Here is a 65,119-nt window from a genome sequence, read left to right as displayed (position 1 = left end):
AAGTATACATGGACTGTTCCTGTCAAAGCAAAAGATTCAAAACATGTAACAGAAGCAATGGAAAAAGTTCTATCGCAAATTATACATTTACCAAAAAATTTGCAAACTGATAAAGGAACCGAATTTTATAACAGTATGTTTAAAGCATTGATGAAGAAATATAAAATGAATCATTACAGTACATTCAGTACAAAAAAAGCATCCATTGTTGAACGCGTTAACCGCACCCTAAAAAACTTAATGTGGAAACAATTCAGTTTGCAGGGTAATTATAAATGGTTAAAATTACTACCTGACATTACAAAACAATATAACAACAGTTATCACAGAACAATCAAAACCAAACCATCAATGATAAATAAGGGAAATGAAAAATTAATTTTAAAGTCGATTTATACACATGTAAAAATTGCTAGTAAAAATAACAAATATGCAGTTGGAGATCATGTTCGAATCAGCAAACATAGGGAAGTATTCGACAAGGGATACACTCCGAACTGGTCAAATGAAATTTTTCTCATAAGGAAAGTTAAATTAACCAACCCAACTACTTATCTGCTAAAGGATATGAACGGAAAAGATATTTTAGGTGGATTCTATGAAATGGAGTTGCAAAAAGTGAAGCATCCTGACGTCTATTTAGTCGAAAAAGTTTTGAAGTAGAAAGGAAAGAAGCTCTACGTCAAGTTAGGTTAGGCTTCGATGAAAGTCACAACACCTGGATCGATGAAAACAATATCACATAGAACTACTACAATATCTACTATTCACACCATATATCACTACAATAAACTGTACACACACATTCTATAAGACATAATATTTCGCATATAAATTCTGCTTTAATTTTATCCCACACCAAATCCTTACATTTCACCCCGCTTCGACTTTACATTTCACAACATGAAATCAAACATCGTGCGCCGCAAACGACCCTCCATTTTTCAGGTCAAAACACAATCCAAACACTGACACAATCGAATGAGCCAGGAACGGCCACCACTTTTACAGGTCTACACACATTTCAAATTTTCGCGCGCTTTTGTGAGCCAGGATCGGCCACCACTTTTACAGGTCTACACACATTTCAAATTTTCGCGCGCTTTTGTGAGCCAGGATCGGCCTCTCTTAACTACTTTTATCCTCTCCAGTCCACCATTCCCACTTCATTCAGGTCTCCTTCCACCATTTGTATCCACTGTGATCTCGGTCTGCCTCTTTTTCTCCTTCCAGTAATTCCCCTCATCAAAGCTTGTTTGGTTGGTATGTCATCGTTTACTCTTGCAACATGACCTAACCACCTCATGCTTTGCACCCTTGCTACATTACTTATTGACTGTTGGCCATACAGTTCCAATATTTCTTTGTTTGATCTTCTTTCCCATACAGAGTGATCAACAAGAAACCAAATCAAGAGTGCTACCTCATCTTTTGTTTTATCGAAACGTATTTCTATCATGGATCAGCCGCTTTTATTTACTTGTTGTGGACACTCGTTTTGTTGGTTGCCTACCTCTCAAAAATCTATCATTAATAGCCTTTATAAATTTTTTGTAATTCATGAATAATAGATTTAAAAGCAAGTTATAATTAATTATTTATTATTGATTAACGAAAAAACACACAGTTACACAAAATTCCTTCATAAGGCACAATCTTGAGTTACAAAATTTTAAAAATAATTATTTTTCACAATTCTTTGTTTTGTTGTTTTCTGTAAGAAAAATGTAAAAGTTATTATTCTCTAAATTTTGGGTAATTGAGAACTTACTCGTATCTTTTCTAGCAGTGTTTAAAACATTTAAATTATTCCAAGGTCAAAAAATAAGTTTTCACAAAAACTGCTCAAAATGTTCTCCATTGTGGTCCAGACAGAATCAAACTCACCTCTCATAATTTCAAAAACCCTTATGAAGCTGTCAATTTGTTTAGGGTAATGTGTGGGTTTTATTTCTTGCAACACACAAAGGGAAACAAATTAATATCCTTCTTAAAAAATTTCTGATAAGTGCCATAACACAATTTAACTTGTTGTCTTAAACGCCTTATGGAAGTTGAGGGATGTTCCTTGATAATTTGTTGAACATTTTGCACCATTTCTAAAATTTGAACTAAGGACTGACCTGACTTCTTCTTAATGATGGGTTATGATTTGCTAAAATTAGGCACTATAATTTTAAGACATTGATAAACTTGTTGATAACCAATACCATCAGGTTCGGACATCTGCCTTAAAATTCTTCGGTATAAGGGGGTACAAAGTAAGGCCAGTCTTCATTTTCTTGTTTCACCCTCTTTCGAAAATAATCTAATAAAAATGCCTTCTCTTTAATGGTAAAACCCATTTTACAACTTATTCTGGGGTAATTATTGCTTACAACTTCAATAAACGTCTGTAAACTTTGCCGAAATCGAAGATTTGTTTTCTAGGTTAAATCACTTAAATTGTCAACAACAACAACCTTGAATTTTGAAATGTGACATTTCAACGAAGCATCTTCGTACCAGTAGCGTCGCGTTTGGCAATAAAGATGATAATTTACTTACTCTTACAAATGTAAAATGTTGCTCTTGTTAATCTTATAAATTGTTTCCCTTATCTTATAATAATAATAAAATGCACAATTATAATTCCAACGTCTAAAATTCATAAAGTATCATTTTTATTAAGTAGCGTTTGAGACCATAAATTGTCTACGCCCATGTTTTGACTGCTTATGTGCATATGATTTTGCTACGACGTGACCGATAATTTGCAACGCTTGCTCTGATTTGGATTCTTGTTGATCACTCTGTATTTGTTCTATCTTTTTCCCTCCGTATATTTTCCTTAGTACTTTCCTTTCGAATATTTCTAGTGATTGTTTTTCCTTCAAGTTGAGTTTCCACGTTTCACTACCATAGATAACTACCGGCCCTATTATCGTCCTATATATCCTTTCTTTCACTTTCCTTGAAATACTCTTTGATTTTAGTATATGAAGCAATCCTCCCATACTCTTCGTCCTTTGATTTTCTTGTATTTCCTCCTTTTCTTTGCCGTTGTCAGTTATTGTTACTCCCAAATAATTAAATTTATGCACCTTCTCGAAACTATACTTTGATCCTTCCGTTATTACTTCAAGCCTTACATTTTGTTTATTTTCTGAGCCATTTTCTACCTCCATAAACTTTGTTTTTCCTTCATTTATTCTTAATCCCTTCTCTCTTGTTGCCTTTTCTAGCTTACTTAGTGCTTGTACTAGGTTATTTTTTGTTCTCGTGAGGATTACAATGTCGTCAGCATATGCCATCACCTGTACTAACTGATTATATACACTCACCGGTACAAAATTCGATCCATGTGCATTATTTGAATTAACTTTTTTAATTAAGTTTTATTTTATTTACCATATTTTATTTATGGTTAATTGATGAGTTTAGAAGGATTGTAACTCAATTTTAACGTAATTGAACGAAAACTCACATTTTATTTCTCTAATAACAAAAATAATACAAAACCTCTTAAAAATTGAACACGAAATGTAATAAACTAAAAACTCATTATCGTATATTACCTACGTCCTCTAGCTTGAATTACAGCTTCCATTCGTCTTGCCATTCCTTCAAAAAGGTCTTGAATGACAGCTTGGTCTATTTCTTGCCATTCTTGAATGACTGCTGCACTTAGGTGTCTCAAGTTTGCAGGAGCAGGAGTTCGGACTTTAATTCGTCTTCCGACCATGTCCCAAACATGTCCGATTGGATTAAGATCGGGACTTCTTGCAGGCCAAATCATATGGTGGATTTCAACTGTGTCCAAGTACTCATTTACGATTTGAGCAATGTGTGGACGGGCATTATCGTGCATTAGAATGGAGTCATTACCAATAAATGGGCTGTCATTGCCCCTCCATTTACCACCACTAATTCGGGGCAAGCTTCCATACTAATGCCACCCCATACCATGATTAAACCACTACCAAAACTGATCCCTGGCACAAAATTGCACTGAGCAACCCTTTCGCCAGTTCTACGCCATACTCTTTGATGGCCATCTGGATATCTGAGGCAAAATCTTGACTCGTCAGTGAAAAGAATTCGACCCCATTCTTCAATTCCTCAGTTTCGATGTTCGTGAGCAATGAGAAGCCTCGCTACTCGATGTTCCCTGGTCAACAGTAGGCAATGTGCGAGTGTTCTTGCACTTAAACCGTGTTCCTCTACTAACCTTCTTCTTACGGTTTGTTCACTTACTGCAGTTCGTTCCGTGCTCTAACTGCAGTAGTGTCCCTGTTTCTCAGGATTGTTAAAGTAAGAAAGTGATCATCCCGGGCAGTTGTAGACCTTTTTCTTCCTGACCCAACTCTTCTGGTATAGCCTTTGGTTTCTGGAGATCGTTTAACAGCTCTTTGGATACTACATCTTGAAACACCAAGAACGCGAGCCACGTAATACTTCGACCGTCCATCTTGAATTAAAGCAATAGCTCTGGCAGTATCGGATGGAGTTAAACCCATATTTTAGTTTTACGAATACTAATTTACTTGTTTTCAACACAGTCGGGAACAGTGCTGCACAAAGAGTGGAAAAAATTCGAAAGAACAATATGTAGAAAATCCTCAAAAACTGTTAAAATTCATTCAGACTTGGAATATAAAAATGTTTTCGTTGTCTTCAATGAAAAAGTAGCTTAGCACTGTTTACACTTGATATATCAAATATACAACGTACATGTGAAATGATGTTCTCATAAAAAAAAAAGATTTGACAAAAATATTAGATGGATCGAATTTTATGCCGGTGAGTGTATTAGACCATTCCCCCGTATTTCACTTGCCTTTGCTGCTGAATCTAATGTTACATTAAACAGCACTGTTGATAGTGGATCCCCTTGTCTTAGGCCTCTCTTTTCCAGATAGTTGTCCATTGGCCAATACTTTGTATTCTGTCTCTTTTAGAGTCATTCTCACCAGTCTTACAAAGTTTTCCCCTATCATCTCATCTTTTACAACTTGATTAATGACAATCCTATGCTTAATTAGTGAATACGAGATCAAGGTACCCCATCGGGGGTTTAGAAGTTGGTGGTAACAAACTCTCGATCGCGAGGGGACTCGGAAGAATAATCTGAATCACCTAAGATTAAGCAACGTCTATAGATACTCGTGTTAACACGTGTCGGGCTTTGTTTACCGACAAATAAGTGGTTTCACGTAACATCCCAGAGCCGCATCGAGCAAGGCTCAGGTCCGCCTCCGCTAACTAACCCCACGTTACTTTACTAGCTAACCCCACGACTTCCTAAATGTCACCTAGCTCCCATAGGGTCGTAGCTACAACATTCTAACTCTGACTCATCCGAAATCTAGCGGTGCTTACTCAACGACACATGGAAAACCCGAGTTTAATTCAACAGAACAAAAATTAAAATATCACAAATATAAATAACAACATTGTGATAACCAAGTGGGTAATTCAAATTTCCCACCCAGCGTCCATCTCATTTTTTTTTTCTACCAACATACACAATGAAAAATAAAACCCGCGAAATTAAAAAAAAAACTGGCCAAGAGCGCGTGATCGTACTTAGTTAATTTCCCTACGTTGTGTTTTTTTTTAAATACAAATTAAACATTACCAGATTCGTTCCAACAGGGTTTGTGAACCACACAGAAGAGTGCAAATAAAACAACACAATAATTAAAACCAGCTATTTATTCAAAGTTATCATTTTCGTTAACGCCGGGATTCATGAATAATAAAACGTCTCGGGAGAGGGCACCCAAGTCTCCTCAAATGTGAGAAGACTACTCATTTAGAACTCTAGGAAACTGGTGAGCTCTGGCCATCCTCCTAGAACCCCGAATGAGGCTCCGCTAAAAACCTCTCCTAAAAATACGAACAAGTCCGAAGTGACAACGTAGACGGGACAGTTAGTGAAAATTGAGCAAAACTGATTTCATAAACAACACAATTCAAATTCAAAAGAAAACAGGAGGGTCATGTACATTACAAACAAAACAGTTACTTCGGACCGTTCGAGCGGGAGCGAGCACTAGACGAGAACCTTAGCATGTTTTCTCCTTTTCAAGTTAATTTACAATGTGCGGCAGATACGCTATAGAAGGAGCGAGCGGCCTTGGGTGGTCCGGTGGGTTGTGGCACCTATCCTTACGACTTTAACATTTCCCGCGTACCCGTGATTTAGTACTAAGGGAAAGGTCCTACCTGCTTTACGTAAGTCAACAAATTGAGGTACTCTAAGTTCATCGGTTGAAGTGAACATTACTTTTCCACAGCAAAAGAAAACACAACGCGCTTGTCAGGCTACACAGACTCAGGGAAAATAGACCTGATCACATTTCCGGAAGTGTGCCATGGAGCTCGAGTAAAACCCAGCATTCAACAAGTCCTGCCAAGCGTTAGGTTTTTGGGTCTCCCTTGGGGTGCAAATTTTATGAGGGCCGCGAGGTCGTGTTCAACGTTGGGAGGTTAGAGGAGAAACAAAACCCCTCAAACAGAGAGAGACCCTCGCGGTAAGGTCTAGAATTTACAGCTACAGCAAACTGGAAAAAAGCAAACAAAAGAAGAAACGCGACAAATATTTGTTGACAGAACTATCTAGAAACACTTTCAATTTGGGATGGAAAGGTGGTAACAACCATTAACACATACATAACAATAAAACAAAAAACACAGTCCAGTCGACCCTAGCCTATTAGAGCCGGATCATCGACAAGGGGGGGGCGCCCTGAATAATATGGAGGGCGCCCCGGGACTAAATGTAGTAGATCCCTAACTAAGGAACAACCCACGGAGACACCTGAAATATAAACATTTGGTTGCTACCGGGATGGAAAGTGGAAACTTTGCAATTTTGATTAAAGTGTTGAACAATAACTAGATGCTTGCCACACCAAAAGCGTCACTCGGAATAATTAGAAGGGGATCGAAAATGAGGGAGTGCGCTTGTTTCGGTTCAATTGCCTCCTACGAAGTTTGACGGATGTTTCCGCACCCAGGAGTTTGAACCTATGACACGTCAATTGCGTGTCCGGTAGGGTTTTCTTTTTACGCGTAGGGGTTTCGCACAATGTGGACCGTGATTTCAAAATAAGGATAGATGCTTCAGATTAATGCAAAGATGTATTGGTGTTGCTGGTTCTACATTTGCTTATCAACTCACTTAAAACTAACGAAAATGTACAAAAGTGGATTCGCACCCCCTCTCCGTCATGGGTAGTACGCTGGTGGTCTTTTGCAAGATGTGCATGAGCCAGATGGCGGGACTTTCCCACTATTGTGAAAGAGACCACCAACGTACCGGCACCGGGGATGATTGTCGACAGGAATATTGGAAGCGGCGTCATAAACTAAATTGGACCGGCCGCTCCAACATCCCGCCCCTCATTGAAGGCTTCCTTCAATATTAAATTTAAACGGTATATACAAATCAATTATGTATGACACATCGGTGTGCACATGTACAATTGAAACTTATGACTAAAGAACAAACGACAAAACAAAAAACAAAAAAAACGAAATGAATACAAACAAACAAACAAAAATGGGTAAATAGGCACTATCACTAAAAGTTCAAAAAAGTTCGAACGCTCTCACTGGTTAACTGCACATAGAGGCCATGGGTAAAACACACACTTTGTTTATTGAGCGGGTCACTTCACCTTTTGAAGTTTTTAAAGTCACCACACGCACACAACCATCCTTTCCTGGGTGTAGGCGAACGACACGTGCCAAGCGCCATTGAAGGGGTGGTGAATTGTCTTCCTTGATGACCGCTAACTCGCCCACTTCGATGTTTGGAAGACGCTGGTTCCACTTACGGCGGGGTTGTAATTGCGTCAGGTAGTCCACGGACCACCTTTTCCAAAAATGCTGCCGAAGTTGTTCCACATATTGCCATCGAGACAGCCGGTTGATGGGCAAAGGCGTTACGTCATGCTCCACGGGGGCAGTGAGCAGATCACCTATTAAGAAGTGGCTTGGGGAAAGGGCGATTAGGTCATTGGGATCGTTGGAGATGGGTGTCAAAGGACGTGAATTCAGGCAGGCTTCGATCTGTGTTAATACCGTGTGCATCTCCTCATATGTTAGTGATGTCAGACCAATCACTCTTTTAAGGTGTGACTTTACGGACCGGATACCTGCCTCCCATATCCCACCGTGATGGGGACTATGGGGAGGAATGAAATGCCACCGGACCGTACGATCGGCTAGCCGGTCAATTACATCGCGTTCGAATTTTTGAGACTTTAACATTTCGCCAAGTTCGGATAATTCATTACGAGCACCCACAAAATTCGTTCCGTTGTCCGAATATAAATTTGCAACGTGCCCGCGACGGGATATGAAGCGTTTGAGAGCGCCCAAAAACGATTGAGAACTCAAATCTCCGACGAGCTCTAAATGTAACGCTTTGGTCGCAAAGCAGACAAACAGGGCGATATAACCCTTTACCGTCCTTTTGCCTCTACCTCGACCCTCTTTCAGGTACACTGGACCGCCAAAGTCAACGCCGCTGTTGAGAAAAGGTCGGGCCGGTTGAACGCGATCTTTGGGCAAATCACCCATTAATTGTGACGATGTCGTCGGATTTGCTCGGAAGCATTTGAGGCAATTGTGAATGATTCGCCGCACCACGGAGCGCCCCGACATGGGCCAGTACCTTTGTCGCAGAGAGGCCAATGTAGCCTGAGGGCCGGCATGCAATAATGAGATGTGCTCCGCTTGAATGATTAATTCGGTGATTTCGCACTTGGGTAACACTATTGGGTGCTTAACGTCCGAATGAGCGCCGGAATTTCTTAAACGACCTCCGACACGTATGAGTCCGCTATCGTCGAGGAAAGGGTTGAGTGATATCAGACGACTTTTCTTGCTGACTTGACGACCGCCCTCGAGTTCTTTGATTTCGGTACTAAACGCTTGATACTGTACGTTTTTTAAAATGATAAGCATTGATCTTTGTAATTCAGACACTTTCAAGGAACCGGTGTGCTTCGTGATGGGCTTTCGACAATTTTCCGCGAATCGTAAACAATACGACAACACGCGTTGTAGTTTGCGCAACGATGAAAATCGAGTCAAAAAATCTGGTGGTAACATTTTCTCGGAAGTTATCGCGACAGCAACCACACGTCGTTGTTCCGGCAACTCCTGATCGTTGGCGAAGTTTGGATTCGTCTGACAGTACTTCGGCCAATGCTGTGCCTCGTTTGACAACCAGGATGGCCCGTGCCACCATAATGGAGAATCAATCAATTCGCGGGGTGAACAGCCTCGTGAGATTATGTCCGCAGGATTGTCTTTGGTGTTGACGTAACTCCAGACGCAATTTTTTGTTAACACCTGAATCTCGGAAACACGGTTTGCGACGAACGTTTTCCAAGTCGCTGGCTCGGCCGCTAACCACGACAAAACGATTTGAGAATCCGTCCAACAGCATGTCTTCGCGATGGGCAAATTCAAAGATTGTCTTAGGCTAGCAATTAACTTTGATAGCAACAACGCCCCGCAGAGCTCCAAGCGAGGGAGAGTTATTGTCTTGAGGGGTGCCACTCGAGATTTAGCGCAAAGTAACCGGGTTTGATGGGGTGTCGCGGTGTTTAAGGATCTGATATAGATGCATGCTCCGTAAGCGCGTTCGGATGCATCGCAAAAACCGTGGAGTTCGAATCCAATGGGATTCTGATTCGAAGTTACCTGCCGAGGAATCTCCAACTGATTCAATTCAGGTAAGCCGGCAATGAATGAATCCCAGGTAGTCAGGATCCTTATTGGGACGGACTCATCCCACCCAACATTTAACGACCATAGCGATTGGATCATTAATTTTGCAATTAGGATGACCGGACCCACAAGACCGAGAGGGTCAAAAATCTGCGCGGTGATTGATAAGATTCGTCGCTTGGTTACCCGATTTCCTGACTGGATCTGACATATGGAATATTTTAACGCGTCATGTGTGCAATTCCATAATAGACCTAATGTTTTGGAGTCGCCATGTTTATCGAAATTCACCATGACTTCATTTTCACTTAACGTGGGCAATAGCTCGGGGCAATTTGATGCCCATTTGTTTAACGGGAAACAGCCTTTGTCAAGGATTGCCACTACATTGTCGCGTAACGCGCGCGCTTCGCGGACCGTTTTTGCTCCAGTTAGCAGGTCGTCCACATACGTGTCCTGCATGATTGACCGCTGAGCTTCGGGATTATTTGAGCCTTCTTCCAGCGCTACCTGTTGTATGCATCGCGTAGCCAGGTAGGACGATGACGCCATGCCGTAGGTAACCGTGTTAAGCTCGTAAACTTGAACCGGATGGGACGGGTCGCGACGCCATAAAATTCGTTGGTACTTTCTGTCCTCTTTGTCCAATTGTATTTGCCGATACATTTTTGTTATATCCGCGGATATCACGATGTTATGCAACCGAAAACGCGTAATGATGGCAAAGAGATCCTGTTGTACCACCGGACCTACCATTAATTTGTCGTTTAGACTGACACCGTTAGAGGTTTTGGCCGATGCGTCAAAGACTACGCGCAATTTGGTGGAAACACTGGACTCTTTTACTACCGAGTGATGAGGTAAAAAATACCCGTCGTTGGAGAACATTTCGCGATCTTCAATTGTTACCGGTGACATGTGATGCAAAGATTGATATTCGTCCAAGAACAATTGATAGGAAACGCGCAAATCCGGAGATCTTTTTAATCGTCTTTCAAGACCGTGTAACCTTTTCAAAGCGATGTCATAAGACGACCCTAACTGTTTTGAATTGTCTTTGAATGGTAGTCTGACTGTGAATCGGCCGTCATTGTCGCGTTTGACGGTGGAGATGAAATGTGTCTCACACGCTCGTTCAGCGGAAGTTAGCGATTTGTGAACCGGAGTTTCCTCAATTTCCCAAAATTTCGCAATTCGAGCGTCGAGAGGATTCACTGCGCTGGTTACGACGTGTAAATTCGTCACGGAATTTTGCGGAAGTTTGGCAGTTAGACGCATTGCGCCCCCGGCTATCCATCCCAGGTGGGTCTTTTGGAAAACCGGGTGCACTTTGGTGGCCTTGATTTGACCGACACAGAGGAGGTCCCAAAAGATTTCAGCACCGATTAGAATATCTATGGGACCGGAACGATGAAATTGCGGATCCGCTAACTTGATGTTATTTGGGATTTGGAGGAGACTTGCATTTATCGATTCCGCCGGCACTGAATGAGTTATGATCGGTACTACAAGACAATTCAAGTTAGCACCGAACGCATTGTGAAATGATTTGACTTGCAGACTGGCGATTTTATTGACAATGCTGCCGTTAGCATTACCAATTCCGGTGACGCGGATGTTGGTTTCTTTCGAATTGACCCTTAAACGTTTGCAAGTTTCGACCGTTACGAAGTTGGATTGAGACCCAACATCAATCAATGCGCGACACGATTGATATTGGCCGGTGTTGTCTCGTACGAAAATGACTGCTGTTGATAAAAGTACCTGCGATTCGTAACTATGACAGTGATGGTTAGCTACGATCGGGGTGTCTTCAGCCGCGTTCGTTGTCACAGGTGCTGCGGGTTCCGTCAAATGGAGCAATGAGTTGTGCATTTTATTACAAATTTTACAAACTCCTGACTTGCATTGGGACGCGGAATGTGAGGTGCTCCTCAAGCAATTGAAACATAATTTTAATCTTTTGACTTCGGCGATCCGAGCCGAAACGGACAAATTTAAAAATTGTTTGCATTGATACATAAAATGGTTTTGATTGCACAACTTGCACGAGGGTTGTTGCGTAGCCAAGTTGGAGGAAGATCTCGTGAACGGCGCTTTTGATTTCTGTTGCGGATTTGACTTGGATTGAACGTCACGGTTCTTTTCGGGGTTTTTGTGAAATTGGATCGCTTCCCACACGCGACAGCGATCCTTGAGGTACGCGTACATGTCCTTTAGCGTTGGCATCGTTTTTTTGTTGGTTGTTTCCCATTCCCGCATGGTAAATGCATCTAATTTTAATTCGATTAAATGGATTATTAGAAGATCCCATGTTTCCGTCGGCGCATCTAACGTGTTTAACACTTTCAAGTGCAAATCTACCTTGTCGATAAGTTGCCTCAGAGACGCGGGAGAATCTTTTGTGACGTTAGGTAAATCGAATAACGCGCGAATGTGATTTTTTATGATCAAACGTTGATCGTCATACCTTTCTTTCAGCAAAGCAATCGCGATTGGATAATTTTCGGTGGTGATGCCTAAAGATTTGATCACGCTACTGGCTTCTCCTGTGACGCACGAATTTAAATACTGAAATTTCTGTATCGGCGACAAAGATGCGTTGCTGTGAATTAGCGAATCAAATCTCTGATAAAATGAGAGCCACTGCTCCCAGCTTCCATCGAAAGAAGGTAAACTCATAGTCGGAAGCGCTACCGGTACGAAGTTCGGATTCGTAACCGATATATTCGAATGATGAGTGTTTCCGTTTGGCGTTTCCGATTTCGCGGCGTCCAGAATTTTGTTGACGCGAACCGCCGCTGCGATAAAATTGTTTTCGAACTCTTCGCGATAGTCGACCTGCTCGTCTACAGCATCTTCTTCAACGTGAGATTCGATTTGTTTTTGGACGCTGTCAAATTCGCTCTCTAAGCTTTTAAATTTCTCAAATTTCATTTTTAGTTGATCAACATTCGGATTTTCTTGGTTGAGCTCGTCGACCATCGAAACAAACTTTGTGAGGCGGGCCTTCAATGCCCCTCTGGATTTGATTAATGCAGCTAATGATAGCTCAGGCATTTTGAAAGTTATGTACGAACGTTATGTAATGTAACCAACCGCCTTAATGACTAAATTCGTTCTGACTAAACGATGGTTTTTACTTCAAACCGCAATTTGAGGTATGCACACAATTTGGAAGGTTGGTGAGTGATAAGAAATGTGGATGAGAAGGAAGCCACTGACCTGCACTTTCCTTTGCTCTACGGGGGGTGTCGTCGCTGCCTCGGGAACCTCTGGGCCTGCAGATGGATTCGTCGCAATCTCGATTACGATCCTGGTTCGCTGCGAGGGCGCTCGATTGTTGCACTGGACTTTGATTGCACTGAAGCACTACTTTTTGATACACATCCGGCTCGAAGGACCAAAAAATGTTTCGGTTCAATTGCCTCCTACGAAGTTTGACGGATGTTTCCGCACCCAGGAGTTTGAACCTATGACACGTCAATTGCGTGTCCGGTAGGGTTTTCTTTTTACGCGTAGGGGTTTCGCACAATGTGGACCGTGATTTCAAAATAAGGATAGATGCTTCAGATTAATGCAAAGATGTATTGGTGTTGCTGGTTCTACATTTGCTTATCAACTCACTTAAAACTAACGAAAATGTACAAAAGTGGATTCGCACCCCCTCTCCGTCATGGGTAGTACGCTGGTGGTCTTTTGCAAGATGTGCATGAGCCAGATGGCGGGACTTTCCCACTATTGTGAAAGAGACCACCAACGTACCGGCACCGGGGATGATTGTCGACAGGAATATTGGAAGCGGCGTCATAAACTAAATTGGACCGGCCGCTCCAACAGCGCTTATAAAAAGTAAAAGCCACAGACCCACGCTAAAACTTGGCGCCCTTTTCTTTTAGGAAAGTTAGTGAATTGTAAAACCAGATTTGACAACAAAAACGTGATCCGTGCAATTTTATAAAATTTACAAACCTAGAACCAGGCGGCCTTACTCTCCTTCACAAGCTTACAAATGTTAAAAGCGTGATACATGGGGATGGTCGAGATAATTGCGGATTTTATACAATATGGTGGGAACATCAACAACCCACGTGCGCCCATCATGATAGTTAAAATACATTTCGCGCGAAACAGACATAATTTTAGTACCGCAAACATACCTAGTTCAAAACAGAAGCTGGACAACAACATTTAGCACAGTTCAATAAAAACAACTAAAATCGCACAATTAGCACACAGAAAAAATACACGGTACTTCTGTACTACTCTGCGGTCAAGAAAAAAGTGCCCTCCAAAAAAAACATGGCCGTTCATCCCCTGTCGACTTTCACCCACGCCCCCAAGCGGTCGCCGACGGTACCGAACGCCGGTAATTCTATAGCTTCATTGGCGGTTAGTTTTGAATTCAAAAGCGGTTATCTCAACATAAATAACGCCACCTGCTCTACGTGACTACCAATGCTACAATCGCTGGCTGGGCTAAACTAAAATGGCGGGTAAAGTGTCGTTAGAAAATGGTGGCAAAAATGGACGCACGTGAGTCAGACGATGGCTACTAATTTGCGAAACTAACGGATTGCCTGAAAATTACATCTTCCGGGAGAAACGTAGGGGATAACGCTTAAAATTAACAACTGGGTGCTTCTCGAGAGAAACAGAATGCAACAAAATTGTATCTACTAACATACCCTCTACCCCGTCGTCCTGGTGTCAACGAAAAAAACCACGAACGCGGGTTAATTTTCCGTGGGTTCGTTCAACGCACAGTTTCAAAAAAATGGATCGCTCTCAACATTGTGGATTCTTTTCAAAAACAAAAGCCCCCTCCTTTAGTTCCTCGTCTGCCGGGTAGTACTTTCGTTTTTGAATTTCTGATAGAGATTTTTATTCTGAAAACAACAATGTATCACAAGTATAACCTCGCATAAAAAAATAACACTAACTTTTGAAACAAATAGACGATAGTAGCGTTTTTTAACTTTTTTGTTGTATTTTTGTTATGTAAGTGTATACCTATGATACACTGTCGTTTTCAGAATAAAAATCTCTATCAGAATTACTAAAAAAAAAAGTACGTGTTCACGTTTGAAAAAAAATATTTTGACAGTTTACCGGTGAAGCCTTTGGGGCTATACATGAATTTATTAGGCCCTTTTGTAGCCTATTCACAACCATTTCATTTGGTGTATAAATAGTTAAAATCCTCCTATAAATAAGGGAGTTATGGGCTCGTCCTCTTTTTTGGGGACACCTAAATAAAAAACACGAAAAACGAAATTCTATTTATTAAATATTATTATTTCAAATTATAATTTAGTTATATTGGAACAATTTTCGATTTTTATTCCATGCTGAAAAGTTTGTGGAACGTGAGGGAAGTTCATTATTTGGCAAGATAACAAATTGTGTGGAATGTATGTTTGGTTGCCTAGATACCTACACAAAATGTGCGTGTGCAAGGATTTGTGATACGTTGTGATTTTCAAGTGTAGTGTTTTTTTACACACTTTTCATAGCAGTCGTAGAAAAAAATACAACTATCATGCAAACATTTATTACCGGCGTTACCTAACATGTGATAAGACTGATTTGACCTAGATAAACAAAGACAACGCTCTACATACATATTCTCGTAAGAACAGTAAATTTTTCCATCTGCTACGAGACCGTGATCTTCTGCAAATAATTGTAGAAACACTACTTACGTTTCAGCAACTACAAATTTTCTCAAAAGGTTTTCGTGTTTTCCTAAACAATTTAATTTAAACGAACTTTAAAAAAATTCAAAAATATTTAGTGAGACTAACTAACTTCTTGCTCAATAGTTGCAAGAAGGATCAGTTTGAATTGATTAGTGACAACACCAGATTATATGTAATTATCTTATCTACATTTTCTACATGTGTTTCAGTACTTCTTTAAAGCGTCTTTTTTTGTCATAATAGGATGCGATCTCAAAGCTTTATGAAGTTAACAAGCAAAGAACTGAGTAGGACATTTTTATAGCCTAAAATACTGTCCGAATAAGAGTAATTAGAAAATGCAATTACATTACCTTAACAAAAAGTGAATAAGAAAGAATGTCAAATCGCCCAACACTAATATACGAATTTTTTTGACTCCTTGCCAGGAAAAAACATAAATCCTTTCTCAGCCGCACATCTGCTTGATACCATTTTGAGGCCCAAATAGCTTCAGGAATTGATTCACTCTATAAAAAAAAAAAACGGTAACATAGGTAAGTACCTAACATAAGAAATCGATTTATGTACTGCGTTTATAAGAAGCTGACCAGCGATACAAGCCAGCAACAGAGTCAATATCCACCCGGAAACATGCATAGCAGCACATATTCTGTCTCCCTTGTAATTAGCTGTTTTTGAGATTTTTGTTTTACCAATAAAAATACACTCTTACGTCAACAAATTGTTTTTCTATGCAGGCACACACTATCCCCGTAATTGCAAGATGTGTTAGCATTCCATTGGAAAAATATTTATCCAGTCTCAAAGCCAAACTGAAAAAATCAATTGAGTAAATAAAATTGCAAATGTTCCCATTTTCATTACTCGACGATCTCCTGATGATATAAAATGCAATTTCTCAACTTATTTTGACATATTTCATAGTTATCATCGTCGAAACATGTTATTATCATACTATTCAAGTGTTTTATCTTGAGAATTATATGTTCAGCGATTTCAAAAGCGTTAAATGTCATTATAAGGCTGGGCTTCATAAGTAACTGACTAGCAACAAAAGTATAAGATAGAACTAAAAAATAAACAGGCAAGTAACTCGTCCGAAAAGGCATCCAAAATGGTGCGATAAATCCACAGTTCTCGTTTATACCCTTTTCTTGACTGATTCTTTCACATTCTGATTTTTGTGACATTTTCACTAATGTATATAACGTTGTGCCTAATATGGCATAGAAAAAAGTGCCATTTGATAGAGAATTCAATCGTTTTTCTTGTATTTCCAAACCTGGCGGTGATCCAAAATTTTCAAAATTAGTTAAATCTCTCATAAGAAGTGCAATTCTAGGTTGATTTTGCACATAAACGAAAATCATGTAGTAAATACCAGTTATAGAGACTATAACTGCAATATCCTCACTGATGTATAAATCTAAGTTGTCTACAACATCCCTGAATGTAATTTTGTTAAACGTACTAAGTACCTAATCTTGAAGTAGGTACCTACTTTTTAATGTTAGAATAAAATGCATTGATATAGATCCGTACAACATGCTGGTTATAAGACAAAACAATGCAACTTTTATATAATAATATTTTCCTGGGTTTATTTCTTCGCATTTACCAGGCCACAACAAAATATATCGCAGGTTTTTTCGAGTTGCCTCACATACCACTATTTCTTTATAGTGAAATTCCATACTTGGTAATTTTGTATCTAAAAAATATCTATTAATGAGATCGATAAAAATCCAACATATTTTGGGAGCAGTACCAAACACAAAACAGCCTATGTTTTGAATTTCACAATTCTATAACCTAGTTTTAGTCTTGAATTTTGTTACTGATATTAGGAAGTTGTTGCTTCACTCACCTATTGTCACAGGCTTACAATATACCTACACGTGAAAGCTAGAAACATTTAGTGACCTCTAGAACCATATGAAAACAGCTTTTGTGCTATCGAAGTCTAGGAGACAATTGATTATTTATTTCGTCAATGTTTCCTCGACAAAAATTGTCCCATTCGTTGCATGTGCAGGTGCAGTTTTATTTTAATTCATAAAACAAAGTAATAGCTACCTACCTAAGAAAGTAGTAAATAAATAATTTCACCTGAATTATAAATCACATTTTTATTGACTGTATTCCTCCAACATATTATGTTACAAAATATCATACCACCATCAAGAAGGCTAAAAGACCTTATCAAATAGTTTATTCACATGCTTTTTATGCTTTTAGCTCAGCACATTTCATAATATTGACTCAAGTTGCAAAAAACCACTTTGCCTTTGCAACAGCACTTTTATGGCATTAGTTATTTGAAATTCCTTTAAAACTGTACTTATATGGAAAATATTCAATCCAAACTATGATTTTCTGGTACCTTTGTGCTTTTATTTGGTTCAAAAATATTGAAAAAACGCTGTTGCAAATGACAAGTGGCTTTTTGCAACTTGAGTCAACTTTATACCGGGTGTAGAATTGGTTTACGAGACATAGGATTTTACATGTAAAAATAAATTATTGGCTCCCCTAACAATTTTATGGCAAAATAGTTAAAATGAAAGTTAGAGAGAATTACTGTCTAATTTCAAGCTTAGTTTTATTCTAACATCTTCTGGTACTGAAAGAAAGGCAAGAAAAGAGCTAACACAAAAATACTAAAAAGTACTACTAGGCATGAAATTTTCTTTCTTTCTTTAAATGGTATTATGGAGGATCTTCTTTAAGAAACTTCCAAGCAACATTTGCTTCAAGTTTCCCAGATCGACCAATTTCAGCCATAAAAACAATTCGAAGAATTGGAGAGAAGTTTGAACAGTTAATGGAAGATACCTTTTCATTCGTCCTGTAGTCCTATACGAGTTCATTTGAAGGTCAGATCAAAAGAAAGTTAAATAATAGTGAAACCACCCGTAAACCAATTCTACACCCGGTATATAGTTGACCTAGCTGTTTAGTGTCGTTTTCAACAACTTTTAATATATTTTACCTATTAGTTGATAAATACCTACCTAGTTATCAAATATTGGAAGCACCATGCATTGCTGTCAAATGTCGAAAGCAGACACAGGTCATGTCGACTTCTTGATTCGGACTTAGCTCATCGAACTATAATAAAAAAAATGGACTAAAGCTACCAATTTTCACCTAACACACTGGTGTCCACGCTGTCAACCATGTCCTTTTCATCTAGACGCAAGAAAATATAATGTTTGAACTATGTAATTTATAATATTAATTAAAAAAATAACAAAAAACGTCATTAAAATGTATGTGATGACGCACTTGCTATAATTTCTGTCAATACGAAATTTGAATAAATTATATTGGAGCTAACACATCTGTGAGCATGAAACGCTGGTGCTTCACAACTACTGAATAATTTATTGCATTTACTCAATACCTTGCATTCGTATACAAAGTGACCTGTATTTTATTAGGTAGGTAGGTACCTGTTTTTTCGCTAAGCTGTGCTACACAAATATTTAGACAATTATTTCTAGTCGACTTCTTTACAATGTGGAAAAGTAAACCTGTGAAACAATCATGTCTACTTTAATTAAATTTTTATTTTGTTTAAAAAGCCGAATAACTTATATTTTGCATTACAAAAGTTTAAACGTTGATAATAAAATTAATTAAAACATTTATTATTTTTTAAACTAATATTGGATACTTTGTTAGGTTTTTTATGTTAACAAAAATAATATATTCTGAATACCATAAAAGAGTTATAAATTATTTACTCAGAATCAGTATACGTTTAGGTTTATTTTTCAAGTAAGTAGGTATTGTGTTTCTAACCCTTTGTTTCCAATCACTTAAGAAATTATAATTATAAATTATACTTAGAAAATTATACTTTACACAAAATACTTTCACTTTTGCTGTGCACAATCATAATTAATAACAACTACAAACCAATGAAAAATTAGAGAAAATTTGCAAAACAACAGTCACTAGTTTTGACATTTTACTAGTTTTAGTTTGGTGCAATTAGATATACCCAGCAAATATGTAGTTACAGTGCCACGAAGGTAAGCGTAATGGATATTGAAACTAATTTTCGCCAATTTTTCATCGAATGCGTCCATTTGGCAAAAACCGACCTGATAGATTTGAGTTTAAAGACAGCTAATGATCTGATTGGTCAAGTTATCTAATTATACGTAAAAACCTTGGAGTTTGCAAGAATTTGATAATTATAAGTGAAACACAAATGAAGCACATTTTGTTAAGTATAATTTTCTAATTATAATTTAATTGTGCACACCGTCATTCACAACTATGGACCAAACTTTGTTAATTATAATTCGTAATTATAATTTTTAATTATAAGTGATTGGAAACGAGGGGTAATAAAAATTAAATATTAACGAAGTATAAGTAAGAAATCTTTTCGTTTCATTTTACGCTTTTAAACTGATTCCAATTAAATAATTATAACATATAACCACATACCTATACATAAGCGATAATATCAAGAGAATCGATATTTATCAATGGCAATCCAAAATCGTTACAATACTTATAACATTCTACTTAATCCAATTAGATTTTTAAACAACTTGAATTAATAATTCTACATTGAAATTTGAAGTGTAAAAATCTATGTGCTCTAACAGACTTTTAAAGTAATCAGTAAAATTTATTCTCGAAATCGAATTTACAAATAAAACAAATTTAACAAAAACAATAAATTTAAATTTGAAAATTATGGTTTATTCATTTAATATGCACGTCCTGACCAGTGCTTCGCATACCGAGTATGGATCGCAATTGGATGAGGGTCGTCTATCCTCAAGGTAACCCTTCTTCTCCTCGGCGCAACCTCGAGGAATGCGAACACTCGCCCGACGATTGGCGACACCTGAAAACATTAAAAAACAATATAAGACAATCATCTTATTAATTTCAAAATACATTTATGAAACCAGGATTTCATACCAGCGCTAGAAAAATAGCATATTATGTTATTAAGAGCATAAAAATGAAGTTTTATGTCGTTAGGCTGCTAGTTTGGCTGCCGAACGAAGTAAGTCAGTTGAAAATCGCGCCGTTGTGTATCTCCATACAAACAGTTGAAGAGGCGTTCTTTTGTAACCAGACTTGAAATACCTACTTCAAATCCTAGGAGTTGAAATGTTCCCAGGGGGCTCGACCGAATCAAATGTAACGTCATTTGAAGCATTTCTCACGATTTATTTTTCAATAATTACACGAAAAATGTAATAATAATTAATCGAATTATCCCTGTTAAAAAAAGCTTCTAAAAAAGCTAAATAAGGAAATTATTACTCAATACTTAACCGGTGGTGTATACGAGTCGCCCGTGAGAAATGATGACAGATGTCAAAATCAAAAATAGCAAGATGGTCGTTTAACGTTAAAAAGTAAACTTTAGATTTTAGTAGAGTTTACTAATATTATTGCACCTTCAAGTAGGAGAACTAGGAATGACTGGTGCCTTATTTGAAAATTGTAAGTTTGAAAATTGCCATTTTACTGTAACTGCAGTAAAATAATAGTTATTTATGTGACGCGCTTAGTAAATTAATCTTTACGGGCGCGTTACCTTTTGTGGGACGACTGACGTAAGGAACGAGTCTCCATACGCCAGTAAGCCAAGTAAAGATTAATTGCTGAGCGAGTTGCATACAAACTTTTATTTCCACCTTCAGCCTTTAAATTTCGTTTTTTAATTGTTATTTATGTTTATAAAAATTTTGTAATGAAAGGCGGTAGGGAAATTATACCTACGTCGTCATGGTGTTGAGATAAACAACAAAAATACTGTCAGAAGTTTTGTGAAAACTGTTGCAAAAAGAAAAAAAAAAGAAAGAAGGGCTTTAATGGCCGATGAAGACTTTGAAGGCGATTTTCTTGAAGTGCAAGAAAATAACCACTGATTCGATTCCAAGAGCGGTATGAAAATGACTTTCAAAAACGGATCAAAATGCATATTAACGTATGTAATTGCAACAATTAAATTTGTTTGTGTTTATAATAAACTTTTTCAAAAATCATTTAATTAGTTTTGATTAATTATTTTTTAACGAGCATCGTAAAATAACTACTCATTTACTTAGTTACCACAAATGCCTGTAAACTGTCATTTACTTAGAAGGTGGAAATAAAATACAGGGTGAGCAACATTAACTGTTACAGTTGGCAAAAAAAAAATTTACATAATTTCAAGACTGTGAATTGTACCTATTTCGGTTTGTTTTATTGACAATATTGACACCTGGTATACATTTCAAATTTAAACGTCTTGGTTTTTGTAATCTTTTATTAAAGAAATGGTTTTCTCGTTGGAACATGACATAAAAGTCACCAAAAATCACCAGAATTTATTGCCAACTCAATCAGTACTTGTTGCTCACACGGTACATAAATGTTAATGACCGATTTTTTTTTTTGTAGTCCGCTTGAAAATAAAATAGTATTATATCGTTCAGAGCAGAAGGTCTTTTTGTGTTTCGCCCAGTGGCCGACCTCGACTTCGTCTCAGTCTTCAATCTTTGAACTTAGCACAAAAAGACTCACTTCTACTCTAAATAATATAATCTACTATTTCCATACCTGCGGTAAAATCATGAATCGAGGAAGTTTCATGCCTTCCTGTGAGCCTCCGTTCGTTGTCTTTTCCTCCTCTGGGATCATACGCTGCAATATGTTTGCGATGATTTTTGGCGAGTTTTTCGATCGCCTTCTCAATTTCCCTGAAATTTGTGGTAAACGTTTACTAAACCCCAATTTCTCTCAACTCGACAAGCTTACGCAATGCCGCCGTCATTTCTCATCGCCTGTGTAGAAAAATTGGTATGTGCCCCTGCTCCGTTCCAATCCCCTTCTACTGGTTTTGGATCGAATGTTACAATAACACCAAAATCTTCGGCAACGCGATGCAAAATGTACCTCGAAACCCAAAGTTGGTCTGCGGCGTCGATTCCTACACATGGTCCGACTTGGTACTCCCACTAAAATCGTAGTCCAGTTAAAACACGATATTTACGAAGTTTTAGACATACTTGTGAAGGCATTACTTCGGCGTTGGTCCCAGAAATATTAATACCAGCGTATAGGCAAGCGTTATAATGGCCTTCCACGATATCACGTGCGTATACTTTATTGGCTCCCACACCACAGTAATAAGGTCCTTGAGGTCCTGGAAAACCAGTTTTAGGCCAACCCAACGGTCGCATATCCATGTCCAGAAGTGTATATTCTTGTTCAATTCCAAACCACGGTATGGTATCTTTTGCAGCTTCCATTGCTTGGAAACACATGTTTCTTTTATTTGTCGCTGTTGGTTGTTTATTGTGCTTGTAAGTATCACAGAGAACCAGCTTATTGTTTCCTTCGGTAAATGGATCACTGTACAGTGCAACTGGTTTCAGATATGTATCTGAATTAGCACCCTCAGCTTGATATGTGGAGCTGCCATCATAATTCCAAATGGGAAGTTCTAAAATAGTAGTTTATCTAACGAGTTCGTGTGTAAATTGGGCTTTTTTTGGCATGAGTGGGCCAGTTTAAAACGCGAGTGAAACGAGTGTTTTAAAGACCCACGAGTGCCAAAAAAGGCCCAATTTACACATTAACGAGTTGAATACAACGTTTTTTTGTTCGACGAGTCCCTTAAAGGTTCCAAATCGCTTAAAATCTTTAAAATTAGCTTGACGTTTCGTTTTGACATTTATCAAAATCCGTTCACACAGGGAAAAATTCTCAAATTCTGACAGTGTCGAACAGAAAATGATTTTTTGATAAACAAATTTAGTTGCGATAGAACTGTGCTTAAAAATAAACTAAATATACAAAAAGGAATTTAATGAGAGGACTGTAAAATTTTGTAAAATTGTCATTACCTACTGCGTTTATGCCATTATGACCTGGAAAATAAACATCAGATCGTTTTTAGGATGATTTAGAAAGAAACATAACTTGAGAGAAACACGAATTCACAACTAACCTCAAAACTGTTTATAAAAGAAGAAAGAAGTTACGTACCTACTCCTAATTCCTAATTCTACTTCAATAATAGCTACTCATACATACAGGTGTCCCAGAGTTGCGAAAAAGCTCCATAACTTGTTTGTTATTAAAGATATCAACTTTTTCTTTATTCTAGATGATAGCTACGCTTCTACTGCATATTCGGAAAATATTGCGGTATATATACAGAGTGTCCCAATATTATAAAAACACTAAAGTTATGTTTTTTTAAATGGAAACTACCCAGTTTGATTTTATTTTTGAACTTTATGCTAAATTATGAATCAAATTTATACAGGTCGTTTTTACTTACCTGCCATCGTTTTTGATCAGTGGCGCTTTTTTTACCAGAATTTCGAATTGCAGGGGTCCCTTCGAAAATTCGTACCTTCCAAATCGTTGCACACAAATTAAAATTATTGACGCTGTTTGATTTCTGAATGTTTGCTGCATCTGCTGAGTGTTTACTCAACAACCTGCTTAGTCGCATATGCCTACTGCGATTTTTTAAACATAACGAACTAAAAATGTCAAAAACTCATTTTTTTCAAATGGCACCCCGTATTTATTATTGCACTGGTGGAAAGCTTTTTTGACAAGCTTTTGAACAATATAAGGTTTGTATAGTCGAATCTGAAAATCTAGGGTGCTATCCTAAAGTCGCTAAATTTGGTGCAATTTTTCCGTTAAAAAGACAATACAAAAATCTAGTAGGCCTAACAAAAGATAATCACACAATATGGTCACTCCATAAAGATGAATCAACCAACAAAACAGTGTTTAACAATTAAACATTTAATTATTTTAGTGATTTTTAGTGTTTTTAAGTAGCACCCTAGATTTTCACATTCGGCTATACAAACCATATACAGTTGAAAAGCTTGTCAAAAAAGCTTTCGACCAGTGCAATAATAAATGCAGGGTGCCATTTGAAAAAAATTAGTTTTTGACATTTTTACTTTGTTATATTTAAAAAATCGCAGTAGGCATATGCGACCAAGCACGTTATTGAGTAAACACTTAACAGATGGGGCAAACATTCAGGAATCAAACAGTGTCAATTATTTTAATTTATGTGTAACGATTTGGATGGTACGAATTGTTAAACACTGTTTTGTTGGTTGATTCATCTTTATGGAGTGACCATATTTTGTGATTATCTTTTGTTAGGCCTACAAGATTTTTGTATTGTCTTTTTAACGGAAAAATTGCATCAAATTTAGCGATTTTAGGATAGCACCCTAGATTTTCAGATTCGACTATACAAAAAAAATGAGTTTTTGACATTTATAATTCGTTATGTTTAAAAAATCGCTGTAGGCATATGCGACTAAGCAGGTTGTTCAGTAAACACTCACCAGATGCAGCAAACATTCAGAAATCAAACAGCGTCAATCATTTTAATTTATGTGCAACGATTTGGAAGGTACGAATTTTCGAAGGGACCCCTGCAATTCGAAATACTGGTAAAAAAAGCGCCACTGATCAAAAATGATGGCAGATAAATAAAAACGACCTGTATACATTTGATTCATAATTTAGCATAGAGTTCAAAAATAAAATCAAACTGGGTAGTTTCCATTTAAAAAAACATAACTTTAGTGTTTTTATAATATTGGGACACTCTGTATATATACCCCAATATTTTCAGAATATGCAGTAGAAGCGTAGATATCATCTAGAAAAAAGAAAAAGTTGATATCTTTAATGACAAATAAGTTATGGAGCTTTTTCGCAACTCTGGGACACCCTGTATATCAAATATTTTCAACAACAAGAAACTAGTGACCTAGTGATTTAAATAAAAGCATATGATATTTTAAAACAAATTCCGATTTTAGTATAAAATTTATTTGTTGAAACCAAATCAAGAAGATAATACAGTAATTTCGTCATTCATTCAACTGACATTAGCTGTAAAACAAGTGTTATTTTTGACATGGATGTCAATTTGTCAATCATGTCATTTTGACTGTTGTTGGGATCGCATGACTGAAATAAGTACGTTACAACAATGTTCCAGACCACAGTAAAATTCAAGGAAAACTGATAATTACATTTAATAAACTATAGAACCAAATACAAACTACAACCGGCAAAGAAAAGTGAAAATGTTAAACTTATTTAAAAAATTGATTGTTTGAAAGACTAGTATTTTGTTATTGCCCCATTTATTTCAATTACTTTTGCCAATCTGGTAGGCATAGATAGGGATAGATTCCTGCAGTAATCCGGTGGCAAATCATACCATGCGTTAGTAATGGCAGTTATGAGTTCCTCTCTATTGTGAAATTGTCTCCGCTGGTGTTGTCTCTCTATATATCCCCACATATTCTCAATCGGGTTAAGGTCTGGACTTCGACTGGGCCACTCAAGAATATTTATATTCTGTTCTTAAAACCATAATGCTACTGCATGTGCTGTATGAATGCTGCAATTGTTCTGCTGGAAAATAAAATCTGCATCTGGATAGACTCTTGTCACTGAAGGTAATATCACGTTTTCAAGAATCCGAATATATTCGTTGCTGTTGAGTCGATTTTCAATACTCCAGCTGTTAAGCCGAAATCCATGCTCACAAATTTATAGAAAAACGTCCGTTTCGTTTCGTTGTTTCTATGTAGCGCTCATGGTAGCGAGTGTTTCTAGGTCTATACACTTTAATGCGACCATTGCGGCACGACTGCAAAACTTTTTCATGAGGATAACACGACCCTGTTCCAAAATGCTTCATCTCGCGTCAGATATTCTAAAGCATATGCAATTCTAGTTTCCTTATGTTGAGGAGTTAGCTTTATTTTTCTTGCTGCTATATGATTCTGAAGTCCTGTCGCCTTTATGCGACGACGGGTAGTTCTGATGGATCCACGAAAATGGCTTACACCTACCGCGTCAACAGCGGTAGTAAATGGACTATTCTGTATTACCGCACTTAAAGCTTGATCTTTTTGACACGTAGATACTCAGTGCCCTCCTGAACTTGGACGCCATTCCACTGTCCCATTTTGTCATCATTTATTAATAATGGAATAAATGGTGGTTCTGAGTGTACCTAAGGTTGCCGCAATCTGTGTGGATGACTTACCATCCTGAGCAAGAGAAACAATTCTGACTTTATTAAAGAACGTTACTGGTGGTAGCATTTTGATTTTTATTGTGCGTGACAGAATTTCGGTCACAAAAATTTTGAATGTTAAGTCATGACTCATAATGAATGACAATAAAGGTTAAGGCTACACAAGTTTTTTCGAATTGACAGTAAAATAACTGACGAAATTACGTGGCCGTCACTGTACATTTCTGCTGTCTTATCTTTATTTATTAGTTTTCTATCAAAAAATACATATCAATTTTGACAAAAACTTATTTTTGAAATGGAGACAATTTCTTTTCTTCATCGTAAAATGGAAAAAGCGATTTTTGTTTTATCTTGTGAGTAAAGCAGTCGATTTATTATAATCCGCAGAAAACGAAACTCAACTCAAAACACAACTGATATCTGTCAAAGAAGACATCATCCCTTTCATCAAAAAGTCATAACCAACTTGATGAAATTTTCGTTTGAACATACGTTACTTAAGAGGTATGTGGTGCAATATACTAGAAACTTGGAGACTTTTTAAGAGAAAACGTGTCCGTAAGTGTTTAACAATGGTAATTTGCAAAAAATTATGAACATAATTAAGCGAGTTTGACACACGTAAAATTCTTCTACAACGTAAGTATACATAAATATGCATCTATATTTTTGAACCTGGGATTTAAATATTTTTTAATTGCTTGTGTTGATCAAAATTTTGATAGCAAGGGTAAGAGTTTTTTTAAATAATACTTTAAAAATTAATACCTTCTGATTTAGTGGGAATAAAATCCAGTGTTCGAGTTTTCGCTCTTACATTTTCGCCTGTACCATCAATCCATATGTAGGTGGCCTTAACTTTATTTTGTGGGCAAGGCAAATGTCTGTATCTTTCAGCCACGGATTTATTTAGCACGGCATTAGGTGAGTTTTGGAGAGTACTTGCAGGCATCTTCTACAAAAAAAAAACAACTTAATAGCACAAAAATATAAGATAGAAGTGAAAGTGTTCCAATTTATGATCACTTTCAAAATGAATGTTTTAATAAAATGTTCTACAAAAACCAAATTTCACGGTTTCTGACATAGATTATTACATTCATTTGTATTTTAGAGCGTACTTCTGAAAACTTTTGAAATTAAGCCAAAACACTTGAAATGTATAATTTTTTAACATCAAACAAAATGATGAAATGCTTTTAAAGGAAGGCGAATAAAAACACTGGCATTTTTTTCAAGATTATTTTGAAAAACAACGTAGGTAACTTGGGTTATTAACCCGAACGTAGCGATTGTCAATGGCTGCGTTAAAAACATCTCAATCTCATTTGACCAACTGAATTTTTAAGGTTAAAAAACATAATTGAAGGATCAAAAGTTAACTTAGTGTTTTTACTCAACCTAAATTATGCACTTCACAAAAAAACTACTCGAAAAAATACTGAAATACTTACGTTAGTGCATACGTTACGTATCACGGCAACTCTTGCACTACCAATTACACTCTAAATTGTCCCAAATTAAATACCGGATTGGAACTCTGCCAGTGGCAAAGATTAAATTATCTTATTTATTAGTACATATAACGACAAAAACAATAATTTAGGATAACCTTTTACAGTGTTTTACTGATAACGCTGATAAGATTTCTTTTTAACATCATAGTTTAATTGCTATGGTGTAAACAATACTTCCCCGAAGCCACATTCGATAATCTCTGTTCAACATCCAGAGATATTTATGTCATGATTACGTATAGTTTGTGCCAATTTTTTTATGAAATGATTCCATTCAAACGTTATTTATATCGTATCACCAGCATTTTGAAATAATAAAATATGATTTTTTTTTTAACATAATTTTTTTGTACTTTTTTAAATTTAAAACTTATATTTTGTGATTTAAAACTGATTTTGTTTGTATTTATTTATATATACATATGTTGCATAAAGATAGACAGCAACTTCTAATGCCAATATACCCGTATATTTTTGAGAAATACATGTTTCACTGACCTTTCTTTGACAACTACAAACTAACTAAAACGTAAATTGTTAGCAATTAAAAACGTAGGTTTACAATTACAAAATAAAATTTTATGATGAAGTAAAAGTTTTCCATGAGGTTTAAAACAATCACATAATTAAACAATAATTGTTTTACTAAAGGTTCATAATATTTTACATAACGCAGCTCCAACAGAAAACTGACATAAGTGTAAAATAATTAATTTTTCATTAAATTTACATTGATGTAGGTAATTCATTTTGTATTTTATGAAAGAAGAATTATGGTTTGGTACCATGCCAAGTGAGAATTGACAAAACGTAATTTCGTTATGTTGCATGTATCCAATATATACCGGGTGTCTGCGCGAAAATTTCGGATGGGTTTATATTTTTATCTTTAAATTATTCGCACCCTAGTCACCCCCATTTCAAAATTTTAAATGACACCCAACACTTTTAGTGACTGATTATGAAAAGGACATATTTTTTAGTACGTCTGTTTAAAAAAAAAGTCATAAGTTACAGAGGAAAATTAATATCTTTATCGATTACAAAAATGTAGTTGATGTGGTTGTATGAATGAATAAAGGACTCAAAGCCTAAATAGGACAGAAAAATGTTTAATTATGCGAATAACAAGAAAAATTAATAATATATCTGTTACAATTTAAAAATAATTTGGTATTAAATGTTCTAATTTTAAGGCACATAAAGGTACAGCCGATTCTTAAACTCATTTCGAACATTTTGAAATTTTTCTGACATTTTCTAATCGATAAAAAAATGCATTCAATTTTTTGAACTGCAACTTACATCCTCTAATTTCAAATTTGCAACCGTCAAGACAACAGAAATTAACGCATCCCACTTTTCGTGCGGTCACCCGGTATGCATAATGTTTTAGTCCTGTAATAACACTTGGAGAGTTTTTAAAACCCTAACCACCGTAGGTAGACTTCAGTCGCTTCGTGAAGGGACATTAGGTGGGGATATAGAGCAACGCTATTTCTTTCGTTCGTTCCATTATTAGCACTTAGCAGAGACAACTTTATTTGTAAATAAGAGTGGTTGCCATTGGTTGGATATTTGGACCGCGCAAGTTTCTCCCACCAAATGTCCCTTCAGCAGTTTAGTGTTGTTTAATGTTGATAATGTGCAGATAATCCAATGAAAGAATTCACATATGTCGTAAGTACATTTTTATTACACCTGAATCATAAATCCCTGTTTTTGATACTAAAATGCGTGCCTTTAAAACGCTAAAGCTTTAAGGGTTGCTTAGGTAACAACAAATTCACCTACATTTTGAACAATGATAAATAAACATTTATACACAATTTATGATAGCAACGAAACAACAACAATTGACCATTTCTATATCAACGATTAATGACACAGATTATTTTGGAAAAGGTATTTCAATTTACTTTTTTCGTTATAATTTTCAGATTTTAGTGCAGGTATAGGTATAATAAAAAATAGCGGATGATACACGTTCATAAGGGCCTTTAAAGCACTTGCGACGTTATAAGCACTCAGCTACGCGTCGTGCTCTTAAACTCGTCGCGCGTGCCTTAAAGGCTTCCTTATAAACTTGTATCATAATATACTATTTGTAATATAGGTATATAATTCGTATTACGATACTTACAACACGTTGACACAGTTTATTTAATACTTATCACTCAACTAACAATCTTACAAATAAAACTGGATACAAATAGGGAAAGTAAGTGGATAAGATCACTAGGTAAATATAATTATAGAATTATGTAAATCCAATTTTCCCTCAACGCACTGTATTCCAAACTCACAAACAAGAAAAACAAACAAACAAATAATCCAGGAATAGAAAATTTCGCGTTTTTAAGTACTTACCTACTATAAAGTAATATACTGCGTAACAAGTGAACCGTGAACACCTATTGTATTAAAAATCAACTCTATTGTGGACGTAATAATTCTAAAGTACATTATTTCGTAACAACATGGAATAATCAAGATCTTAAGTCGTGCTGTTAAATTTGACTTTGTAATATTTCCAGTTTAACTAGAAATGACGTTAGCCTTGTTATTTTATATGTTTAATTAATATCCATTTATACAGTGTGGTGATAAAGTAAGGAACAAAATTTATAATTGCGTTATTTTATGTTTTCAAGCAAAACGCTCGGACAGGTCAATTTTATTTTTTAATTTTCCACTGATGACTTAAATTTGACTTATGCCGTCATGTATTTTTGCACAATTACGTCATCATTGGTTTTTTTAAATGACAAACCCCCCCCTTTTTTTCTTCTCTTTTTCATAGACCTTCCTAATACCCAAACGATGAATAAAAAAAATTGTTACCTTACATAACAATGTTTTCCAGAAAATAACAAATTTTACTTCAAAAAATTTCATTTAATTTTTAACGTAAGTGAGTAAGTAACAATTTTTATCGATTACCATAGCGAAAGTACTGATTCGAGGAGAGAAAGTGATACTTTGATTGTCTAAGTGTGTAGGCAGGTAATAGTTATTTGGATAACTAGTCCAGAAAATGATATTTTGCGAATGTGAGTGGTATATTGCGTAGCCAAGGCGCTAGCCACAGCGTAGCGACACGAGCACTCGCAAAACATTTTTCATGGCGGCAAATTTAAATCATTTTTAAAAAGTAAAAAATTATTATTAATTAATTCAACCAAAGTAACTTCTATGTCAAACTTTGTTGACATTTAAGAATTAATGCTGCCAGCCTATTCTCTAGCGAATTTTTAACCAAGGTCAGTTTTGGAAGTACTAGGCCGGGAATTTAACGTTCCCGGCGGATTTTGAATCATGCAAAACCGTCGATAACGGCCGGCGGCATGAAAAGTACTTTTTCGCGCAATCTTGTTATAGCTAACCTACTTACAATTGTTGTTGACACAATCTGAATGTTGAACTTAACAACCCTAATGCTGTAAGTCGGCGCATCTGAATTCCTCCAGTTTACCTGATTTAATCCGAACACCCAAAAAGGTCTACTTAATCCTTCGACCGAGTTCCTCCAGAGTTATCAATACCACCTAGACCACATGTAACACATTTAATTTACAATTTTGTCCGACTGATATTGTGATAGATTTTGAAATAGGAATTCACAAGGCAGTTCATTTTAAGTGACCCACTGCTAAAATAAATGGTTGCCGTTTTCATCAAGCACAAGCATGGTACAGAAAAATCCAGTCTTTGGGGTTAACAAAATTTTACAAAGATGCCAATTCAGTAGAGGGGCATTTTTTAAAATTGTTTTTCGGAATGCCTTTTTTAAAGCCTATTTATGTTGAAGAGTATTTCTTAGAATTATGTGAAATACTACCTTGCAACAACTCTGGTATTGTTCAATTCAGTGATTATATAGTTTTTAATTACATCAGTGAAGAAGCTGTATTTCCTCCCCACATATGGGCAAGTGCTTCCAATGTATCATATCGCACAACAAACGCATGCCAATCATTTCATGCGAAATTTAACACAAGTTTTTACCAAAACCATCCTAATTTGTATCAGTTTATTGAAGTTTTATTGCAGTTTCAATCCGAAATTTATGCCAAAATAAAAGGTGCAGCAAAAATAAAAAAAGTTAGTAGACCAACCAGACTAAACCAAGAATTTGTCTCAAGGCAGATTGTGCAATATGAAACAGGGCAAATAACAAGAAAGAAGTTTCTATTTTATTACAATGGCCCATGATATCAGTAATTAGTGCTGCGCTAAACCTTAATCCTTTCGGCAAGGTGTTCTGGAGGAATTCGGATAGGGGAGTATAGCTACCTGAGGCTTGGTGGAGGAACTCGGATGCGTCCCTGTAAGTAAATAAGGACACCGATACCTGGGCGTATCCGAGTTCCTCCCGGTGGTCACTTCTTTACCTGCATAACCCTTTTTAACGGACGAGTTCCTCCCGAGGTTATGGGGGATTACTGCGATAGGTAGTCGACGAGTGGTAGCCGGACTAGATTATAATGACGAGTATTTTGCTTGAAATTGGCAATAAATACACTGATGAGAGGGAGAAACAATTTTATTTACAGGGGTAAGCCATAGGGTTTTACATGCTAATTTTTCAACCCCCTGTTAACTTTATTTTTGTGAAAATTACAAAGCCTAGCACTGTTTTTATATTAAACAATAATATTATTTAGTCATTTAAAAAAAACTCAAGGTATATCTGTTTTTGCAATAAAAAAAACTTTTGAATACATCTGCAACGTATACGGTTATCACTTATTACATAACTTTCTGGCTTGACAAAATTTCTCACCATTCACTACAAGTTTGCCTTTTTCACTCAGTTTCCATGCTGACGCTTTTATAGAAATAATTAAACTAAAAATTTTACTTTGAAATGGGCCTATTTATAAGTGAGATTTACCCCTGCACCCCATCAAAAAATAGATGGTTTTAATTATTGGTCGCAAGAAGTATGTCTTCTTATAAAGAAATTTTTAATTTAATATTTTAGGAACGGCAATGTAATTCCTAATTACCCGATCATTCTTACCACCGTTCAATACCTGCTACAAGACCTGAATATTTCGTATAAGCGATTGTGCGAAAAACGTTGTGGGATATACGGTTAATAAGTGTCATAACAGAATCTCGAAAGTTGAAAAATCTCGATTTTTCAAACTCTTGCTCGATTCTGTTGTAACGCACTTACTAACCTTATATCCCAATATACTATACCTGACTCCTACTATGCTGATTCAAGGAGAGATGTGGCACTTTGCCTGTCTAGGCAGGTAATAGTAGATTACATACCGAGGTGGGAAGTGTTTCATTCCTGTCTCAAACATTAGTTCACCTCGGCTACGCCTTGGTAAACTATCTTAACTCTCGACAGGAATGAAACACCTCGGTATATAATCTACTATTACCTGACTCCGACTATGCCTACTTACTTACTTCTACAAATATTTTGAAGTCTAATAATTAATAAATAATAATTAACTGGTTCCATTTAATTACCATTATCTAGTTATAATAGTTATTTACTCTCTAAAATATAAATCTCCATCTTCAAATAGATTAAACAATAGATTAAGTAACAGTATAGTGGTAGTCGATAAAATCTTGTATGCAACACGACAGTAAAGTATCTATCGAACTCGTTTGCTTGCTCGATTCGGCTTCGCCTTGTCTCGCAATCTGCAAACTTTACTGCCTTGTTACATAAATCGTTATTTTCATTCATCGTTTAGCTAGTAGGAAGGTCTATGAGAAAGAGAAGAATAAAGTGGGGGTTGTCATTTAAAAAATTGGTGATGATATCATTGCGCAAAAACTAATGACGTTATTTAAACAAATTGCACGTCACATGACGGCATTTGTCGAAATAAAATCGACCTATCCGAGCGATTTTCTTAAAAATATCAGATAACGCTATTATGAATTTTGTTCCTTACTTTATCACCACACTGTACATTTCAAAACAACTTGGACGAAATACTGCCCAACTCGTCAGTTATATAGCAGATTTAAAACAACTTGCTTTTATAACTCAAGTACAAAATAAAAAAATTGCAAACAAAATTAAATACAATTTACCAAAAACGTGATGTTTCGTTTCAACTCGTTTAAAACAGATTGTTGTTATCTAAAAATCGTATTTATAAATCTTAACGATTAGAGATTGTCCACAAAAACATATCAAAAATAAACTAACAATTTTATCTTTCTTATATAATTTTATCATATTGAGGGGTTTTTCCTGTATTTTACAACTGCAGAAAAACAGTATTTTACAGTCTTTTCTATCTTCCCACGCTTTACAGTTTGAGTGGAAAATTGTATATTTTTCAATGAGCGGATAATGATGGTTATTACTCCCTCGGATAAATTACGCTACTCGCCTGCGGCACGTGGCACAAACTCATCCTCATAAGTAATAGCCATTATCCGCGAATAGAATACTATACTTTTTCTACGACTCTGAAGAGAATTTGATAAATAAGTTTCATTATTAAACAAACTGAAACTGAGGTTTTAAAATTATTACCTACTTTGTATACTAACTTGATACCATCACATTAAGATTTGCGATTGGACTTCATAAACTAGTTGCTGTGATATTTGCAGTGAGTTTTGAAATTATTATTCAACGGGCCGTTGATAATGAATCCTGTTATCCAATGAAAAACATTTTAATAATTTACAGTATTATCCAATAGGAGTAGAAAAAATGTATTATAAGGAGTGTCTCAAAATTCGCGAATTCCGAATTCAGAGCGTTGTAGGGGATTACTTCAGTTGTGCAAATATGGAAATAAAACAAAAATCGGGACTCCCCCCACAAAGATTTTCTTCAAATACACGACGCGTAGTGCTTATAAAAAAAAATAAAAGGCCCTTATAAACGTGTATCACATGCTATTTTTTATTATACCGGCAATACAATCTGAAAATTATAACAAAAAAAGTAAATTGAAATACCATTTCCGAAGAATAATAGAAATTGTAAATTGTTGTTGTTTCGTTGCTATTATAAATTTTCTATAAATGTCTATTTGTCATTGTTCAAAGGGTAGGTGAATTTGTTGTTACCTAAGCAACCCTTAAAGCTTTAGTGTTTTAAAACCCCTTTTTCGCACGCATTTTAGTGTCAAAAACAGGGATTATGATTCAGGTATAATAAAAAATAGTATTTTGTCACTGTGGATATGAAGACTGCTATGTATTGAACAAAATTAAAGTGCTTATATCTTCTTCAGGAAGAGCGAATTTTTTTTCTAAATATTTTTCGAGCTCCACAGGGTACTTCCCTACCACGCTCTAAATTCGGAATTCACGAATTTTGAGACACCCTGTATATGTTACCGCTAATAAGGGAAATCTGGTTTTATGCACAATACCCAGAGATTTTAGTTAATATAGGATGTCTCAGCTAAAACTTTCGAGCCTAATATCTCAGTTATTTTCCGACGGATTTTTGTGAAATTTAAAATGCAGATATGTATTTTAGACAGTGAAGAGTAAAATCCCATTAACCCAAGTCTTAAAAATGTAATTTTTACATGCCTTTTTAAAATGTTAAATCACTTAAGATTTATATCAAAAAATTGGTCGTTAACAAAAAATGCTGTAAGGAGAAACTCGTCCTTGAAAGACGTCTGGTTTGCAATAAAAAAGAAAAAAACTGTGTTCAACGTGGCTGCAAATGCAAAAACGTAGACGCGTATGAAACAAACACGCACTCTCGCCGAATTTTGGTCACCCCGTCACCCCTCTTCGCATAAACGCAGGTGACATTTATATTTCTAACCTTACAAACACTTACAAAGTTAAAGACAACATTTGGATGAAACTTATAATACTGGATGCTTTAATTCTTCCATAAAGGACTAAAACACGATCGGGATATTTTAGCAAGGTAATTTAGTTCACGTACGCTTACTGTGTCTTCAAATAAACTGACGACTCTCTGAACCTTAAATTTTGTAAAGCCTACATTGGATAGTGTTCCACGAGAAAACGAACTGTGTCATTGAAATTTTTACGATACCCTTCATAGGCAAAAATTGTTTCCTTTTTCAACAACGTTAAAATTTCTGCCATTGTAGTCTATTTTGAGAGTTTTTTTTTTTCAATAAATTTACACACTGATATTTCTAATAAAGCGCCCACGTTTGACAGATTATAAGGGGTGTACAAAATGTTGCTTGGCAACTTTTCATCAATTGTTTCAAAAGGTGACTGCTCAAATAATAAAAATAATAAAAGTTTTGGCACAAAACAATAATCGGAAATTTCTCTTAACAATCAAATTTATCCAAACACTTATTAGTTATCATAAAGTACAAATTAATACTTAACTAAACTTCACTATTAAATTAAGTAAAGTGGCCCATGGTCCTCTACTAAACGCAATTTTCTGCGGATATCTCTTATCAGGCGCTGGACGGACTTCAGATCAACTGCTCTCGTAAATTTTTCGTAAATTTGCCGTCTTAGTTGTTCCTCATTTTGGGCTTCCCACCCTCTATCATAAACCTTCCGAGACACTAAAGCCCAAAAATCCTCGATTGGGCGAGCCTCTGGCAAGTTTGGAGGATTGTCGTGTTTAGGGACAAAAGGTATGCGGTGATGTTGAAGCCAGTTTTGGGTGTCTCTAGAGTAATTTTCGGGAGGTTTAGACGTAGTATGCCTTGCTCGCACTCTGTTATTGTGCGATAAATCGTTCTACGTGAAACATTTTCATTCTCTAAGATTCGGAATATTTCAGCATTGGGTACTGTTACGTTATTATTTTAATTCCCTGTTCCCAGGTAATCTACAAATTTAATAACGATTTTTTTTTCTTTGGCTTCGCGTCGGCTCCACAATTGTTGCCTCGAGAGCGCTGCGACCTGTTCGGTGAAGAAGGCGGACTGCCCGGAGTTTAGGAGAATGATACAACGTGGTATCTTAAACGAAATGTTTATTTACCCAAGGAGAAAAGAAAAAAAAGAAAAAGCCAACAATGCGTTCAGCTGAACTTTTTCTAAGAAAACGCTGCCATCAGTATCAACTGATTAGATGTAAGCTACGGTTTCTTAGAGAAGTACGTCGCGTACAACTCACGGTAAGTCGTGCGCTGCGCACAACCGCGTAAATCTAATCTGTTGATACTGATGGAAGCGTTTTCTTAGAAAAAGCCAACAATGCGTTCAGCTGAACTTTTGTATGTATCTGAAAATAATTTCAAAGCATAACAACTAACGAAATGACTTGAGTTTGCAAAAGAGAAAAAAGGTCTAAAAAATAATATACCGGGTGTCGTCGCGAAGAGTTAAGAGGGAATAATGTCACTGATAAGTGATAACAATCACAAATAAAAATTTCTCCAGATTCTAAATAAAAAATGTGACTATTCTGATAACTCTAAAAAATTTAAACAACCAAATAATTCAGATTTGTTGAGAAGTAGTCCGTGATCAAATGTGATGGAAAAATCCGTAAGTATAAATAATGTTTGTGTGAAACACAGGATCAGTGTTATCAGTGATACATTGGGTAATAATTGAGAGATTAATGGTTATGGATCATCCGCAAATGAGTTATTAATTTTTTTCCTTGAAAATAAAGTTCATCGTAGAAAACCAAAAACTAAGGAAATTTATTTATAATTGAAATAATTCCATAAATAAGAACGGGTTGTCCTTGAGTCGGTACTGCACAACAAAGGGGCAATAAAATTAGAGGGTATAATGGAATTATGTATTTATGGTATTTTCTCTCCTATTGTAAAATGATTTACAATTTAAGTCAAAATTGACTATTTTTCGAGGACTTTAGCAATGGGGAGCGAGACGAGAGCCTTGAATTAATGGCAAGGGTTACGGGAGACCCGGATTAGTTGCGTCGAATTTATGACATCTCTAACAAGTAGGTACCTACATTTTCTTTAGTAGGGATTAACGAAATTCTTAGCGTCCAATTTATGGACACCCTTTGAAACAGAAAGTTTAAAAATAATTATTTTTCGGTGACAAAAATTGAAACTGATATTAACCAGAAAAACCAGGTGATGGATATAAGTTTCCTTTTATAAGAACTCATCAACTGTCATTACTTCTTGAATGATGATTACAATGATTAAAATTGATGGATTAAGGGTCCAGTTGACAAGCAATTGAACACTAATAAAACCTTAATACAATTAGAAAATGAATTTAATACGCGAGTAGTGTGCAAAGTGGATAATAAAACATAATAACTAGACATTTTAAAATCATTATAAATACATAATAACATCTTTTTCACAAATACATAGACATACACAAACATTTTGAAACGATTTTAATATCCACATTGTCAATAAGTGATAGGACAAAAAAATAAATTTCCAAAATAAATTTTTGTGAAATTTTGAAACAATTTTAATACCCACATTAGCAAAAATTGAAGGAGTCTTGCAAATTTGTAAAATTAATTTTTGTGGCAGGTCAAGTTGTTTCGATCGACAAGAAGGTCTCATTGTTTTTATTGCAGTTGCTGTTTAGAATATCACGATCAGATCTGTATGTATGTATGATTGTATGTATGTATAAACTTTATTTTGCCCTACGGGCTTTAAAGGATTCCTGTATACAGTTTTGTCTAAAAAAAAACTTACAATTCCAAAACAAATTAAAATAACTTTTTTTTTATTCCCCACCCCTCTCCTTCTCTATCGTTTCCCTCCTCTTCCATACCCCTTTCATCCATCCTATCTCCCTTCCGTCTTCTCTCAGTAGCAGTAAGTGAGCTTTATTTGCTCTACGGGCTTTCTGATTCTCCCCCCCACTCCTTTCATTCTCTATTCTTTCTCTCTCCTTCCATTTCTCTTTCATCCATCTCCCTGCCGTCTTCGCTTCATATTTCTCCCCGTTCCCTTCTCTCCCTCTTTCTCATTTCGCCGCATGTGTCGATCGTCTCACTATCCTCGCGTGACCTCCTGCACCTACTCTCTTCTCCTTCCGTCCCATTCCTGTTCTCTCTCTCCTCGTTCCCACCTCTGAATCACAATCAAATCTGAAAATCTAATGAGAAAAGGGAATAATTTAGAATTATTAATCCCATCATTAGTTTCTGTAAAAAATGAATATTATAAATGGAACCACAAACAACCTTATAAAAAATCATAGAATTTCTAGATATGGTATGGTGCTGGTAATGTTTACTGAACCATTTTCAATTCACATCACATTGATTTGGAGAATGTACACTGAGTTTAGTTAAACTCCACTAATTGCTAAGCAAACGTACAAACTTAAGCTTATTTACTACAAACAGATAAGGAAGACATGTGTTAATCCATGCAGCACGTGATGTGTCAAGAGCCTTATTATTTTTAGATAGAGTGACACAGTTAATAAATTTAAGAAAGCGTGATTTATAATCGTTAAGCGTAATTAATATTACATCTTGCATAACACTTATACTTAAAACTATATTTAGGCAAATGATTGAACTGATAGCAAAGAACGCAACGGTTGAAAATAACTCGCCAGGTTTTGTTAGTTAAAGTTTGACTACTCATCACCGGTATAGGACGATTGCGCCGGTATTACCTGAGAGGTTTTAAGCCGATGGTACGATTGCGCCGAGGCGACCCAAGTGGTTGTTAATGCCTGGGCACGATTGCGCCGCACCCCTAATTCTGTAAGCCCCTCAATAAAATACAGGTAGTAGGTAATGGTGGGCCCCAACGATGTTTAAAAGCAATTGGGCAGGGGACGATTGCGCCGATATGACCTGCCATAATCCGGGGTCTCCCAAACTACCTGTAATCCACAAGTACGATTGCGCCAGTACTAAGTTTAATCCCTTAACGGGAAGGGTAAGTGGAAAAGTACCTGTACCTGTTTGCAAATAAAGTTGGGGTAGTTGAGAATATTCGGACAGCGTTTTACTAAAATCATTAGTTTGGTCCAACCATATTCAAGTGATCGCTGGAATAAACGCTACAATGGAGAAGATGCTTAGTGAACGTGGCAAGATTCTTGTAATTTTCGAAAATTTTAAATTCCGAAATATACGTATGTATGTAGTTTGTATATATTTTTTTGTAAATAAATGGTTTGTTGAGAATCTTTTATATTATTTGGTTTTCATAATTGCTTTTAAACATCGTTGGGGCCCACCATTACCTACTACCTGTATTTTATTGAGGGGCTTACAGAATCAGGGGTGCGGCGCAATCGTACCATCGGCTTAAAACAACTCAGGTAATACCGGCGCAATCGTCCTATACCGAAGCAATCATGAAAACCAAATAATATAAAAGATTCTCAACAAACCATTTATTTACAAAAAAATATATACAACACCTTTTTCCGTGCTTCCACAATTACGGAATTTAAAATTTTCGAAAATTACAAGAATCTTGCCACGTTCACTAAGCATGTTCTCCATTCTGGCGTTTATTCCAGCGATCACTTGAATATTGTTGGACGAAACTAATGATTTTAGTAAAACGCTGTGTGAATATTCCCAACTACCTCTACTTTATTTGCAAACAGGTACAGGTACCTTCCTAATTACTCTTCCCGTTAAGGGATTAAATTTAGTACCGGCGCAATCGTACCTGTGGATTACAGGTAGTTTGAGAGACCCCGGATTATAGCAGGTCATATCGGCGCAATCGTCCCCTGCCCCTCATCACACCACACTGACATTGCTGTTAATTTTAACAAGATGTTCGACATGTTATAGTGTTGAGAAACATCAACAATTTTATTTAGTAGGTAAACAAGTTTGATTTCCTTAGCAGAAAAGTACATCTTCTAAAATTGTAGCTGAAAACCAGCAGGATTCGTGAAAAGAGAAAGATCGAATTTAGTTAGCTATAAATCTTAAGTTTGATTTTTTGGTTTTGCACTCATTTCTCAGTAGGTATGTTAGTTTGTCACGATATGACTCTATCGGTTTAAACAGATAATGGTAGATTATTATAGATTGATTATAATAAATTATTCTAATTATACATACCGTTCATTAACTAGAATCTAGGGGAAAACAATAGGTAAACGTTCTGACTTGACTATAATTGGACGGGCACATAAGGTGTTTCTTAAGCACTAATCAACTATAAAAGACTGTATAGCAGAAATGGAACAAAATTGAAATTGGATACAAAAGTTTATCATAGAGATTAAAGAAACATTTCAACAAAAATCCAGTTTAATCGAATTGGAAGTACATTTATAAAGTTTCTTGCGCATGTTTGTTGAACTTTATTATTTTTGTGTCTGTTTGAATAAGTTGTTGATTTTTTCGGTATTGTAATCTAAATTGACTAAGTTATTTCCTGTACACAGCGCAGCCTAAATTAGTAAAGTAAAACAACTTCTTATCTCCAAATATAAATTATTTTGTTCAAAATATGCTTCGATAAGAATTACAGTCTGTTGGTACATAATACTAAATATCATTCTACAAAAATAACTCCAACCTATCTTAATATTTAATTTAAATTCAAAATGGGTATTCCAATTGGTAATTTTGACGGGGGCAGCAGAGTTCCTCCCGGCGGTCAAAAATTTTAGGGTCTTGTAGCAGGTAGTGGACGGTAAGGGATTAGTGCTGGTGATAAGAATTATTGGGTAATTAGAAATTATATTGCCTTTCCTAACATATTAAATTAAAGATTTCTTCTATTATAAATAGCCACATTTCAAAGTAAAAACGGAAAAAACAAGATTCTCTACCTAACTGCACACTTTAAAAACGGCCACATAAATAGACTACAATTTGTAAATATTTGCACACTATTGGTCAATATCAACTGTTTTCATAACATGAGTGAACTTGTCGTTTAAATTTTTTGAGTTTCATCATGAATAGGGCCCGGATTTTAGGCAATTAAAAAGTCGGAAATAGGTGCCTAAAATAGTCCCTTAAACTACTGCAAATAGTCCCTTAAAAACTGAAAATAAGCCATACTAGGTCCTTAAAGTTGTGGTTAATTAAATTAAAAAATGTGTTTTTAAAGTTTTAAGTAGGTACACACAACAAGATATTTACTAATTATTTTTTATTAATTAATATACAATACTACAAGTTTGTTAGTTATTTACATTGTTACGTATTTACATTGCATACAAGATATTGCTCTAAATTTTCTACTTTAAAACATTGTCGGTTATCCACCAAAATGGACTTATATTTTGAAAAACTTCTTTCTACCTCGCAAGAGGTAATGGGCGCAAATTTGTAATAAATTTCTTCCATTTTGGTGTCATGTTCCGGCACATCTTCACCTCTAAAAATTCTTGCCAATTCTAGAAGAAATTTGTATCCAGGATTTTTTTCAGTAACATCTTCAAGTTTTTTTAATGCTACTGCTGCTACAGGGCCTGGAGATTTTTTTAGGGAGGTAAATACGTTTTCAACAATTTTGATTGAATCGGTTAAAGGTAACCCATTTTTTTCCAATTGAGTAATACTTTCGCAGATTATTTTAAAATTACTGCGAACATAAATTAATTGGTTTTTTATTCCGGGTTTCTTCATTATAGACTGTGCTTTTTGAATAGCAACAGCAGAACTTCCATCAAAGGACATGACAACCTGTGAGTAGTTAAAAACAGTTTAACAATCAATTAATTTGCTTATCTTTTATATACTTACTTCTTTAATGGAATCAAAGTGTTCGCTGTAAAACATAGCAGCCTGAAGCCATGTTCCCCATCGTGTTAAAATTGGCTGTGGAGGCAGTGGCATTTCTTTTAGTTTTTCTTTGTACATTTCAACTCTCAAAGGTGCCTTAACGAAAATTTTTTTCACGTTCGAAATTAAATTATCCACATCTTCATATTGATAGCGAATTTTTTCAGCCACTAGATTTAAAGCATGCGCTAAGCATGTGACATGCACAATTTTTGGATAAAACACCTTAAGGTGTCTACCAGATTTTATCATATATGGTGCTCCATCCGTTACAAACAAAAGAAACTTTTCAGCAACAACTCTGGTACTCCACAAGATTTCTACGCATAGAAATTTTAAATCAAAATAAATTTAAAAAAGTGAAAAACCCTTACCTAAAGATTGATTTACGAATCTAGCTATTGTCTCATGATTTGTTCTTTCTAATTGTTTAGACGCCAAAAGATAAGATTTTCCAGGTTCATCTTCTGAAAGTTTCCCAACCAGACAATTCGCCACATATCGCCCAAGTGCATCTGTTGTTTCGTCAACTGAAACCCATATGTTAAAAGGATCCAGCTCATTCCGAATGCGGTCAATAGTCTAAAAGTGAAAATAATTTTAAATTAAATATTAAAAGATAGTATGTTCATACATCTTTGTAGCATTTTGGTAAATAATTTTTCCGTAAAGTAGACTCATCCGGAATTTTTCTACCACAATATTTTGTCAGAAAATTCTGAAACGCAGGATTTTGTAGTTTGTGCCATGGTATATTGGCAGCTAAAAAGACGTTACAAAGTTCCATATTGAATGTACTATTTGCCGATTCCTCCAAGTTCTGTGTCAGCAACGTTTGCCGAAGCGGTGTCATAATGTTCTCTTTATGGATGGCCGTTTGCTCATGCTGTTGCAAGTGACATTTTTTTTCGCATATAAACTACAAAAAATAAAATTTTCAAATAAGTAAAAAATATAAAATGACATATTTTTAATTATGCTTAACTTACCAGTTTACCACAAGCTTTACAAAACATTTCTCGGGTTGATTTTATTTCATATAAATCTTTCTTGCTTGTCCACTGTAATATTTTTTCGCGTAAACTAATTTTTTGTTTCGGCATTATGTTCACTTTAAACAGGTTCACAAGAAACACGACCACTGCACGGAGATAAAGTAAACGAGAAATGACAAATTTGTAATGCTTATATTTACGTCTCCCACCAAATTTCAGAGGAGATGGTTAATTTTATATTTCTTAAATTTTTAGAAAATGACACCCTTAAGGTTTCTCTTATTGTTTCACTTCGGGATTTTAATTTTCGTTTTTATGGCAAGGACCATTTTATAAACGTTAAAGCTTCTAACAATACCTAAGTATCAGAAAACATTAGACCGCGTATACCTGCACCCCTTCGAACAGAGGCAAACAGATAAACTCTGTAATTTATGCCAGTCCAGTCTAATGGTTTGTGGTACTTAGGTATTGTCGGAGTATTTACCGCTGACATCATGGTCCCAACCACGATATACATAAGAACTGGTACGCCCACTTCCCTATACTTCTCTAATAAATAAGCGTGTCAAAAAAGCACCCCAGGTGTGAGCTTCAAAAGTTACTACTAGATGGCGCTGTATGTACGAGGGACTGTCATTTATGAGTTTTGAATAAGGATATATCCATATTTATAGATTTTATATTGCCACAAAGCACACACTTTTTCATTTTTAGCAAAAATCAAAATTGTCTAATATTTGAAACTTTAAAATTTAACGTACAAAGTTCAACAGTGACAGTCCCCGAAACAGACACTGCCATCTAGCGAATTTTTATGAACTATTTTGCGGGCTCCAGCTGGTCCCAAATTTGGCTCTCAAAATGGCGGTGAGTGGGTATACCAGTCTTCTTTCTATCATGGTCCCAACCGTAAAAGCGAAAAAGTAATTCCTGTATTGTACTGCACTTTGTACATTTCAGTAATTACATCTCCTTAAATTTTAAAATCATAAAGCATTGTAAATTTTATTGAGGTACCACTTTTACATTTTCAATACCGTAAACTTCCCAGAATTCGAAAATTGGGAAAAAACCGCAAAAATGAAATTGATTTTTGGTCATTTTAGGCATGTTCAGGCAGTTAAAAGGTAAAATAGGTATTTAAAGGGCATTTTAGGCCGAATAGGCAGAATCCAATATGGCTCTAATTACTCTAATTAAGCCAGAAATCATTTATAGACAAGTTTCATACATGTGCCTTAAAAAATAAAAATAGTCCATTTTGCCTAAAATCCGGGCCCTAATCATGAATTTTTGATAAAATTTGTACAGTGATAATAAAATAATGCCTGCAACTTATTTAGAAAACAACAAAGCAAATAGAATGTAATTGTGAGTAAAAGCATAAAATGAAATATTAAGTTGTTCAAAATGCCCGCCATTGTTTGCAATGCTTGTTTCAGTACGACGGACGGTGCACACGAGTTCCCGTCAGAATAATATTTTATACCTGGGCTTGGACATAGGCCCTTTAATCCTGCACACGAATTCCCGTCAAGGCAAAAATGCACCCAAAATTCTAGACTCGAATTCCCGTCAGAAAAAAGTCTTGGTTATTGAAAGCACTGTTACGAAAGTAAGATTCAATGATGAATCTTCTATGTTCTGAAGTAAAAACCATTTTTGCGTTAAAATTTGGTTAATACTGACAGTTGTTTGACATTTATTAGGTGACTTAGCAAAGATACGAAAAATCTGACACTGTCAAAGTCACAGCCGCCTCTTATCTAAGTATATAATTGTGGATCACACGGTATTTGTAACTTTTTAAAATTTTAAAAATTTTTTTGGTCCACGTAATGGTAAACAACAATGGTATAGTTTTCCCATTTATAATTTGGTTTTATGGCAGTGCAATTGTAGGTAATTATTAGGGGCTGGGGTTGTGGTTTTGGCAATAGACGTGAAGATATTGTAGCCTGGTCAGACAACAGAGAAGAGACCTTCTTTTACAGTCCTAGTACTTATAGGCGTAGTTGCCTATTGTCGGAGTATTTAACTCCCTGACAACACGGCTGGTAGTAAAACCAAATTATAAATAGGAACACTATACTTGATTTGCAAGACGCCGAATACTTCTTCGTGGTTGGTTTTCAATTTCGTGAAGAATTTCTTCTTCTGCAACTAAAATGCGATCTTCTCGTTGGCAACCAAGTTCGCGCTAATTCATTTCACAACGCCCGAAATCGCGAAGATGCTCCACAACGTTTACGTCATAGATCAAAACCATATCGGTTTTCTCTACGTTGGTGAAAGCCATTTGTGATTTAAATTGAGGTCAGGATTGAGGTCCTTGTCAAAGTGACTTAGTTTTTAGTTTTAACAACAAAAATGTCTACAAGGTTGTTTTTTTTTTGACCAATAAAATTCAGTGACTCAAACTTTTTTTGGAAAATTGGAATTCTCGAAAAATATCAACATTTGTATAAGGCATTACCGTTCGTGGGATTCTATCACAAGTTAAAATATCTGCATAAATTTCAAAATCACCCTGTATTGTTTATGTTTCAATGCAAAGTACGTTTCATTTCATTCTAAGTATGTACATAGTACATATTTTCTCATCTCATAATTTACAATTTTTTTAAAAATGTAGTTTACATGGCAACAAAAATGTCTCAGATCCTCGGCTGCAATTAAGGGCGCACTCGAACTGCGGTCCAAGTACGGTCAGGTAAAAAGGGTCATAATCGGTCTTACTAATCTCCTCCCGAACTGCGGTCAAGACCTCCAGAGATGAAATTTTTTTATCAGTCAACAACACAGAATCTCACATAATAATATTTTCTTGTGAAAGAAACATGCTATTTAAGTGTAAACAACAAATATTCTTTGTTGATGGACCATTTGACTACCATATTTAAGAGATCCGGCAACAACGTATCTATTCAAAAAATATAACCGTAAACTGAAAATAACCTAACAAAAAATTGTCAATTTCCATTAGGGAATTTAGTTGTCACCAAAATAATGCCAACAAAAACACTAGATGGTCATAGCCAACTCGATCCCAAAAAGATCGTAAATACCTAATAAGTAAAATTTTCTTGACGGCAGTTCGAGATAAGATTAGAGACGACCAGGTAAGTTAAAATTCTTTGACCGCAATTCAGGTGTCGGATTATTGGGCTTCTGACCGCTGCACCGGCAATTAATTCAAGAAGTTTTATCCGTCATAAGATTATTCAAAATATTCACTTAGGAAAACTTTTTTTAATACTAGGTAACAATTTTAATGTATTGATCACTTATCATTTATTATTATTTCAAAGCAAACATTACACAATATTAATTGTAAAGTGGTTTGTTTATCCAAAAATACAAACAAAGAGAGATTGTTCATTTTAGAGTAGGTATCAAAGATTGATCGAATTTAATTTAAAAAAAAAACGGCGTTGATAAAATTGAAGAAAGATGCTTCCTCTAAACACTAATTTCATTCTACAAATTTTACGTTTCAGACCTATTTAATTAGTCTTTTCCTTGAGATTAATAATAAAAAAAAATGCTGCCTAATCAAAAACAAAATCTACAGGAGTTCCCTTTAAGCCGCAATTAAATGAAACAAACGATAACAATGGGCCGTATGATTTCCCTTTCATTAAAGTTAAAGCACGTCGTTAAATTGTTTTGTCTCTATCTAACATAGTGCTTGGCATATACTCTCACTTTGTCTAATCAATTATTTAGCTAATGAAAGGCTTAACGAATGGGAAATCATACGGCCCATTGAGTGTAAGAAAATTACCATTATTTATTATATTAATTTTCCATTCAATTTTTTTAATATACAGATGTCCCAGGACTGCCTCCTCAGAGAAAAAAGGGAGTATTTGGGTAAATGTGATAATCTGAATTTTAAAGAAAAAAAGTCTCATCTCAAGAGATAATGGAGAAAAGATATTCTAAACTTGACCAATCAGAGTTGAGTTGAAAATGTTGAAGTCACAATGTTGCCATACTTATGTTCTGCTTTTTTACGAATCGATTGAAACTGTACTGAAAGAAATTAATAGAGAACCAGAGTGTGTCTGAATTGTCGAAATTATACTGTATACAGTTTAGGATTTAATCGAATACAAATTCATTGTTCTCACATTGAAGAAAGATGTCCATCAATGTGTTAATAATCGTATATGTAGTTACTTAAATCGTTTAAAATGTGTGTAGCCCTTCAACACACTACGTTTAGTCTTGAAAGACACAACTTTTGGCATTATGCACTTGTAGATAGTAAACCCTTTAAATTATTACTCTATGTTGTCTAATTTAAAATTAATAAGAAAAAACGTCAAAATGACATTTATTGATAACTTTATTTACTCAGTACTGCCAATTTAACAAAATTAAAGATGGCAACCCATTGTTTTTTTTAAAGATGGAATAGATTATATAAACTGGGATATTCAATAGTTCATATAATTATCACATACGCGTCGCAAAATCCATGGATCGATTTCGATATTTTTTGTTGACGCTGCACTTCCGGACCCGATCGAACGCTGCACTTCCGGACCTGAATGAACGCTGCACTTCTGGAACTGAACGAACGCTGCACTTCTGGAATTGAACGAACGCTGCACTTCTGGAATCGAACGAACGCTGTACTTCCGGACCTGAATGAACGCTGCACTTCCGGATCTGAATGAACGCTGCACATCTGGAATTGAACGAACGCTGCACTTCCGGACCCGAACGAACGCTGCACTTCTGGAATTGAACGAACGCTGCACTTCCGGACCCAAACGAACGCTGCACTTCTGGAATCGAACGAACGCTGTACTTCCGGACCTGAATGAACGCTGCACTTCTGGATGGGACTTTGAAATAATTTCTACATTTTTCGTGGACGCCGCACCACCGAACCCGAACGAACGCTGCACTTCTGAAATCGAACGAACGCTGCACTTCCGGACCCGAACGAACGCTGCACTTCTGGAATCGAACGAACGCTGTACTTCCGGACCTGAATGAACGCTGCACTTCTGGAATTGAACGAACGCTGCACTTCCGGGCCCAAACGAACGCTGCACTTCCGGACCTGAATGAACGCTGCACTTCTGGAATTGAACGAACGCTGCACTTCCGGACCCGAACGAACGCTGCATTTCTGGAATCGAACGAACGCTGTACTTCGGGACCTGAATGAACGCTGCACTTCTGGATGGGACTTTGAAATAATTTCTACATTTTTCGTGGACGCCGCACCACCGGACCCGATGGAGAGTCCATGAGCTATTTAAATTTTACTTCAGTTTTTGCCTTGTTTGTGTTTTTACACGAGCGGTGCTTTCACAATCGACTCTTGAACGCCAACTTTGACCGGAAATTTAAATGAACACCCGGTATCATCTATCAAACTAAACATCTTGTTTTGGGACAAATACGACGAAAAAACCTCAAAGTTTTAAGAGTATGTGATCTAATGCATGATCTTCAACTATTACCCAGTGATGACAATACGTTTGAAGAAGATGGTGGAGGTAATTTAAGTAAAGGACAAAAAATTCGAATTAATTTGGCATTTATAAAAAAAGCTACATTTATTTACTAGAGGACTGTTTAAGCCATCTGGGTTCAAAAGTTTGTGATTTTATCTTTCAAGGATCGCAAATAAGTTCCTCCACGCGGTAAAATTTTTCCAGGCCTCTACCTTTTTGATCCGTATCAGCAAACGAAGTACCTGTAATCGGATTAGAGACCAGCGGCGGCGGTCCATCCGGACTGGCCATTAATCACCAGTTAAAATTCAGTAAAATGTTTAATTTTTTCCAAGATTTTCAATAAGGTAGGTACCAACTACCCTTAGTATCAATTTTTCTGGTGACAAGTTAACATTCTGTATTTGCGTACAATGAATGATCAAAAAGTTATTTACAGTGAAAAAGGAAACCCCTTATTGATTATTAACTGTGCAACTTTTTTTAAAGCTAATGTGATGCAAGATGGAAAAACACGCTATGTGAAAGCAGTTTCGTACTATAATAAAATTTAATTTGTATATTCAATAAACATATTTGAACATTTTGTATTGCATTTTGAGAAAGAATAAATTCTTTGAAGAGTACCTGCTTTGCCGTGTCATTTTTGTGTAATTAGCCCGTTCCTGATAATCCTCTACATTTCGCTACCTGACCTGACATCCACCTTGGTACTTACCTGAATTTGGAGGAACTCATTTGCGCCCTGTCCCAGTACTTCGTTTCGGTCTTCAATCTCTGGGCTTGGCACAAAAAGACTCACTTCCCCTTTTAATGATATCATCTACTACTCTCTTTTGGGTTACTCGCACAAGAGACCAGTTTGTAATACACGTCATACTGGAAAAACGACGCTAACTGCAGTGACACCTCCAGAGACGCTCGCCTCTTGCACTCCAGGTCGTCCTCGAAACAGGATCACACACGTTTCCATTCCAGGTTCTGGTACTTTTCTCACTTGACGTCGGGGTAACCCCAATGTACATTTTTCGAAGTCACTTCACTTCCGAGAGCCGCGATAAGACGTAAACGACCCGGTTCTCAATTATGAAAAATGTAAAACAACGCGTTGTTTACAAACAGAATTAGCTGGTTGTCCTGGTATTGAGCAAATTGTTTCAATCTTGTTGCTTTGATTTTGAATTAAAACGATTGAAACTGACATTTAACAATTATCAAAATATATTTTTGTAAATGTCAAATTTGACGTTTTTGCCAAAAATTGATTTTTTTAATTAATAATTCGCAGCCGTATATAAAATGTTGTACATAACACGTGGGCTAAAGCGTATTACAGGAAACTCGTGTGTTACAGAAGAACTCGGGCTAACGCCCTCGTCATCTGCAATCTTCACACTCGAGTCCTGTAATATTGATTTTATCCCACTAATTATGTAAATAGCTATTACACTTTACATATTCGTACTTTCAACTCTAACTGAGAATATCTACTAACTAATGAAAAGTAAACTAGACTAGAAAAATTATTTTTTATTATTACTCTCCTGTCATTCGTGTCATCTTTTTTCTTTTCTAAAAAAAAAAAAAAAAGCTGTCTAACGTGGACGAGGACGTGCACCTCTCCGTTAATTGAATTAATTTTTCGGAGTTTTGTCTGCAATAAATGGTCAATTTATTATTTCATTGGTGTAATTGTGCGTTTTGTGCCAGTGGTTCGATTTCCAACCGCTGATTTGGTGAGTTTGTTCCAACAGTTAAGCTATTTCAATCGATTTCTCAAACAGACATTCCTATCTTATCGTTGTTTTTTGACTGCCTAGTGCAGGTGTACTTGAAGTCTTCCAAGTGTCGGTGAGCGTCACTTACTCGGATGAGTGGAGCGACATTGTCAGAGCACTCTGTACCCGGTGACGTCTCTTTAATTCGATATAATGGTCAAGTGTAAAATTTGTGAGCAACCAATTAATTTCCGAAAGCAGTTTATTACTTGTAATGGACCTTGCGAAACATCCTTTCACATTGCCTGGGCTGGTGTTGATCCTGATTTACCTGCCGTGATTGAAAAAAATTCCGGGTTGTCATGGCGTTGTCTCGATTGTAGAGCAAGTTCAGTTTTCTTTAATCAAGCAAGAATAGATGATCTGCTGTCAGATCTTAATTTAAAATTTGAGTCATTTAAAACTGAATTTTTGAAGCTGGCTGAAGAAAATCTCTCTAATGCTGCCAAAAATTTTACCAGCCCCGGTCCTTTGTTTTCGGACACTGTTCGTAGACATAACAATCCAGCCATCATAATCCAACCAAAAAATCAGCAGATTAACTCTCAGACAAAGTCAGATATTTTTCAGAATATTGATCCACTTGAAAGACAAATTCAGATTGGCAGAATTAAAAACGTAAAAAAGGGTGGTGTTTTGATAGCAGGAAATAGTACCGTCGACAATGAGAAGCTTAAGAAGCTTGCCGTGGATAAGGTATCTAACGCTTATGAAGTGAAAGAGGTTAAACCCTTAAATCCCCGAATTCGTGTTGTGGGTATGTCAGAAAAATGGGAGTTGGAGCACTTAACTAGTTATTTAATTCAGATTAACAAGCATTTATTTTCAATTAAGCCTGAATGCAAAATTATCAATTTCGGTCCGACAAAGAAAAATGATAAGATATTTCAAGCCCTTGTACAGGTCGATCAAGACTCATATAATAAGATCATGAATGCTGGACGTCTTATTGTAGGTTATGACAGTTGTAATGTATATTCAACACATTGCAACCAACTGCAAAAATCAACTAACATGTCCGAAATGCGGACTCGGTCATGATTTAAAAAATTGCAAATCTACCTTTAAAACATGTGTCAATTGCTTGCTATTGAATAAGAAAGACAAAACAAACTTTGATGTTAATCATTCTGTTTGGGATGTGAGGGATTGCCAAGCTTATCAGAGGCTTCTTAATAAAATAAAATCTGAAATTTTAGGTATCAAATAGCAATTAGTATCAGTTTCTTACAGTCTCTCGCCCGAAGCGTCACAATCGTCCATTCATAATCAGGGGAAAAATGTTTCAATCTATTATCAGAACGTTCGCGGTCTCAACACTAAGCTAACACAGTTGTATAATGCTATCTCATCCTGCAGTTATGACTTTATTGCTTTAACTGAAACATGGCTTAATGATTCCGTTTTAGATTCTGAGTTGTGCAACAATAATAACTACTATACTCTCAGATCCGACAGAGATTTAACGAAAATGAATTTATCTAGAGGTGGCGGTGTCCTTTTGGCGAGTAGGCGTGAGTTTATAGTAGATAGGTTGGATCTTTCATTGGATGGGTTTGACGATCTGCAATTTACGGACGTTCTAGGAGTAAAAATTGTTTGTCACAAGTTCTGTCTTTACATGTTTCTAGTTTATATTCATCCCAAGTCAACTCTGCAAGAGTATGATTTGTTGTTTCAATTGCTTGGGCAGCTGAACTATATTCAGGGTAAAAATGTCATGATACTAGGTGACTTTAATATACCAGCTTACACCCTAGATATGACTATTACTTCTATCCATGATGGTGGTAAAACCTCAGTTTTGTTCAATTTCCTACAATTCTATAATTTGCATCAATATAATAGAGTGCCTAACAACTTCGATAGATATCTTGATCTTGTTTTGTGTAATAAGGAATGCGCCGTTTTTAAGGCAGTCGATGTTCTTTTATCAGAAGATTTACAACATCCTTCTCTTTTAATGAATTTAAGTCTTAACGTGTCAACAGTTAAATCCTTCAGCAATAAAAACTTTAAGAGATGTAATTTCAGGAAAGCTGATTTTCACATGTTATATAAGAAAATTGCATCCACAGAGTGGTCTTTTTTGGAAGACTGCACCAATGTTGACATAGCCTGCTCTCTATTTTACAACAAATTTAACAACTTATTAGATACGTGTGTCCCAAAAACTTACAGCGGTTACAATGGTTGCTATCCGCCCTGGTTCAACTCATCGATTATTAAAAATATTAAACGGAAATGGCAAATTTGGCGTCAATACAAAATTAATAACAATCCCGTAACATGCCAGATATTCAAAACGATCCGCTCGCAAATTAAACACGACATCAATCAGGCGTATAAGGTTTATATTGACAGTATTGAAGGTAGCATTAGAACTGAATTTTGGTCTCACGTTAATAGCATCAAAAACTCTAAGGGTGTTCCAGGTCGCATGTCATATTTAAATAATCAATTTCAAGATCCAAACGACATCGTCAATGCTTTTGCAGATTTCTTCCAACAGTGCTACACTGCTTCGGGAGTTTTCACTGGCCGGGACGTTATTCATTCTGACACTAATAATGTAAACACTCCTTTCATATCTGAATCAGACGTAACATCAGCCCTAAAGAAACTTAAACCCAAATTAACGGCTGGTCCCGATAATATTCCTGCGTTTCTCTTAAAAGACTGTGCCTCAGTCCTAGCGTATCCCTTGCAGTTGGTGTTTAATCTTGCTCTCAAAACCTGCAAATTCCCTGAAATATGGAAATTATCAAGTATCTCGCCAATCTTCAAAAAAGGCAACAGAACTCAAGTAGAAAATTATCGACCAATATCTCTTATTTGCAACTTCTCTAAGGTGTTTGAATCCATCCTGTATGACACTTTGTTTGCAAGCGTTCGCAACACGATCTCCGAATTTCAACACGGCTTCGTTAGTGGTCGTTCTACAGTAACTAACTTGTGCTCCTTTACGCAATTTGTTGCTGAATGTTTTGATGCCAGGCTACAGGTTGATGTGGTCTATACCGACTTCACTAAAGCTTTCGACCGGTTGGATCACCGCATTCTGTTATGCAAACTTCGGGAATTTGGTCTCTCAGAATCATTGTTGCACTTCTTCGAATCTTACCTTGGGAGCAGAAAGCAATTTGTAATGTGTAACGGATTTAGATCTAAAGAAATCACTGTATCATCTGGAGTTCCGCAGAGCTCTGTTCTTGGGCCTCTGTTTTTTATCATGTTTATTAACGACATCAGTGTAAACATCGAGTCCAATATTCTCATGTATGCGGATGATCTTAAAGTGTACAGAAAAATATCTAACACACATGACTGTGAAATGCTGCAGCGAGATATTATTAGGATACAAGAGTGGTGCAAATGTAATAATCTGTTTTTAAATGTTCAAAAATGTCATGCTATGTCCTACACGAATAAATCCACAACAATCCTCTTTGATTACCACATAGATCACTGTTTGCTTACTAGAGACAACATGATCTGCGACCTGGGAATTACTTTTGATACAAGATTAACATTTTCAAATCATATAAATGTTATAGTCTCCGGGGCACTGCGATCTCTGGGATTCATTATAAGATGCACTAAAAATTTCAGTGATATCAGATCATTGAAAATGTTATATTTTGCCTTTGTTCGTTCTCGTCTCGAATATGGAAGTATTATCTGGTCTTCAAATTGCCAGACACACATTCAAAATCTGGAAAAAGTCCAGCGTCGTTTTCTAGAATTGATGGTACTTATCCCGAAAGGGGTCGCTCGCAATCTGAACTCCTTGAGCGTTTCGAATGTCAGGATCTTAAGACTAGACGCGTGAACGCTTCAATGAGCTTTCTTCGTAATCTGATACATTACCGTATTGATTGTAGTAATCTTTTGAGCAAGCTCTACTGAGCTGGTTCCCCGCCTGACCTCCCGAAACCATGTATGCTTTTACCTACCTACTCCGCGTATTGATGTTCAGAAACATTCTCCTTTATATACCATGTGCGAAAATTATAACGTACATCAACATGCGTTTGACATCTTTCGGTAATGTTTTCTGTATGTATTTCTTTTCTTTTGCTATTCTCCTATCCCTTAATTGGACTCGTTCTGTGGGATAGACGTATTCTAATAATAATAATAATAATAATAATAATAATGTTTCTCTGAAGTTTGCATAGTTCGAGAGTATTTGAACCGTTAACTCTATCAAGTATTATTGTTTTAGAACTTGAACATATTAAGAATAACTAATTCGTCTAAAGCCAGGTATTTTTCACTCTAATGTGAAATACTGACAATGCTGTTGGTAAAGATTTCACAAAAGGAAATCCAGGTTTGGACTACAAAGGTGAAGAGAGTTGTCTGCCTTCAACAACTACCTATATGTTTGTGAACCACTTAACATTAATTTGTGCGTAAATTCAAACTCACAAGTATCCATGAAACTTACAAAAAGACACCAAAATAAATATTAGTCGTAACAGATTCTTATATTTATTCATTATTAAATAATACAACTTTGTTAAGTTTGATACGGTTGTGAAACTTCATCACTCATTTTTGAGTATGTCTGTGGACGTTCGGGCCATCCCTTTTCATAAGACCAATGGGATGACGTTTTTGACAAGTACCTGCGGCACTTGCGTGGTCGGTACTGGAAGGCGCCACCGGGCATTCCTTGTTGGGTGATCGGTGTAAGTAAAAGCCGAGACAACCCGTGTGCTGCTCCTCCGAGTCTATTCCACGTTCGTTGGAAATCCGACCTTTTTGGAGCCGTGTTGGAGTGTTCCCGGGCCAAGTGTCGTCTTTTCCCTCGTCGGACGGATCGGGACGTGGAGCTCTGGACTCGTCAGGACCGACCACGCTCAAGCGGATCAGCCACGTGGTTATCGGGAGAAAAAGCCGAACCTTTTTTTTGCCGTATCGTTCGCCGTAGGGTACATTTTTTTGTGGTCGGAGGTTATCCTCTTGTTTCAGGTTTGACGCCTGCAGCGGAGTCATTTTCATCGCCGGGACTCCTCGAGGACAGTGCGCACTGGACCATCGCGGAGCTCTGCCGGGATCCATCGACCCCTGTGAGGTAGGTCCCTGTATGAAGGGGTAACTTCCGACATCTTCTGGTGTGGTGAACGACATCCCCCCATTGGTCTTACGAGTGTGCCTCATTCCTTGTTGTTTTTTTTGATGTTTTTTTGTTCAAGGACTCACGTCTCCACAGGCCACCAGCCTTGACTTAAATTTAATTTAAGTTTCTATTTTCTTTTTTTTCTTATCTTCCATTTCATTTTGTTTAGAATCATTTTTTTTCTTTTGTTTTTTTTTTAATAAAGGCTGAATGTTCTCCAGGGACACATACAAATGTAATTAATCCCACCCCCCGAACCCCGACCTTCTCGGCTAGAGCTAGTCCGCGGTCGAAAGTGGCGTAACAAAATTAATTGGCGCCCAAACGTTTAGGGCCCGATCTTTATCTCTGGTAACATCAACGTAGTTACGCCTAATCGTCACTTTTGGGTTCTTTTGGGATTAATTTGGCGCCCAGTGTCGCTGGAGATCGATCAGACAGTTTGTTGGTGACTTGTGGACGTGTTGTTGACGTTCCGGTGGTTGATTTCGATTTTCGATCCGAATTTTGATTTCGAGTTTTTTTTGATCATGGATGCTCACCGACTTGTTCGTGACGAGTTGCTTTATGAGATGAGAGTGCGCGGACTTTCTGACTTGTCGCACGAAACCGTCAGCACTTTGCGGAGGAAGCTGTCAGAACTTTTGAGGACTGAAGCTTTCGGGGTGTTAGTGACCCATGATAGTTTCGAACCCGACCTAGTGGTTGAGACACAGACGTGTGCGGAAAAAGTGACACAGTTGTCAGAGTTTTTGTCGGGGCGGACTGCAATCGTGAAAGGCAGTAATGACGAGCGAATCGTGGAGACACGCATGAAACATCTCTATGGTCGAGTTGCCCGAGTGCAGAAAGTCATCGATGCGAGTCATACGCTCAATCCGGTAGTAACAGGTTCGGTACAGTCAATTTTACATCAATTAGGGGTTCTCGAGTCGGTTCTCGACACCAAAATTCAGGATCAGACACCCGTAGCTGAATCTCCAGCAGCCAGTTCAACACTCGTCGGCGCAGTCATGCTTCACAAGCAGCAAATTCCCGTATGCAAGTGGGGAATCACGTTTTCCGGCAAGGTTTCCGAAATGAGTGTCAATTCATTTTTGGAGAGAGTTGAGGAATATCGGGTAGCGAGAGGAGTGTCCACCCACGAGTTGTTGGTGTCAGCGGTCGATCTTCTTGAAGGTCCTGCATTGATTTGGTACCGGTCGGTTCGCAGTACGGTCCACTCATGGGAAGAGTTTGTCCGGTTGATTCGGCTCGAATATTTACCGTTTGATTATGAGCACGAGTTGTGGAGTGAAATTCGGCATCGTGTTCAGGGAGCAGAGGAATCGGTCGGCGCGTACTTTGCTTGTATGATAAATCTCTTTAAGGCGAATCGGGATGAGGTTTTAGTGAGATTCTCGGTCAACAGATGGCGCGGGATTTACTTAACTGTTTTTAGCTAAACCAAGCGAAAAATTTGTAATCTGAAAAGGGCAATGTCTTTAAAACATTATTAAAAATTGCGGCAACTTTTTAATTTTTTTATTTTTTCTTCCTTTAAAAAAATTTTTATTGTAATTTTTTTAAAAACAAAAAAAATCAAAAAGTGGTCAACAGCGACGATTAAGCAATATTTACTGATGCTTAATCAATTTTTATTTAATTTTTTCGTTAGAAAATAGTGTCCGAAACAGTAATATACGTTTTTGCGGGATTGTACTCTATTTGGTTGTTTACCACGTCTGTTTCCAAGATGGTAAGCTCTGTTTACTCGTTGCTAACGATAAACTCGATGGTAAGTAATTTTTGGTGTTCTAGAACGGTAAGTAAAGTTTATTCAAAATTAATCGATTATTATAATAATTTTTATGTAGACAGAAGTTGAAGACTCATAAAGCTCTTGTAGTCGGCTTTCCTTGGCGCTGCAATGAAATAGCATTAGCAAACTTGCCGCGACATTGGCATTGTCAAAATTTTCATACCCAGCATTTTCCTTGTCTTCTTGATTAGGTACATCTTGAGGTTGTTGGTTTCGAAAATAATTTTTCATTTATGTAGACAGATGTTGAAGACAAGATGTTAGCACTTTCTGGAAACTCACACGGCTCTTGTAGTCGGCTTTCCTTGCTGCTGCAATGAAATAGCATTAGCAAACTTGCCGCGACATTGGCATTGTCAAAATTTTCATACCCAGCATTTTCCTTGTCTTCTTGATTACACACTGAGATCGTTGGTTTCGAAAATTCTTCATTTATGTAGACGGAAGTTGAAGACAAGATGTTAGCACTTTCTGGAAACTCACCCGGCTCTTGTAGTCGGCCTACCTTGCCGCTGCGATGAAACAATTTTAGTAACAGACTTGCCGCGACATTAGAATTGTCAAAATGTTCATACCCCGGATTTTCCTTGTCTTCTTGATTTCTTATTGAGTTCGCTGGTTTCGAAAATTCTTGATTTATGTAGACAGAAGTTGAAGACAAGATGTTAGCACTTTCTGGAAACTCACACGGCTCTTGTGGTCGGCATTCCTTGCCGCTGCAATGAAATAATATTAGCGAACTTGCCGCGACATTAGTATTATCAAAATTTCAATACCACAAATTTTCCTTGTCTTCTTAATTACACGTTGAGGTCGTTAGTTTCAAAAATTCTTTATTTGTGACGCACCCCACATTTAAAGTTTCTTCTACAATATTCACTTCGTTTTCGGAATCACTAATATCACTCATTTTACTGCTTGTTTTTCAACACAACTGGCGATATTTGCGCACAAAAACTGCAATGGCGGTAGTTGTTTGCAGATTGCCTTAGAAACGCGATACAAAAATCGACATTGTGGCAACACGATGTGAAGGGCGTCGTATCGCATTGCATTCTAGTTAGGAATGTTTTGTAATAAATATTCAATCGCGCAAAAAATCTCATAAGCATGACGAACGTTAATGACAATGTACGGATCTCAGACAATATTGGAGTCGTCGCAAGCTCCTCCTCCAAACAATTGTCTTCGATCCGTACATTGTCATTACCGTTCTTTATACTTAATATACTATTTCTCTTTGATCGAACCGCCCGCACATGTCTGGCACTGATCAAGAGTTACAAACATGGAATTTGAGCAGCTACAAAAGTATATGTGAGACTTCTATTCACACTATTTTGGTAATGATAACTTAGATGTTGAGGTTGCCTCCGACGATCCCAGTCGAGATCTTGTTATTAACACCATAACAGACCGATTTTTAATTGATGGTCAGCATTTTCTTAGAGAGATTAGATCTCTAGAAAACCATAACAACAAATATCTTAAAAGTTCGAAGGGGTACTTCAAATTAATATCTTGGACTACAAAACTGCATGGAATTTAAAATTTGAGTGTCCATACTGCAAAACAAAAAAAAAAGTGTGTTCAGTGAGGCTGAACCAGAGCCAATCATAAATCTAGAGAAATTATCTCAAAGCAAATCAATTCCTAAATTAAATCAACTAGCAGTGGTCGATAGTGCTGTATGGGGAATTATCTCTATTGGTGGTGGACATTCCAACATGGAAGAACTGTTTTATTCGTGGTAACACTCCAATTTCCCGCTTATAACGCTCCGATGGAAGGTGTAAAATTACGTAAATTAAAACCAGGAAAGAAACAATACGTACCATTATCAAATGGATTTTGCGAAAATAAATTTCTAGGAATTTTCTCTCCCCAACAAAATGTTTTCATGAATATTCCACTTGTGTATAAAATGTCGTGAAAATCATTTTCAATAAAAGAAAAAAATTAATTAACAAAAGCGTTTGATCGATTTACAGTGAATCAAAAAGATTTTTTTGTTCGACACTGTCAGAATTTGAGAATTTTCTCCTGTGTGAACCGATTTCGATAAATATCACAACTTGTCAAAACGAAACGTCAAGTTAATTTTAATGATTTTAGGCGATTTGGAGCCTTTAAGAGGCTCGTCGAACAAAAAAACCTTGTATTCAACTCGTTCTTGTGTAAATTTGGCTTTTTTTGGCACTCCTGGGCCTTTTACACATGAACTCGTTAAATAATAATATACAAATTAAAAGACAAGTTTCATAAGACCAGTCTTGAAGCATGAATTCAAAATTAAAAAAACGAGTGGCGTAGCCACGAGTTATTTTAGAGAAAGAGTGCTTCAAGGTCTTATGAAACGAGTTTTTTTATACTATTTTTTGGAATTTGTCCGCCATAGTACCCATGTCGCCCGCTGAAATACGTGAAATTGCCAAAAATACGGTCGCGAATTTGCTGCCTGATAAATCCTGATAAATAATTTTTGACACATTTTGTAATTTAAACTGACATGCATGACAAGATAATTCCACATCAAGCTTTACCAACTTAAAAATTTTCGTAAAATGTTCCGTGAATTAATGGCTATAAGGACATCGCAGATGATGACGTTGCTACATCCAAGAATATAAATGCATCAATTTTACGTACGATATTAAAAAAAAAGAAGTGAATTTGTTTCGGTCCATGAAGGAACCAGCCGGAAAAAAATACAATACGCGTAATATGAAGAGGTGGAAACTAAAAAATTGGTTCACCCAGGTCAGGAGCTCTAACATTCCGATAAGTGCTCCGATTTTGTAAAAAAGGGCCCGGCAAGGTTTTCCCGGTAATAGCGCTTTCCCGGCTGTAGCGCTTTTTTCTTCGGTCTTTTTTTTTTAAATCTAGTTACTTTGTGCAACCTGTCAGCTGGAGCAGTTGTTACGCAAGTAATTTGACAAGTTATTAGACTGTAAAAAATTGCATTTGTCATAACTTTGAGTAAAAATGAAATGACCAACATGCTACAAGCGTATTTTGAGTGTGGCAAGAATACACAGCCAGCTATTCGCCTTTATCACCAGCATTTTCTTAATAGAACAGTGCCCCACTACAAAAAATGAATTAATTTCCTTATCCCTCCACCACCCGGCGGCACGGCAATTTTGCCGGAGTACATACATTATTCGATTATTACTATCAAGTAATAGTGGAGTGCTTATCAACATTACCGGCGTCTCGCCTCCGCATTTTGACTTTGTTGTGTATTTATTATGTTCTGTGTCAATGTTAAGAAATTTCCTCACGATATGACATGAGTATAATAATATACCTTTTTGAACTTCAACTACCAATGTGTTCCCTAAATCCAGAATTAATTTTTTTTTTCTAACACTAATCTCTTATACTGTTTCTATGGTGCATATGAGCTCACACCTTATCTTTCCCATAAAATACGTTTTTCTCTATAAGACACGTCGTCAATAGCAACGTATCTTATAGAGTCATAAAATACGCTCACACATATTATTCAAGTAACATTTTATTCATCATTTTTACAGTAATTATCACATAAATTATCATATAAAAAATGATCAAAATGGTTTGAATAAGTGAAAACACACTGTTTACACACAAGAGTAAAATTTGTTGCAAAACAACTCAATCGTTAATTTAAAAATAAATAAATAAATAAAATTCTTTTCACCACTTTTCACCTAAAAAATAACACTGAGAGTGACAAAAATTGACAGTTCACAGTGAAGCGGCAAAAATTTCATAACATATAATAGGAATGGCTTGCTTCGGCTACAATCATTTATAATGACCCTGTATTTCCACTTTTTTTTTTCCTATGCAAGAGTGCAATCTTATCTTTATTGTACACTTAATATTGTCGGTATGTGATTGTCAAAGAAAAACGTATATTTCTGTTTCGGGCGTTATTTTTTGTCAAAATTTAAAAATAAAAAAAGATTTGCCATTAAGAAGTTGGCCCCCACATGCGCCGTTGAGCAGATTTTTAATTTTTTTTTTTAATAACGAAGAAAAAAATTTTTTTTTTTGAATGGAATCAAAAATAAAAAAAGTAAAACGTTGCAGCATTTTGAAGTAATATTTTAGGACACTTGCAGTTTAAAAATTGAAAATCGGTCATACCGTTTCTTTAAAAAACGCTAAATACTTTTCCGATATCTTTATCTCTCTCGCACACTTGGTCATCCCGATTAGCCTTAACCGTCTTCCCGTCCAACCTTCGGAAGCGGAGCGTTTGAACATCTTGCGGCGTAACCTACTCCCGTATTTTATCCATGGGATCGGTCTGATCGACATGGAGACAGTGTCTCAGTTGATGGCAACCTGCAAGAAGCTGGAAGTTACCAAGTCGTTGGCAACCGCTTCTCGTGCAGGGAACCCGAAAGCAAGTTTACTTGAACCAGACCTGGCCGATGACACGAGTGTCAGACCTAAACCAGTACGGAAAAGCGTTGCGGCCGTATCATGTTGGAATTGCCAGCACACGGGACATGTGTTCGCACAGTGTTCAGAACCGCGTAGGCGCACATTTTGCTTCAGATGCGGGAAACCAGACGTCACGAAAAATCGTTGCGAGTGTCGCAAAAAGAAAGTGTTCCGGAAAACCCCGAAAGAAACCCCTAGGACGCCGGGTAGAGGTTTCTTCAGACGCGACACCGGTGACAACATCAAAAGATTCGTGGCAATCTTGGCTTGCGTTTGTCGGTCTGCAATGTCGGAAGTCGGAAATTGATGCGTTGAACGCTAAATTCGTCTCTCCCAAAGGTGATCCTCGTCCGTATTTACGTGTGAAAATCTTTGGTATTTCGTTGGGTTTGCTTGACTCCGGAGCTGCGGTCACAGTCATTGGCGACCCCAGGTGGTTAAAATTACGGTCTTTGGGTTTAACTTTGCACCCGCATCAACCCGTTTGTGTTGCGGATGGCAGCGAGCTAGCCGTTTCAGGGTCCGTCGATTTACCGATTGAAGTTAGCGGCCGAGTTAGAGTAACCCGTGTCGTAGTAGTACCATCGGTAACATCGGAAATTTTGTTGGGTGTAGATTTGTGGAAGGATCTGGATTTAGTTCCCCGCCTTCGTCATAGCACCTATTCATTTGGAAATAGCTTAGATGCGCTTTGCGAAGTATCTCAACCGATTACGCCCGATCAGCGAGCCCAGGTTGACCGATTGGTTACCAAATGTTGCGCGCGGACGGATTCAGGCCTAGGTCGTGCAACGGCTGCAGAGCATATAATTGACGTCGGCGACAGCAAACCCATCAAACAGCGGTATTATCCGGTTTCACCGTATGTACAGAAGTTGATCGACGACGAAGTTGAGAAGATGTTAGCGTTGGGAGTCATTGAGCCATCGCGTTCGGCTTGGTCTTCACCGGTCGTTATGGTAAAGAAACCGAATGGCGCGTATCGATTTTGCATCGATTTCAGGAAGATTAACCAAGTCAGTAAGCGAGATGCGCACCCCTTGCCATACGTGAACTCCATTTTAACTCGTCTTCATAACGCGCGCTACTTCTCTTCGATAGACGTCAAGAGCGCTTATTGGCAAATCCCACTTTCGGAAGCCAGTAAGGAAATTACAGCTTTTACGGTCCCCGGGAAAGGTTTATTCCAGTTCACCCGCATGCCCTTTGGATTACATAATGCACCGGCGACTTGGCAACGTTTCGTAGATACCGTGATTGGAGCAGACGTAGAGCCTCTCGTTTTTGTCTATTTGGACGACGTCATCGTCGCCACCCCTGATTTCCATCAACATCTGGACGTTTTGGAAAAAGTTTTAACTCGGTTGACAAATGCCGGCCTAACGATGAATCGCGAGAAATGCGAATTTCTTAAAGACGAACTGCGGTATTTGGGTCATATTGTTGATTCGAGGGGAGTGCGAACCGATCCGAGTAAGATCGAGTGTATGTTGAATTACCCTCGGCCCACGAGCGTGAAGGAGCTTCCACGTTTCGTTGGTTTAATTTCCTGGTATCGCAAATTCGTCCGAAATTTCTCAACGATTGTGTCCCCATTAACCCGGTTGACTCGGAAGAATCAACGCTTTTGTTGGAGTCCCGAAGCGGAACAAGCCTTCCTGGACATCAAGAATTGTCTTGTTACCGCCCCAATTTTGGCTTCACCCGATTTTTCGCTGCCTTTTGTTTTGCAATGTGATGCTTCACAAGTTGGTCTAGGTTGTGTTTTAGCCCAAACATTTCCAGATGGAGAAAAAGTCATCGCGTATGCGAGTCGAGCGCTTTCACCGCTTGAGTGTAAATATTCCGCGACGGAACTCGAGTGTTTAGCAGTTCTCTATGGGATCGAGAAATTTCGACCGTATCTCGAAGGAATTAGATTCACGGTGGTGACTGACCACTCGTCGTTGTTGTGGCTGCATAAGTTGCAGAACCCATCAGGTCGTTTAGCACGGTGGTCATTGCGGTTGCAGGGGTATTCGTTCGATATTGTACAGCGGAAGGGTGCGTCCAATGTTGTCCCTGACGTGCTTTCGAGGGCCATCAGCGCAATCGACGTACCGAGGCAAGTCACCGACCAGTGGTATAACTCTTTGCGGGATCGGATCATGGATCGTCCTCATAAGTACCCTCGTTTTTGTGTTCGCGACTGGAAAATTTTCTATTTACCGAGATCTGGCGTACCTTCAGGACATCCCGATGAGGATTGGAAGCTCGTGATTCCTAAGGAGCTGCGACAAGCTGCGCTGCAAGAAAATCATGATGCGGCTGCGGCCGGTCATTTTGGCTATTTCAAAACGCAAAAACGAGTGACATCGCTGTATTACTGGCCAAAGATGAACGCTGATATCGCGCGCTACATCAAGAAGTGTGACGTGTGCGCTTCCCAAAAGCCGGAACAGAGACCTCCGTACGGACGAATGGGATGTCGCGTAGTAACAAAGCCTTGGGAGTTAGTGTGTACGGATCTAATGGGACCTTTTCCGCTGTCTAAAAAAGGTCATCGGTTCATATTGGTTGTGGCAGATTGCTTCACCAAGTTCGTGTTTGTCGTACCCCTAAGGTCAGCTACTAGTTCCGCTCTCCAGGAAAATGTGGAGCGTATTTTTCTAACCGTAGGCGCGCCTGCGTTAATGATATGCGACAACGGAAAACAGTATGGCGGCAAAGCTTTTCGGAGACTCCTAGAGTCGTACGACTGTGAGATTACATTCAATCCGAATTATCATCCGCAAGCGAACCCCACAGAACGTATTAATAGGG

General features: G+C 36.9%; 2 protein-coding genes and 3 long non-coding RNA genes across 8 annotated transcripts; all 5 read right to left on the bottom strand.

Annotated features, from left to right (window-relative positions):
* Positions 1-5,679: 5,679 nt before the first annotated feature.
* Positions 5,680-17,131, bottom strand: LOC138125622 (odorant receptor 85c-like). The gene is made up of 6 exons (XM_069041044.1): positions 17,105-17,131; positions 16,302-16,915; positions 16,150-16,249; positions 16,005-16,094; positions 15,788-15,943; positions 5,680-15,739 (listed from the first exon to the last, which is right to left on the bottom strand). The coding sequence occupies exons 1-6, from the start codon at positions 17,129-17,131 to the stop codon at positions 15,695-15,697; spliced, it is 1,032 nt and encodes a 343-aa protein (XP_068897145.1). The 3' UTR covers positions 5,680-15,694.
* Positions 17,132-18,989: 1,858 nt separating this feature from the next.
* LOC138127309 (glutamine synthetase 2 cytoplasmic-like) lies at positions 18,990-30,557 on the bottom strand. Of its 3 annotated transcripts, none has more exons than XM_069043279.1 (6): positions 30,408-30,557; positions 27,289-27,475; positions 22,475-22,911; positions 22,224-22,423; positions 22,026-22,165; positions 18,990-20,310 (listed from the first exon to the last, which is right to left on the bottom strand). In XM_069043279.1, the coding sequence occupies exons 2-6, from the start codon at positions 27,470-27,472 to the stop codon at positions 20,162-20,164; spliced, it is 1,110 nt and encodes a 369-aa protein (XP_068899380.1). In that variant the 5' UTR covers positions 27,473-27,475; positions 30,408-30,557; the 3' UTR covers positions 18,990-20,161. The 3 variants fall into 3 exon arrangements, with proteins under 3 accessions (XP_068899380.1, XP_068899381.1, XP_068899379.1); XM_069043280.1 differs by lacking the exon at positions 30,408-30,557 and adding an exon at positions 30,181-30,307; XM_069043278.1 differs by lacking the exon at positions 30,408-30,557 and adding an exon at positions 27,975-28,134.
* A 7,641-nt stretch (positions 30,558-38,198) lies between these two features.
* Positions 38,199-41,749, bottom strand: LOC138126808 (uncharacterized). The gene is made up of 2 exons (XR_011157972.1): positions 41,013-41,749; positions 38,199-39,061 (listed from the first exon to the last, which is right to left on the bottom strand). It is a non-coding gene; the product is annotated as an uncharacterized lncRNA (long non-coding RNA).
* A 293-nt stretch (positions 41,750-42,042) lies between these two features.
* On the bottom strand, positions 42,043-44,975 carry LOC138126784 (uncharacterized). The gene is made up of 4 exons (XR_011157957.1): positions 43,327-44,975; positions 43,067-43,274; positions 42,654-43,012; positions 42,043-42,593 (listed from the first exon to the last, which is right to left on the bottom strand). It is a non-coding gene; the product is annotated as an uncharacterized lncRNA (long non-coding RNA).
* Positions 44,976-57,779: 12,804 nt separating this feature from the next.
* Positions 57,780-59,121, bottom strand: LOC138126053 (uncharacterized). 2 transcript variants are annotated; one of them, XR_011157590.1, is made up of 4 exons: positions 58,654-59,121; positions 58,453-58,593; positions 58,249-58,389; positions 57,780-58,188 (listed from the first exon to the last, which is right to left on the bottom strand). It is a non-coding gene; the product is annotated as an uncharacterized lncRNA (long non-coding RNA). The 2 variants fall into 2 exon arrangements; XR_011157589.1 differs by having other exon boundaries at positions 57,780-58,185.
* Between the last annotated feature and the right edge of the window lie 5,998 nt (positions 59,122-65,119).

Source organism: Tenebrio molitor, chromosome 3, assembly GCF_963966145.1.
Source record: "Tenebrio molitor chromosome 3, icTenMoli1.1, whole genome shotgun sequence".
Classification (NCBI taxonomy): domain Eukaryota; kingdom Metazoa; phylum Arthropoda; class Insecta; order Coleoptera; family Tenebrionidae; genus Tenebrio; species Tenebrio molitor.
The sequence above is the reverse complement of the archived record's forward strand: the minus strand, read 5'-3'. Positions and strand labels throughout refer to the sequence as shown.

Coding starts and splice junctions, on each gene's coding strand:
- LOC138125622 (XM_069041044.1), bottom strand. CDS start 17,131: ATGGAATTTCACTATAAAGAAATAGTG. Junction 16,916..17,104: donor TTCACTATAAAGAAATAGTG/GTATGTGAGGCA, acceptor CTTCAAGATTAG/GTACTTAGTACGTTTAACAA. Junction 16,250..16,301: donor TATCATCAGGAGATCGTCGA/GTAATGAAAATG, acceptor TGATTTTTTCAG/TTTGGCTTTGAGACTGGATA.
- LOC138127309 (XM_069043279.1), bottom strand. CDS start 27,472: ATGCCTGCAAGTACTCTCCAAAACTCACCTAATGCCGTGCTAAATAAA. Junction 22,166..22,223: donor AGAAATGACGGCGGCATTGC/GTAAGCTTGTCG, acceptor CACAAATTTCAG/GGAAATTGAGAAGGCGATCG. Junction 20,311..22,025: donor GATTCATGATTTTACCGCAG/GTATGGAAATAG, acceptor TAATGTTTTCAG/GTGTCGCCAATCGTCGGGCG.